The sequence below is a fragment of the Carcharodon carcharias genome, chromosome 10 (assembly GCF_017639515.1).
Source record: "Carcharodon carcharias isolate sCarCar2 chromosome 10, sCarCar2.pri, whole genome shotgun sequence".
NCBI classification, from domain to species: Eukaryota; Metazoa; Chordata; class Chondrichthyes; order Lamniformes; family Lamnidae; genus Carcharodon; species Carcharodon carcharias.
The window spans coordinates 51,618,930-51,691,018 of NC_054476.1; the positions used below are offsets into that span (position 1 = coordinate 51,618,930).

The 72,089-nt window shown below is 40.4% G+C and overlaps 1 protein-coding gene across 4 annotated transcripts; it reads left to right on the forward strand.

Annotated features, from left to right (window-relative positions):
* Positions 1-1,080: 1,080 nt before the first annotated feature.
* On the forward strand, positions 1,081-43,766 carry kmt5b (lysine methyltransferase 5B). 4 transcript variants are annotated; one of them, XR_005944195.1, is made up of 11 exons: positions 1,086-1,429; positions 13,325-13,567; positions 17,760-17,913; positions 23,329-23,494; positions 25,458-25,567; positions 28,315-28,481; positions 33,863-33,882; positions 33,986-34,122; positions 34,655-34,842; positions 41,843-41,940; positions 42,029-42,164. XR_005944195.1 is itself a non-coding variant. In XM_041197271.1 (10 exons), the coding sequence occupies exons 2-10, from the start codon at positions 13,408-13,410 to the stop codon at positions 43,639-43,641; spliced, it is 2,706 nt and encodes a 901-aa protein (XP_041053205.1). In that variant the 5' UTR covers positions 1,081-1,429; positions 13,325-13,407; the 3' UTR covers positions 43,642-43,766. The 4 variants fall into 4 exon arrangements, 3 of the variants coding, with proteins under 3 accessions (XP_041053205.1, XP_041053204.1, XP_041053206.1); XM_041197271.1 differs by lacking the exon at positions 41,843-41,940 and having other exon boundaries at positions 1,081-1,429; positions 17,760-17,904; positions 42,029-43,766; XM_041197270.1 differs by lacking the exon at positions 41,843-41,940 and having other exon boundaries at positions 1,082-1,429; positions 42,029-43,766.
* The last annotated feature ends 28,323 nt before the right edge of the window (positions 43,767-72,089 follow it).

Here is a 72,089-nt window from a genome sequence, read left to right on the forward strand (position 1 = left end):
TTTCAGTACAGAAGGGGAAGAGAAAAAGGCTATTCCTTTTGTTCTAAAACTAGTTCCAGTAACTTCAAGGCACATCGTGGAAGATATGAATGAAATAAATATTTGAAAACGGACAGCAACTTTATAATGAAACCATAAAGAGGTAATATTTATTTTTAATAATACATTATCAAAATTAGACCAAACCCTACTTGAAATACCTCAATGTCACTTTAAAGCCCACAACAGGGTCCATTCTGTAAGATGTAACAGTAGCGCCGATGACTAAGCGTGTGAGCTTCTTTAGTCACAGTAATTGCGTGACTCTGAAATAACTTCTAATTTTAATTCTGTCAATAACGTAAGGACAAAAACCCCTTGTTTCTGGTAGACTTTCGTAGCTGTGATAATTGATCGGCCCTCCCTCTAAATCCTGGTTCCCCATGGGACAGCTGCCGAGGGGTTTCATTTACTTTTGCAATAGTACAAACCAACAGCTTTTTTTTGTGGGTGGCTGGGTGGGAAGGGAGGGAGAAATAATACCCGACAAAACACACTAAAGACGGAACATAACCAGGCTTCGTTGGCTCGAGTTCCCAAATGTAGCAATGGGAGTATTCTGTTGTAATGCTGTGTAAAAAAAAAATAAGCCCTAGTTTATTTTTTTTCAAATACATATCTATATTTTTTCTTCCAAAAAAATGTATTAATGGAAAGTGGAGAGGAGCTGGAGCATGAAGAAGAGCTATCTTGTCATCATGGTGCGATATTAAAGGGAAATGAATTGTTTGGAGAGAGAGAGAGCGAGCGAGAGCGAGGGACTTTTTTTTGTATACATCCGCGGGTTGGATGAGAGGGGATTTAAATTGATAATTAAAAAAAAAGGCAGCCGCGCCCTGGTTCCAAACATCAATCGGTAAAAAAAAAAGCAAAATCCCTTTCCTTCTGGGTGTTTGTGGGCGGGCGGCTGGTTGTTGGGGTTGCTGTGTGTATTGTCCTGTTGGGGGTTGTATTTTTTTGGGGGGGGTGGGGAGAGGTGGGTCGGTGTTGTTTGAGGGAAGGAGGAGGAGAGGAGGAGGTGGGTGGGGGGGGTAGAGGCTGCGGGATTATTTTGCCACTCGCTGCGGGAGCCGCTGTCAGCCCGCCGGCCGCCGCCGCCATGTTGGATTATAATGTTAATTTTCTAGAAATTGCCCTACAAATTTGGACGGAGATTCCCGGCTCGTCTTGAGGAAAGAGAGAGGGAGCAAGCGAGAGAGAGAGAGAGAGAGAGCGAGAGAGAGGGGGAAAGATTTGGAGAAAAAAAACGAGTGGATTTTTTGTTTGTTTGTGTTTTTTTTAAACCCCCCCCCCCCCCCCCCCCGAAAAAAAAATTAAGAAAAAAAGGACAACTCGGACTTTTCTGTGTTGATGTTGGCCCCGTCTGGTCGCAGAAAGCAGTCAAGTTGGGGTAAGGAAGGTGTGAGAAATGGTGGCCGGGTTTGTTTGTTTGTTTGTTTGTGTGTGTTTTAAACAAGATAATTCTTGCGACTTTTTTTTTGGTTTTTATTTTGCTGCTGCTTCTTGAACGAGTGGGAATTGTTTTCGACGCCAGTGTCGAGGGGAAGGATCCAGGGAAGGAGCCTGTTCGCAGGGGATGAGTTTATGCCCAGGCTTTCCTTTCGGCCTGAATATTTTTTCCCTTTTTTTTACTCTCTCCCCCTGGTCATACAAAATGGAACCGGTTTTAACTTCAGTTCCCATCGTCTGCCTTTTAGCTGCAATTTGTTTCCACAGTAACTTTTTTTACTTAAACTGATTTTTTTTTGTTCTTGCGTGTTGTGTTATTCTGTGTCCTATCGATAGATGTAAGTTTACATTTCTACAACCCTTGTCATAAATATCTATATATTCATATATATCTTGATTTAAAGAGACTAATCAATTTTAAAGAAACACGCGCCGCCAGGTGGAGGAGAAGGGAAACATGTCATTTTGGAAAATAGGACTAAATGCTGCTAACTCAGTAATTAAGTTCTAGTTTTTTTTTCTTTTTCAAAATTCTTCTTAATTTTAACGTGGCAGTTGCCTGTAAACTATGGTCGTGTGGGATTTTATTCCCTTCTCGTGGTTCTTTTGACTTGCTGTGAAGTGTCCAGAAACTAGCTTTAGGTTTTGTTGCTGAGGGCTCCTTTCCATTTCAGTCGGAAGGGGGCGGTGAGTTATCTCAGGGGGAGAGAGAGCTGCAAACTCGACGTTGGTTCGTCTGTGATTCGTGTTGAGGTCAAGGGTAAAAAAAAAACCGCTGTAGTAAAGAACCGGCATGGTACGGTGTAGTCAGCAATGTTGTCTGATCTTTTAGAATATTTATACAACAGGGCAATGCCTACAAGGTGTTTTCTGCCGCCTTCTGCAGTAGGTGAGCCAACTTTGTGAGTGCTGGAGAGAATTTCCCCATGACCTTCGTTTATTTTCTTGGAAGTGTTGCTATGTTTTGAATATATGTGGGATATATCATCGCTTTCTATCCCTGACTTTAAAACTGCGATATATGGTAGATCTGATCAACTCTTGAAGGTGTACTTCAATGTCTTATGTGTCTAACCAATATCTAAATAAATTGCTATGTAATAAAGAACATAAGAGTTGAAGCATTTAACCAATTGATTCCTAGTAGAGTGAATTTTTTTGCAAACATGGAATTGAACATGTATGAAAAGTGTGGTGTTTTACTCATTTTGCGCCAGTTTGAGTTAACATTAAATTTGGGGTATGTAATATCCAATTCAGCTTGGAGACTTTACAATAGCCAGAAGTAGCACAGCCTGAGAAAGTCATGCTTAAACTTGAAGGCTGTGTCCTGTCACTGAAAAGCAAGGGAGATAGTTAAATACTGAAGTCCGTTCAAGAAAGGCTGCAAGACTGTTTGTGACAGAGGATTTAATTATCAGCAAAGACGAGCAATTTTTTATACCACAATTTAAAAGATCTTTGGTTTGTAAATGAGTAAACTGTAGAACATACAAATCTGACAGCTACAACCTAAACCATAGGATAATCGTAGAAGCATATTTAGGACTGATCTCAGGAATGCTTCCAGAGAGTAAGGAATGCATCCAGAGTGTAATTACATGGAATTGACTTTTGGGAAAGGTACTAGAATGATTTAAAGAATAGTTGAATGCTTGTGATGAATGAGTGGTATTAGGATCCTTCTGGATTGATGAGTGTGATGGATCAAATATCCTATCTTCATTATTTGTCTTATAAGGACTAGGAATCATTGCTGGCCTTGGCTCAATGGTAGCATTTACCTGAAACAGAAAGTTGTAAGTTCAAGACTCACTTCAGAGACTTGAGATATAATTCAGGCTGACACTCTAGTGCAATACTGAGGGTATGCTGCACTGTTGAGCCATCTTTCAAATGAGATGTTAAGCCAAATATGCATCTTCAGGTGCAAGTAAAAGATCCATGGCAATATTTGGGGAAAATAGCATGGCGTCCTAGACAGCATTTATTCCTCAACTAACATCACTAAAACAGACTATCCGGTTATTATCAAATTTACTGTGTGGATGCTTGCTGAGCACAAATTGGCTATCTCATTTCCTACCCTGAGAGTGACCACAGTTCAAAAAAACTTCATTAGCTGTAATGTGCTTTGGGATGTCCTGAGGTTGTGAATGGCACTATATAAATGCAAGTCTTTTTTTATATATAGATGATGTCATTTTGAAAGCTGCATCCTGAGATGTTAGTTTTAATTATATAGATATCATTGTGGAAAATCTGATGTTCAGTAATGGCCTAGTATTTGTCATTTATTTGACGTTCCTTTATGTTGAGTTGGCTAGTGATTATGAAATGTGAAGCACATGCTTCACACATTGAATCGTTGGGGATGCAAATTTGGATACTAGTTAAGCAGGTGAACAAATACAAACTCCTCAATGTAGAATGTCAGTTTAGTTCAATTAGCAGCACTTACCTCTGAATTAAAAGATTGTGTTCAAGCTCCACTTTGGACTTGATCACACACTGACCTTTCAGTAACAGGACTGATGCATGTATTAATGGTGCTGACTTGCAGATCAGATGTTAAGTCAAAAATCAGTGTTCCTGCTTGGGTGGAAGTACAAGATTCCATCATCTTATTCAAGGAATAGCGAATTCTACCAGTGCCCAAGCAATTTTTTCTCCTTCAACCAGCACCCATCAGAAATGTAGCATGGTTTTTCATTCATTCACTATTTGTTGGACCTTATATGCAAATTCAATGGCATGTTTTGCCTACACAGTATACAACAGAAGTTGCTTGCTCAATTAATAATTTAAAACCTGAGATTGATAGATTTTTATTAGCCAAGGCTATAAAAAGGATATGGAACCAAGGAAGATAAATGGAGCTAAGGTGCAAATCAGCCATGATCTCATTGAAAATGGAGCAAACTTGAGGGGCTGAATGGCTTTCTCCTGTTTCTATACATTTTTTAACTTTAAATAAACTGCGATGTCTTTATAGTAATGAATACATAGTTATTCAGAGCAAAGTCCATATAAATATCATTTAATGTTGCTTTAGTACTCTTTAGTTACTGTAACTTCAACAGGTGTGTGCTTAAAAAGTACATTTGAAAGTTAATAGGTTGTGCTTATAGCCATCGGAGTTTTAATTGCTTTTCATGAACTTGCTGGAATAAAAATATGTTATCAATATCTGAGAATTGGGAGGTGTGTGACGTATGAAGAAGCTTATATTCTTGCAGCAAAGTAAGCTTCTGTTTATAATTTTAAAAGTGGTCTCTTAGACTGTTCGGTAATACTATGAGCATGCACTGAATTTATTGTTCTCAATCAATTGAAATTATAAATATTGAATTGCTATATGTCTATGTGGAACAAGATATCTAATGATGGGGACAACTATTAATGTTGAAAACAGCAATAAACTTTTCCAGTTTAAAAGAAAAAGTTAGCTGCATTTGTGGATGTCCCCTAAAGCCAAACCTTGACATATTATGTACCAAAAAGCACTGAATTTGTGCATAGTCAAGCCCTATAAGCAGTGAATGAACGAATGACATATAGTTCACTGCTTGTGATTAGCACAAACCCCTGCAAACAATTTTAGAGAAACTTCCTCTTCAGTCGTCTGTTACTTAGAGAAACATATAAACTATGACTTCAAAAAAACTTCCCCTTTCACCTGGTTTCTGTTTATGAACATACAACTGTCCGATCATGATGAGGAAGTATAGTTATAAACAACATTGTGCCATGAGAAAGCATAAAGGATGGCTGACGCTGGAGATCTGTGACAGAAATATGGTCTATTTATCCTGATAAAGCAAATATATACAGAGAGAATTTCAGAAAATATGAAATGTATGGAGATCACTTGTTAAGAGTTTCAATAAAATATCTTTGCTGATTAATCTGATAAGATTGTGTTACCACTGGGGGACACTGATTCCGCTTCACCACTGCATGTTTAATTATCCAATCAGTTTACTCTTTAGTAATGCATTACAACTTCCCACATTACTTTGATGAAGGAGTGACCCCTAAGGAAATATACATTTAGTGTAATAAGCAGTGATTCAGGGGAGACAGTGGCGTACTGGTAATGTCACTGGGCTAGTAATCCAGAAGTCCAGACTAATAATCATAGGTTCAAATCCCACCATGGCAACTGGAGTTTAAATTCAATTAATAAATTTGGAATTGAAAGCTAGCCTCTATTAACCAAGAAACTATTAAAACCTATCTGGTTTGCTACTTACCTGGTCTGGCCTACGTGAGACTCCAGACCCACAGCAATATGGTTGACTCTTAACCGCCCTCTGAAATGGCCTAGTAAGCCACTCAGTTCAAGTGCAATTAAGGGCAGTAAATGTTGGCCTTGCCAGCAGGCCCACATTACATGAAAGAAAACAATTTAATCCACTTTTCCGAAATCCTGTAATTTTTTTTTAACTTGGAAATATTCACTTTGAGGTAATTTGGTTGTTCTCAGGCTTGATTGCCTTAGAATTAAGACAGGTGGATTTTATTATAAGACACTTAACTCGAATTAGCTGATATAAGGTAGGAATTTAGTACCTTATGTCACTTGTGTTGCTTAATTTTAAATTACTGGCCATAAAATTGTTTCAGCACTTTGAATTATTGGGGGCAGATTGACTTATTCCTAAATTTGTTAGCAACATTGAAAGAAGCATTCTGCAGTAACCAAAAAAATATATAAATGAGGGGGAACAATCAGTCTTAGCTGTCAAATTTGTAATTAAAAGATTGTTGTGTATACACTATAGTAAACATTTAGATTACGATGGGATGAATTTTGCAAAGTGAGCCTTAGAGCACTGATCACTAGTATCCCGTTAGCTGAAAGGAAAGATATATTTGCCTTAGAGAGAGTGCAACAAAGGTTCACTAGACTGACTTCTGGAATGAGGGTGATTGTCCTATGAGGAGAAAATGAGTAGACTGGGTCATTATTCCTTGGAGTTTAGAAGAACGAGAAGTGATCTAACTGCAACATATAAAATTCTTAAAGGGCTTGAGACAGTAGATGCTGATGCTGGGACAGACTTGATAACAAGGACACAAGTATTTGGTTTGGCCAGAAATTATTCGCTCAATCTTCCTGATGCTTAGTTGTGGGAAGTTCTGACATCCATAATTTAATATCAAACATAGTCATGGCAGCTTGAGGTGTAGGCTGAACTTGGTGTTGGACAGCTAGAGCAAGATATCTACAGAGTGCATGTGGAACCTGCCTCTGAATCATGGGATGGATGTGGAAGAGGAGGGGATCAATAGGGAATCCCTGGGGAACTCTAAAGTTATAATGTAGTAATTTGGGACAAAGCTGTTTCAGGAGATACTTCAGCACAAGTAATTGTCAAATGATGGAGGGAAGCCTCGCTGAGGTACCATGAAGTAAAGGCAGTAGAGGAGGATGATGGGTTTGATTATGCTAAATGCTGCAGAGCGATCAAGAAAGGTTGTAGCTACATCAGATATAATTGATTTTGGTGAAGATGATCCCAGTGCTGTGGGCAGGATGCAAACTGGACTGTAGAGTTCAAATAAGTAGTTGATGGAGAGGCCAAGAGGAAACAAAGTGTTCAAGTACCATTAGTTAAGTGGAAGTTAGAGCTGGGACAGCATTTTGAGGTGGATGGGTGTACTGACCAAATGAACTTTTTGGGGAGAGAGGTTATGTTGGATTTGAAAGGGAAAGGGACGGTGAATGAACATAGCACACAATTAAAGCTGTTCAGTGGCTAGAGGTTGATGGGAGAGGTTTATAGAGGCCAGAGGTGGGACTCATTACAACAGTGGCTTCATTTCAATAATGTATTTTATTGGCTGTAATGTGTTTGGTACATCCTAAGGTCAAGAAAGATGTTATATATGGGACAGCTTCTTTTATATAAAAAAGGGCAATGGAAATGGGAGAGTAAAGTGATGGCGATGATGGCAGGTGGTCAGTAGTGGAGAGAATAGGGCATCTGACGCAACTGTGTGCTGTTATATTCATCTTTTCTCACCTGTTACACTGCCCCTCCCTCTGTGGATGTGCTACAATGTTTGTTTTGGGTCTTGTATAGATCTTGGGAAGAGGTCCAGGCTGCTTGTTACTTCCGTAGTTTTAAGTTGAGGACATGCTATAATTGTTTAGTCTCAAAGGTGCTTTGTAGTTTACGGCAAGATTATTTCTTAATGCCACAAATCACCTTGGTACTCATGGCAAGAGTATGATGATCCACAGGGGTCTTTGACCAGATCAAGTCGGTGGGGGATTGGCTTCAAGGAGAACGTGGCCTTGATGATCTATCTTTAACAGCTGTTTGTTTCTTTTTTACATCAGGGTAGGAAGTGTACAGCACTTCACACCTGAACACAGTTAATTTTTATTTGGCCATTAATTCCAGTTCTTTGGAGAGTTGAAGCCTGTGTGCTGGGTGGGATACATTCATTTGTCAAATGTGACATGAAACAGTGACCTCGTCAACTCGCTCATATGGATGTTAAAGATTCCATAACACGCTTTTGAAAAACAAGGAGAGTTACCCATGGTGTCCTGGTGGATGTTTATTCCTTAATCAACATCAGTAATTCCTTAACATCAGTGAGAAAAAAAGATCTGGTCATTATTACATTTCTGTTTGTGGGAGCTTGCTATGTGGAATTTGGTTGCCACTTTTCTTACATTAACAACAGCAGCCACACTTCAAAAGCACTTAATTGGCTGTAAAGCACTTTAGGGTGTCCAGAAGTCTTGAAAGGTGCAGAAGTCTTGAAAGGTGCTATGTGAATGTAAGTCTTTTGATTTGATTTGTTTGGCTGTTGAATTTTTCTGCTTGCAGTATTTATGAAAACTTGATTCTTTAGTTTCCTACTTTTGCTGGCAACCAAGTCTTATTCTTGGCCTCCCTTTAAGCACTTCATTTCTCACCAAGGCAGAATTCTATGTTTTTGCAACTTTGAGTCTGAATTGGTCTAAGGGGGTTGTCTTGGAGTTTGCTAAGCATTGCTAAGCCTCAAAGGAGTGCTTGGTTTATATAAAGGTACCCAAACAAATCTAGTCGGATGAGGGGGAGTATTTATCAGCTAGGTGCTGGAAGATTTTGATCTTGTGGAGGAGCTAACCTAGCCAGTAGAAATGCTCTTTATGTTGGGATTGAGATTTATCTCAAGCTCTCCAAGGATTCCCCATATTGCACTAGTTGTGGAAAAGAAGAGGCTTGATGTTGAGATTTACACAAATGGAGCTGGGTGCTAAGTGAGAATGGAGAAAGATATGAAGTGTGGAGCCAAGTGATGTATAAAGCCTTAAGTTTTATTTCTGGTAGGTTTAGGTAGTAGTCCAATAAATAGAAGTGTAGCAGGGCACCTCAGTCCTATCAAATGCAGATCCTGTGCTGTGTAGAAACTCCAGGGTGCTGTTTGTGTCCTAGACAGCCACATGCTAGAGGATCCTAAACTCTGGATTTCCCACCTTGAGCAGCAACTGATGTCGCTGCAGTACATCCACAAGGCTGAGAGCTACATTCCAGGATAAAAGTAAAATTCTGCGGATGCTGGAAATCTGAAACAAAAACAGAAAATACTGGAAAAGCTCAGCAGATCTAGCAGCACCTGTGGAGAGAGAAACAGAATTAACATTTCGAGTGCATCTGACCCTTCTTCACAGCTAAAGAAGGGTCATACGGACTCAAAACGTTAACTCAGTTTTTCTCTCCACAGATGCTGCTAGACCTGCTACATTCCAGGAGGTGGTTATTTTGCAGATTAAGATTGCGTAGTCAGACAGGGGATAGATGACCGTCAAACAGACTAGGAGGACCAGACAGGTAGTACAGGAGTCCCGTGAGCGGATCTTGATCTCTAACCAGGGGTTCTGAATAATGGTGGCGATGATGGTTGCTCTGGAGATTAGAGATAGTGAGAGGTGGGGCCAAGGAAAAACTAGATAAAGATGAGAAGTTTATCAAGGTGTTGCTTGAACAGTAACCTGTGTAGGTCTGTGAGCTCATGGATGATGGATCAGCAGCACTCGGTATGAGTAAGGACACGGTCAGCAGAATTTTGGCTGATGTCAATTTTTCAGAGGATAGAATGGGGGAGGCTGGCCAAGAGTGCATTGGAATAGTCAAGTCTGTAGGTAACAAAAGTATGAATGAGGATTTCAGCAGTGGATGACATGAGATAGCGACTGAGTTGAGCAGTGTTACAGAGGTGGAAATAGGCAGCTTTAGTAATGGTGCGGTTATGTGGCTGGAAGATCATCTTGGGCTTAAATATAACACTAAGGATGCAAACAGTCTAGTTCAGCCTCAGATGGTTGTTAGGGAGAGCAGAGCAATGGAGTCGATAGCTCGGGGCTGGAGTTTGTAATGGGGACTCATAACAATGCTTCAGTCTTCCCACTGTTTAATTGGAGGAAATTTCTGCTCATCCAGCACTGTATGTTGAATAAGCAGGCTGATAATTTGCAATGCTGGAGGAGTTGGGAGAGATGGTGGTGGGATAGAACTGGGTGTTGCCTGTGTACATATGAAAACTAACACTATTTTTGTCTGATATCCATGAGGAAGAGCATGAAAATGAGAATAGAAGGGGGCCAAAGATGGATCCTTGGAAGACACCAGAGATAACAATGAGGAAGCTGGAAGAAAAACCAGTATAGGTTATTCCCTGGCTATAATTAGATAAATAAGAATGGAACCAGGTCAACACAATCCCATCCAGCTGAAAGCCTGTGGAGAGGCAGAGAAGGACAAGGATAGTCAACCATGTTGAAAGTTGCAGACAGGTGGTGAGGGCAAGGAGTGATAGCTTGCCCTTATCACAGTCACATAGGATGCCATTTGAGACTTTAAGAGCAGTTTTGGTACTGTGGCGGAGGCGTGAACCTGATTGGAAGGATTCAATTCATGCGGTTCAGGATTTGGGAGGCAACAACACATTCAAGGGCCTTAGAGAGGAAAGGGAGGCTGTAGACAGTGCTGTAGTTGCAAGATCAGAGCAGTGAAGGTTTGGCTTTGTTTTGAGGAGCGAGGTAATGATGGCAGATTTAAAGTAGAGAGGGCAAGACCTGAAGATAGTTAATGGTTCTGAGTTAACAAAGGGACCAGGAAAGGAAGTTGGGTGATCACCAGTGTCATGGTAATAGGGTCAAGGGAGCAGGAGATGGGTCTCGTGGATGAAAGGAGATCAGAGAGAGGGAGATATGAGTTCAGGGCTAGGACCAGGGAGCATTAGGAATTTTGGCCAGGTGGGCAAGTGGAAGGAAGAGAAGCAGCAGAGGTAGCTGCTCGAATGGTTTTGATTTTAGTGACAAAGAAGTCCATAAGCTCCTTGTACTTAATGATGTGGGTATGGAGGGAACAAAGGAGAGGGTTTTACAAAGGCAGTTTGCAGTAGAGAAAAGAAACTGGGGGTTATCTTTCCATTCCTGGATGGAAGAGCTAAACCGGTTGTCAGTCATATCCATTCAAATCTTTTCTCTTGGACTTGAGTGGAAATGAGGGCCATACTGAGGGAACAGCCAGAGTGAGAGAATTGGTTGGGGGTCCATGACATCAGATGGGGAGGTGAGGGTGTGATTGAGCAAGCCAGTAGCTGCAGTGATGTTGTGGTCAAAGGGCAGGCAGTTGGGATTTTGAAAGTTCAGCTGTAAGTGAATTGGTGGATAGTTTTGGCAGCTAACAGGAGGTAGGGTTGGAACAGGGAGAAGGATGTGGATGGAGAGTGGTACAGGGAAATGATCAGAGATTCCCTTAAGTGATTGATGTGTGTGCACTTCTGGTCACCACGTTACAAAAAGGGTATTTTCGGTATTGGAAAGATGCAGAAGAGATCAACCAAAATGATTGAGGGGTTGGAGGGATTGCTTATGAAAAGCAATAATATAATTTGGGAAGGTTCTCACTGGAAAAGGTAAACGCGGCTGCCAATATGCTCACAGCATGGTTAGTTGATGGATAAATATTGGCCAGGTCACCAGGGACAATTCCCCTACTGCTCAAAATAGGGCATGGGATCTTTTACATCTGAGGGTAAACAAGACCATATTTTAATGTTTCCTACAAAATATTGCATCCCCAACAGTGTTGCATTCCGTCAGGACTGCACTGGAGTGTTGGCCTGGATTTGTAATTGATTCAAAAAGTGATTTAGTTATGAGTGACATTTACTTTCCAGGGGTTTTGTATTACTCAGTTCTCAGTACTTACTGTGTTATGATGTCTGCAAAGCAGATTTGAAACAATATTCAAATCTATGGGACATTGTAGTATTTATGGTTATGGAGGTTTATCACTTGGGAGAAAAATGGTGTAATTTGTTGCTTATACCCAAAAAAATATTATTGACATAACACTTGCTGGGAACTGCCAGTTTTCCTGTGCATGCATATGTGTGACATAGTAAATGTTTAACATAGTAAACATGTGATACAGATGCTGACATCAATTTCAGAGGAATGTAAAGCATTTTGGGTGTATGGGCAATATAGCAAGATAGATACATAGTTTTAGATTTTTATTCTTTCATGGGATGTGGGTGTTGATGGCTAGGCCACATTTATTGCCTATCCCGAATTGTCCTTGAAGGCGGTGGTGAATCGCTGCCTTGAACTGCTGCAGTCCATGTGGTGTAGGTACACACGCAGTGCTGTTAGAAAGGTAGTTTCAGGGCTTTGACACAGCAACAATGAAGGAGCGGCGATATAGTTCCACGTCAGGATGTTGTGTGGCTTTGAGAGGAACTTGTTCCCATGCATCTGCTGCTCTGGTCTTTCTAGGTGGTAGAGGTTGCAGATTTGGAAGGTGCTGTTGAAAGATGCTTGATTTGCTACAGTGCATCTTCTGGATGGTACACACTGCTGCACTGTGCATCAGTAATGGAGAGAGTAAATGTTTGTGACTGTGGTGCCAATCAAGCAGGCTACGTTGTCCTGGATGGTGTCAAGCTTTTTGCATGTTGTTGGAGCTGCACTCATCCAGGTAAGTGGAGAGTATTCCATCACACTTATGTCTTTGTAAATGGTGGACAGGCTTTGGGGAATCAGGAGGTGAGTTACTTGCTGCAGGATTCCTAGCCTCTGACCTGCTCTTGTAGCCACAGTATTTCTATGGCTAGTCCAGTTCAGTTTCTGGTCAACGGTAACCCCAGGATGTTGATAGTGGGGGATTCAGTGATGGTAATGCACATAGAGAGTAACAAAAAAATATGATTACCTTGAACTGAGTTCTAGGTTAGTACTTAAAGTGTAGAAGCTTGCCAATTTAATCAGTTGTAAATCTCAAGGTTTACAGTTTATATCTCCAAGTGATCCCTCCTCTTAATGGTTACTTTTTCCATTAGATCTACTATATTGTTTATGTGTGCAGTTTGCAATATTCACTGTTTTCATTACTGCCAGTTCCTAGTATTGCTTCGCTTCACTCTTAGGAACAGTAAATGTTGACGAGGCACTTCACTGTTACTTGCTTGCACTGTGAAATTGAACTTAACCTAATGTTCAACCCTTAGTAAACTGAAGAGTTGTAAGTTCCAGCTCTAAAGTCACAGTTGTACACCATGGTGTTTAGGAAATTTGATGAACTGTCTTTGACAGTGGAAAAAAGTGCTAGATGGGCATTAAAACTAGACCTGGCTGTTTTTAGCAATAACACATTAGTTATGATAACACTGAACATTCATGAGGAAAAAATTTTTAGCTGTTCAAATAATTTTTCTGGATAATTTATAATATCCTTTATCGCATTTGCTATGCCAGTTTTATAGATTATCAAGCTTACCTGGTTGCTGTAGTACTAATAATAAAATTTATTTGCTTCGACAGAGAGAAGATCAGAATTTATTGAAAAGAAAGGCTGCCTTGTTCTGATGTAGACTAAATGCAACAGCTTCAAGTCGTTTGTGGGTATGAAGTGGTTGGGCGAAACGAGGAATATGTTTGTAAATGGCAGCAGGAAAAATGCAGGAAGGTTGTCCAGTGAACATCAGAGTCAAACCAAATTACAACACTCTGGAAGGGGAAATTCAAGGGCCAACACAAGAGTTGCATTTGGAAAACGTAGCACCCGTAAGTGACTTAAATTTCAAAACCAATCTCAAAAAATTAACAAAGCCGAATTGATTAACCATCATAACGTGTGTTTATAATTTATTCACTGCATTTCAGAAGTTAAGAGTTGAGGGTGAAAGACTTCCACAGATCTTTGGGAGATGTGATTAGGGCACTCAACTATAAATTTTAGTTTCCCTCCTATTATGCAAGCTGCTTTTTACGGACATAATTTACAGCTACTGGACCTTGTCCTCACCAATCTATCTGTCGCAGATGCATTTGTTCAATATAGGTGGGAGTGACCACCACACAATCCTTGTAAAGACAAAATCCTGTCTTCACACTGAGCAAACCCCACATCATGTTTGTACTACTGATGTGCTAAATGAAATAAATTCAAAACATATCTAGCAATTCAAAACTGGGTACCCAAGAGGCACTGTGAGCTATCAACAGAATTGTATTAAACAAAAGTCTGTGACCTCTTTGTTGAACCAGGGTTGATCCCTTGGCTTGATGATAACTATAGAGTGCAAGAGAGCATGCCAGGAGCAGCACCAGGCGTAGCTAAAAATGAGGTGTCAACCTGATGAAGCTACAGCACAGGACTACTTGCATGCCAAACAACAGAAGCAGCATGCGATAGACAGCCAAGTGATCCCACAACGAGTCAGATCAGAGCTCTGCCACATCTAGTTGTGAATGAGGTGGACAGTTGAAACAATTGACAGGGAGAGGTGGTTCCACAAATATCCCCATCCTCAGTGATGGGGGAACCCAGCACATTAGTGCAAAAGATTAGGCTGAAGCATTTTCACCCATGTTCAACCAGAAGTACCGAGTGGATGATCCATTTTGGCGTCCTCCTGAAGTCCCCAACACTACAGATGCCAATCTTCAGCCAATTCGATTCACTCCATTGATATCAAGAAACCGCTGAAGGCACTGGATGTCACAAAGGCTGGCAACATCCTGGCAATATGATTGAAGGCTTATGCTCCAGAACTAGCCACATCCCCTAACCAAGCAGTTCTATAGGAACATGCGAATGAGGAGCAGGAGTAGTCCATTCAGCACCTCGATCCTGCTCTGCCATTCAATAAGATCATAACTGATCTGATTGTGGCATCTACTCAACACCCCACCTACCCTGATATCCTTTGACTCCCTTGTTGGCCTCCACTCCATATCCCACCTACTCTGATATTCTTTGACTCCCTTGTTGGCCTCTACTCCACATCCCACCTACCCCGATATCCTTTGACTCCCTTGTTAGCCAAGAATCTATCTACCCCTATCTTAAAAACTGACCCTGCCTCCACCATCCTCTGGGGAAGGGAGTTCCAAAATTTAACAGCCCCCGAAGAAAAATTTCTTCTCATCTCCATCTTAAATGAGAGACACCTTATTTTTAAACTCTGTCCCTTAGTTCTAGTCTCTCCCATAAGGCGAAACATCCTTTCTGTATCCACCCTGTCAAGTTTCCACAGGATCTTGGATGATTCAAAAAGATCACCTCTCAATCTTAAACGCTAATGGAGACAGGCCCGGCCTGTCCAACCTTTCCTCCTAAGATTAAACCCCTCCCCCATCCCAAATATTAGTTGCGTTAACCTGCTCTGAAATGCTTCTAATGCATTTATTTCTTTAAAATAATTTCATGGTCACCACTATAAGGCTTGCTTTATATTCCAGATTTATTGATTGAATTTAAATTCTACCAGCTGCCATGGTGAGTTTTAAGCCCATGTCCCAAGAACATTAACCTGGGCCTCTGGATTACTAGTCTAGTGACATTACCACTACACCACCTTCCCTCCCTGCTTCTGTGCAGCTACCCAACAATATGAAAAATTGCCTGGGTATGTCCTATCCACACATAGCAGGATGAACCCAATCCAGCCTCCTCTCGATCGTCAGAAAAGTGATGGAAGCTTTCATCAACAGTACTATCAAGTGGAACTTAACAAGCAAAAACCTGTTTGTGATGCTCTGAGTTCTGCCAGTTTGGGTTTGGCTCCTAACCTCATTTACAGCCTTGTGCAAGCATGGACAAAAGAGGGGAGGTGAGGGTGACTCATCTTGACACCAAGGCATGAGTGTGCTGTCCAGGAACCCTGACAAAATTGAAATCAATAGGAATCAAGGCAAAATCTCCATTGGCTGGTGTTATACCTAGCAGAAAGCAAAAAGGTTGTGATTGTTGGAGGTCAATAATTTCAGTCCCAGGACATTGCTGCAGGGGTTCCACAGGGTAGTGTCCTAGGCCCAACCATTTGCTTCATCAATGAGCTCCCCTCTGTCATAAGATCAGAGGTGGGAATGTTTGCTGATGATTGCACAAGGTTCTGTGCCATCTGCAACTCCTCAGACACTTAAGCTGTCCGTGTCCATAGGCAGCAAGACCTGGATAATATTCAGGCCTGGGATGATAGGTGGCAAGTAACATTCATGCCACACAAGTGCCAGGCAATGATCATCTCCAGTGAGCGTATCTAACCGTCTCCCTTGACATTCGGTGGTGTTACCATCGTGAATCCCACACTATCAACATCTTGGAGATTACCATTTACCAGGAACTGAACTGGATCAATCATATAAATGCTGGCTACAAGAACAGGTCAGAGACTGGAAATTCTGAGACAAGTATCTCACCATCTGACTCTCCAAAGCCTGTCCACCATCCACAAGGCACAAGTCAGGAGGGTGATGGATTACTTTACACTTGTCTGAATGAGTGCAGCTCCCACAACACACAGCTCGACACCATCTAGGGCAAAGCAGCCCGCTTGATTGGCAACTGATCCACCACCTTAAACATTCACTCTCTCCACCACTGATGCACAGTGGCAGCAGTATGTACCATCTACAAGATGCACTGCAGCAACTCACCAAGGTTCCTTTTTCAGCACCTTCCAGATCCTCGCCCTCTACCATCTAGAAGGACAAGAGCAACAAATGCTTGACCAAAGAACAAAGAAAAATACAGCACAAGAACAGGCCCTTCAGCCCTCCAAGCCTGCGCCGATCATATTGCCCGTCAACTAAAACATTTTGCACTTCTAGGGTCCGTATCCCTCTATTCCCATCCTGTTCATGTATTTGTCAAGCTGCCTCTTAAACACCACTATCGTACTTGCTTCCACCACCACCTCTGGCAGCGAATTCCAGGCACTCACTACCCTCTGCGTAAAAAAAAAACTTGCCCCACACATCTCCTCTATAGTTTTCTCCTCTCACCTTAAATCTATGTCCCCATGTAATTGAAAACAGTACCATCTGCAAGTTCCTTTCCAAGCCACACAGCATCCTGACTTAGAACTGTATGATTGTTCCTTCAGTATTGCTGGATCAAAACCCTGGTATTCCCTCCCTAACAGCATTGGGTGTTCCTGCGCCAGGTGGATTGCAGTGGTTCGAGAAAGTGGCTCACTGCCATCTTCCTGAGGGCAATTTGGGATGGGCAACAAATGCTGCCCTTGCCAGCAACACCCATAACCCATAAAAGAATTTTTTTAAAAGTAACCTTTTGGTTTTTATCTGGTATGGTGTTTGTGCAATGCTATTTTCAGCTTAGAAGCATAATCTTTATGAAAGAAGTGAATTTTTTTCTGTAAAGTTTAAATGATAGACCTTAGTGGATGTGCACTCGTTGAGACTTTCTTGTTCTTTTGATGACCTTATGTTGTTGATGGATAAACCCATAGCAACAATCTGATATTTAAAAGATTGCGGAAACTAAGTGGAACTCTTGAGTATTAAAAGAACATGAGACTGGTATGAATGGCAATTATTGACACTAAGTATATACGGTTGATTCTTACAATATTCCATTAAACAATGGAAAACTATCATTAGGAATACTTTTACCCCAATTTGTAAAAATGTGAAAGCTGATTCAAGGAATGGCAATGACAATGGAAATGAGAAATAAATTTTACAGGAAAGGCTTGTTAATTAATATAAATATATGTACAGCAGTACTTGCTGAATCAAGATTTTTATTGCAGCATAAACAAGCTTTATAGACAAATCTAATAAAATAATTCCGACCTAGCGTCCTTAAGATTATTTAAACTCCATACTTCAAAAATGCTTCTGTGAAGCACTTTGAAACATCCTGAGGTCATGAAAAGTGCTATATAAATGCAAATGCTTTTTCTAAATGCCAATTAAGGTACAACCAACATAATATGTTTTTTTTTAGGCATGATGGGTTTTGAGGGCCATGGCTCTCGATATGTACCTTCCACTGGAATGACAGCCAAAGAGCTGTGTGAAAATGATGATCTAGCAACAAGCTTAGTCCTTGATCCCTATCTGGGTTTCCAGACACACAAAATGAACACCAGGTATGTCAGGCAAGTATCATCCACTCCAGTTTTCAAATCTAAATAGATTGCTGATGCATTAGCGGTAAATTGTAATCTATTTGTGGATGCGATACAAAAATTATTTTTTTTTTTCTCCCATTTTTTTCCTGTTGTAGGTTGCTCACCACCTCACATCCTCCTCCAACCAGGAGGGTGGGATGGTTTGGGCCGCGGACCTCTCGATGACCGCCATCAGTAACGCTCCGTGTTTGGCAGGCAGGTGTGACTGAAATGGGGTGAGCCTGACGATGTCAGTTCCTCCTACCTCCCCCGAGATGGAACGCCTCGCTTCTGCGCGACGCTCTTGCAGCCTAGCCAAGAACTGACCAAACTGACCCGATTTGAGGTAGGGGGATTCAAGTAGCAGGCAGTCCTGGGACTCGAACCCGCGACCTCCTAATTGGGAGGCGAGTGCTGTATGGGGCTGTGTGACTTAAAATGTTCAGTATGTAGGTTCAGTCCTCACAACTTCCAAAATCCAAGTCATTTTTTCCCCCTCCTCTTTGTTATTTTAAAAGCTGAGCTTTTTAAAAATTAAATGGTTAAAAGGTACCTGTTAAAGTACCTGTCCCACAATTTTATTTTATTTTATTTTTTTGTTTTGGTAATAACAGTTTTCTCTATCTACGTTTCAATTGTTATAAATGATGGTAGCAAAAAAACTCCACCTACAATGGACGGGAAAGCAGATTTGACTATTTTCTTCCCAGTGCTTTTTAAAAAAAAAAGTGTTTAAATAATAAATTGGAGGTCTCCCACCAAACATGTCAGCCAAAATTGAAACGATTGAAAATGTGCAAGACTATTACCATTGGAAAAGTATGGTGAGCACAAAGGAATAACCTGCAAGGTGAAATAAGTTTAGTATTTTGCACAAATTAATTTTTTTAAAAACTTGGTGAAGAAAATATTAAAATCAAATCATTTATGCGTGATCATTTGATGCTAGAAATGGGACAAATTAAAATGAAGTGTCCCACAACGATGAAGGTTCGCTGGCGATAATTTACAAAAAGAATGCCTGAGGTCATCAGATAAGTAAACAGAAATGGTAAGTCAAAGTTGTTCTTGCAATGTACATCATCTTGACAATAAGATGCACTGTGGCATTTTCCTATGTGGTGAGTTCTTCATCTTCAGTGTGCTAAGTGTATTCTTGTGGCAAGACAAACGACTGAGGGTGAGTCCTTGTTAACTACTGTTGTATACCTCAATGCAACTGATCTGCTGAGATGGTTGTAGGAAAGTTGATGGTATCTGAAAATACAGCCGGTTCATTTGGATGCCTGGCTGAATGTTCTGCTTATCTTCAGTCAATGCCTACCAGTTAATCTACTTCACTTTTAGTTTTCAATGGAGAAGTCTGTTTATTTTTTTTTTAAATTGTAGAATTGTGCATCAAAAATTGTTTTCTATTTTCTGGAAAAACCAATAAAAATAAAGCATTTCAAATGAGACCAATGCACATGTATGAACATGGCATTCTCATCTTGCATTTCTCAATTCTTGCTTGGGAGTGGGTGGAATCCAGCCTTTGTTAGATGACTACCTTGGACAGAAAAACTGCACAAAATTATTCTATACAGTGTTTTAAAAGCAGGAGTAATAGTTGTCCAAACAGCACTTGATTATCAGTGTAAAATAATCTGTGTGTATCTCCTGAGGGATTATTAATATTACCCACAATGGTTGACCTTATGAAATGTTTTGTCCATCGTTTTCAATGACTCTACAATTTTAATTAGAATTTAAGGGGTTGAGGATCAGTTTTACATAATATAACTTTTGATCTGTCAATTGGTAAGGGAAGTGGTTAGCTAAGTTAAACGGACCAAAAGGCCCCATTTTAGATTGCTGGCCTGTGCTGATTAGAATATTCTGCTGGTGTTGATTGGCGTTATGTAGCTGAACCTACATATGGAAAAGAATTAGACAGGTTTATTTCTCCTGATAATGCAAAATCAAGTTTGATTTTTAATTAACTTGTGTACCAAGGCTTTCATGTCACAAATGGCTACTTGTCCACAGTACTAAAGGCACCTGTTGCCAGTGGTATCGCTTCCCACCATGAGTTAGTGTCACTAGGAAAGGAGGAGGGGGAAAAAGAAACTTGGCAAAAAAACACCCAATGGTGAATAACTCAGGTGCTAGTTTAGCCTCCTGTTTAATTAAGCAACTTTAGTTAAATTGTGATCATGGTCATCATAGCTTGTCTGTCCAAAGCTAGAGTCTGGCTCTAATATTGCAATATATCTTGAATAGCTCCTCGTGAATGCAAGATGTTGACGGGCACAGCATCAAGCAATGTTTAAGCCTTTGTCTTGGCTCTCTACGTTTAACATTTCTCAGCTTTCACTTGATCATATTTTAACCAGCCTTTCCTGCCTTTCTACTCGATTTAAGGTGCAGAAATATTTTTTGAGGTAAATTCTTAGATGAGTTCTGAGGGTAACAGGCCTTCAAGATTCCTTATTGTATCCCTGCAATTTTGTTACACTGTAGCCTTCCATAGTATTTTGTAGTAAAGAATTTTCAGGCAAAGCTTTTTATAAGCTATGCAGTGGTTGTCTAGGATCATACACCTGTTTTGTATCATCTCCATTTTACTTAAAGGCATTGCACTGAAGGCATCCCACCTCACTAATTGGCACTATGGTGACATTGTGGCAGTTTGGAATACAAGGTTTGGAAGTTATGTTACAGTTATATAAATGTTTGGTTAGACTCAATTTAGAGTATGGCGTTCAGTTCTGGGCGCCACAATTCCGGAATGATGTATTTGGCTTGGAGGATGTGCAACACAGTCACCAGAATGATACCAGGGTTAAAGGGGATAAATTATGATCGGTTGCATCGGCTTGTATTCGTTTGAATATAGAATATTAAAGGGTGAGCCAATTGAGGCCACTGCGGTTTCTAGTCTGCCTGATTAATGTACCTTATAATTTTTGTAAGTGCATGAGTCCTTTAAACTTTCTGTGCAGTCCTGCACATGTGGTTGCTTAAAGGGGCCAAATCAGGCACCGCTTGTGTGGAAACTAGGTTGCGGCCATGCAGCTTAAAGGGGAACATTGCACCTGAATTTTTAATTAATTATCAAGTTTTTCATTCACTGTTACAAAGACCAGAACAACATAAATGGACTTGATAAAATTCAAGCTTTTAACTTAATCTTCTGACCATAATTTTCATAGAATCACAGAATGGTTATAGCACTAAAGACGACCATTTGGTTTGTTGTGTCCTTGCCAGCTCTCTGCAGGAGCAACTCATCTAGTCGCATTACCCACCTTTTCCTTGTAGCCGTACAAATATTTCCTCTTCAGATTTTATCCAATTCTCTTTCGAAAGCCTCAATTGAATCTGTTTTCACCATACTCTCAGGTAGTGCATCCCGAACCCTAACAACTTTCTACATTTTAAAAAAAAAAGTTTATTTGAACCATTGCTGCTTTTTCCACTACCTTAAAATCAATATCCTCTGGTTCTCGACTCTTCAGCCAATGAGAACCTTTTCTCCCTATCTGCTCTGTCCAGATCTTTTAATGATTTTTGAGCACCACCTCCTATTGTATCTCCTCTTGTCCTTCCCTTCCTTAAGGAGAACAGCCCAACTTCTCCAATTTATTCATGTAACTGAAGTTTCTCATCCTTGGAACTATTAATATTGCTGACAAAAGACATGTTGTTGAAGCTTTTCTTGCACTCCATCAGGACAGAATTTGCAAGAATACCAAATTTCAAAGGGAACAACAATTTATACCGCATGAGAAAAAGGTGCTCTTTGGTTGGCAGGTGGGAGCTGATGGAGGTGTTGCCATGGAGAATGCACCAGGGAACAGTTATCCTCCAAGCTTTTGTCTAAATTCAAACCAGACAAATTGACCTGGTCAAGGCATTGGCATGGGAATGCACCAGGGCAATGCCTCGACCAATTGAGTTGACTTGCTTGGTTTGAATTTAAACAAAAGCTTGGGGGATAACTGTTCCCTCATGCATTTCCCATGCCAACACCTCTACCAGCTTCCATTTGCCAACCAAACAGCACTTTTTTCTCATGCAGTCTAAATTGTTGTTCCCTTTGAAATTTGGTATTCTTGCAATTCTGTCCCGATAAGTGCAAGAAGAAAAGCTTCGACAGCATGCCTCTTTTCAGCACTCTTCTACCAAGTGACTATTTGAACCATTAACACCTTCATATCTTTTCTAAAAGTGTGATGCCCAGAATTGGACACAATGTTCCAACTGAAGCTGAGCCAGTGTTTTATACAGGTTCTTCATAACTTACTTGTTTTTATACTCTTAAACCCAAGACTCCGTGTGCATTTTTAACAATTTCTCAACCTGCCCTGCCACCTTTTAAATCATTGTGTATCTACTCTCTTCCGAATTGAACCCTTTGCTTTGTATTGCCTCTCCTCATTCTCAAAATGAAGCACTTCACGCTTCTCGGCATTAAATTTCATCTAGCACTCCTCTGCCCATTCCATCAGTCTGTCTATTTCCTCTCGAAACACATCACTATCCTCCTCAAGGCTCACAGTACTTCCAGGTGTTGTCATCTGCAAAGTTTGAGGTTGTGCCCTGCACATCCAAATCCTGGTCATTAATATTTATTAAGAAAAGCAGTTGTTCTAACACTGACCCCTGGGAAACCCCACTATATTCCTTCCAGACTATTCACCACTACTGTTTCCTGACATTCAGCCAATTTCTTATCCATGCTATCACTGTCCCATTTATTCTATGGGCCTTAACTTTGCTGAGCTTTAACTTTACTGACAAGTGTGTTATTTGGCACTTTGTCACATTCTTTTTAGAATTCCACGCGCACAACATCAACTGCATTACCCTCATCAACCCTCTCTGTTACTGCATCAAAAAATGTAATGAAGTTAGTTTAACAAAATTTGCCTTTAATAGATCAGTGCTGGCTTTTCTTAATTAATCCAGATTTGTCCAAGTGGCTGTTGATTATGTCCCAAATTATCGTTTTTAAACTTTCTACCACCAAAGTTTAACTGACTAACCTATAGTTGCTGGACTTCCTCTAATACTCTTTTTTTAACAAAGGTATAAAATTTTCAATTCTCTTGCCCTCTGACACCATTGTTGCATTGAAGGAAGATTGGAAAATTATGACCCGTGCCTCCACAATTTCCAACATTACTTCCTTCGGAAGTATGCTTTGTTTAAAAAATTTAGTTCAAGATGGACTTTAAGACTGGAAGCAGTATATGTTGTAACTATTAATAAAAGAGATGGTACAACATACTTGTATGGTTTAATTTTAAAATGGTTGTCTTTCAAATGCCTTTTCAATTCATTATTATCACTGATATTGTACACAACTTTATACTGTGCATAAAATTTATTGTTCAACTCTCTTTTGCCCTTTTTAAGATTTCGACCCATTAAAGGAAGACAGGAAGACCTCAAAGAAGTAATAGAGGATTTCAAGAAGAAGGAGAATTTAGAAAAAGCCTTCAAAGCACTAACAACGGGAGAATGGGCACGACACTATTTCCTCAACAAAAACAAAAGTCAGGAAAAATTATTTAAGGAGCATGTACGTGGAGTTTTCTTTTAAGTTTATTTTCATGAAAAATTTTCCAGGAGAGCACTGTATATGCTTAAGGGTATAAATGATTCAAAGTGCTCCAGCTCTCCAAAACATCATTTTGATACAATTTGACAGAAAAGTCTGATTGAAGCATGAAAGCCTTCCAAATCCTTCAAGATTTTCTGCATTGCACCTTGAGTATAAACCTCCTGTTAAATTTCACAAGGACAGTTTTGGAAATCTAATGACTTCTGTGTAAAATATTTGTGTGCGTTCTTGTTTTGTTATTGAATAATAAAATGTTCTATGATCGTATAGCCTGCTGTTCTGCATTTTCCATATGGCCCAATTTACTCTAGCTCCTTTGGCTAGGCAGGAACTGTTCTATATTTTAGAATAGAATTTTGTTGAAGCTGGTGGGCATATTGCGATAGCAGTTAATAAGGCATAAAGGAACTTGGAGTTTATAAATAGGGGCATATAGTACAAAGGCAAGGAAGTTGTGGTGAACCTTTATAAAACACTGGCTTGGCCTCAAATGGGGCATTGAGTCCAATTCTGGGAACTACACTTTATGAAGGATGTGAAAGCGTTGGTGAGGGTGCAGAAAAGGTTTAAAAGATTCTGGAGATGAGATGCTTCAGTTTGTGTGTATAGATTAGTGAAGCTGGGTCTCTTCTCAGAAGAGAAGGTTGAGAGGAAATTTGATAAACGTGCTCAAAATCATGAGGGTCTGGACAGAGTAGATGGACTGAAACTGTTTTCATTGGTGAAAGGGTCAAGAAAACTGGTTAGGATTTGGATTGCAATGCCTGAGAGTGGCGAAGGCCAATTCAATCATAGCATTCAAAAGGGCATTGTATAATTACCTGAGGAGGAAAAAAATTGCAGGGCAATGGGAAAAACACTGGGGAATGGGACTAGCTGAGTTGCTCTTGCAGAGAACTGGCATAAATGTGATGGGTGGAATGGCCTCCTGTGCTGTAATCATTCTATGATTCTACCTTTTTTAAAAGGAAAAACTTCTGGACAAGCTGAGCTGACTGAAAGCTTTGTTTTGGAGCAGTCATATTGGCTGCCAGGAAGGCTGATGTTGTAGTGTATGCGAAGTCTCGCAGCACAAACTTCTGTGGAGTGGGTTGTATATATGTAGGTTCGTTCTTGGCAACAACACAGTTGGTGATGCAAATGATCTCGTTTTGTAGATAACTAATTTTGTTACATGTTCAAGGCCCACTGATGGTCTTCCATGTATACTCTTAAGGGTGCAGTCTAAACTGTAGGCATTAATATCGTGGGTTTATACCTTTCTCTTACAAAACAGAGGAGTTGATAAGGTTCCATTCAACCAGTAGCATTATCTTGCCCCATAACAGCAGAGGGAATTGTATTTCCCACTATAGTTTTCTGCAATTTTGACCATTCGTATGGCTACCGTTAATTTGGTTGGGGGAGTGCAAGAGATTACTGCCTCTAGAATTCCCTTTGTGCTCCAAACTCATTAGACTATATATTACACATTCTTTGACCATGACAACAGTGTAAATGTGATATGGTAAAGATTCCTGATTGGTTATTTAACTGGGGCATCTAAACATTGCTAAGCACTTCTATAAAGTGTGGTTCAAGAGAATTACTGTGTGGGAATGGTTACCTGTAATTCACACATAGTGTTCGGCTGCATGAAACACCAGGTATTAAGGGAGGGAGACCGTTTTTTAGATGCAATTAGAGAAAATAATGATGTGTCCAATTCCCTGTGGAAAGATATATAAATTCTTGGGCCAAATCAAAAGTCAACAAGTGCATTGCTGGGTTATGGTTCAATGATCTGTCAATTGAATATTTGAATCTGTCATTTACAGGAAATTGCAATTTAGCACAACTTTGTTCCTCAAGTGCAACTGTGTAAGATTATTATATAAATGTAAACATTATACCTACAAAGTGTTTAATGTATTTTGGGCAGGTTTTCATTTATCTGAGAATGTTTGCAGCCGAAAGTGGATTTGAACTCTTGCCTTGTAATCGGTATTCATCGGAGAAAAATGGAGCCAAGATAGTTGCAACCAGGGAATGGTAAGAAGTGGACTAATTGTAGGTCATAGATTTATTTTAGATATGTGGTAATTTTATTTTTGATGCTCTCATGGCATGGTATGGTGAATCTATGCTCATGGAAGAATTAAAGATAAAAGCAGCGGTAGGACCTGTGGTCTCTACTTTTTTTTTCAAAAACTAATCTGAATCTATGGAATTAAATTATTGCATTTCATACAGAATGAAAGCAGTATTTGTGCTACTTTTACACCTGCAAGGGGTGTGTGTGCGCGCATGTATGTGCACTTTTGCTTTGGCATAACAAACTGGTTGTAAACAGACTGATAGCTGCATATTACAAATAAAATAATTGCTGAAAACCTTCAACAGATCAGGCAGTTAACATTTCTGGTTGTTGACCTTTTATCAGAACTGAAAGATGTTTCAGCTGAATAGCTTTTAAGCAAGTGCAGAACCAAAGGAAAAGGATTGCGGTGGTGGAGATGGGAACGGCAGGCAAAAAGCAATAGTGTTCTGTGATGGGATGGAAGGCAGAAGTGCTTAAATGTAAATAGTTATGCTGTAATACAAAAGGAAGTGATCATGAGACACAAATAATGGGTTGCAACAGAATGGCAGTGGAAGAAAGCGTGGAAAATCTGGCAAAATACATGGCTCCCATGGATCATCATTGTTGCTGAAGAAAGGCCTTGTGTGTGCTGAAGATCTCCAGTTTATAAGTTGATTTCTGCCATTGGCGTCACAATTGAACAAATGTGCATTATATTATAAAAATGGAAAATTTGTACACCTGAAATATCAAAACTTAAAGTTAGGTCAAGTACACAACAGCAGCTAGCTTTTATATAGTTCTTTTAGAGGAGGGCATTTAACAGAGGTGCAGCCAAAGAATGGGATGTTATCAGAGGTAACCAAAAGCTTCATCAGGGAGGTGGGTTTTCAGAGGTGTCATGAAAGAGGAGAGAGTGATGGGAGGGCTTTAATGATTTGAGTGGCAGTGCAAGTTCAAGAACCTTGGAGAGGAAAAGGCAGTTATAGATTGCGAGGGCAGAGGGATCAATCTAATTTTTTTTGAAGTGGGGCAATAACTGATTTTGTAAATGAGAGGGACAGTACAGGAAGAAAAGGAGCAATTTTCAACATCAGCTTGGGGATCAAGAAGGGATGTGGAATCTAATTTGAGGGAATAGGATCAATAGAGCAAGGGTAAATCCTTGGCTGAGGTGATTTGAGGGAGGATATGAGCGATAGAGAAATTAAGGGGAGAATAGGGTAGATTTGGCTTGGGCAAGGTGAAGGGCTGGGGAAGCAGCAGAGGCAACTGAACGAATGATCTCAATTAGAAGCGGATGAGCACCTTGCAGTTGTCCATGAGGTTGGGGCAGAGGAGAGATGGTTAACGAGTAGTGGCGAAGTTAGGTCAGGAGATTTGTATATGAATAATCCATTTTTTGGCTAGAAGTTTGAAATGAAGTTTGACTTTAATTGTTCCAAGCAGTTGAGCAGCAGATATAAAATCTTCTTCTGTAATTACGCTAAGAAAAGTCATAACACACACGAGTTAGGTTGCTGGGTCATGCATATTAATGATATCGCACTTTGTATTCTTTAGTTACTTGCCATTTTCTTTTGGGTATAATTACACAATTTAGTTTCCACATGAAATGGCTCCAGTCTGCTAAATTTGTGAAGGGTAAACCCCAAGGCACATGATTACAGAACAAGATGGAGCACGATTCCCCTTTCCAGGAGTGGTGTTCTTCATTCTGATGCTATACTTTGCCTGTAAATGCACTATTAAGTGTCTTTTTCATTACTTATCTATGCCTTTCTTAAACTCCTTGAACACCTCGGATATAGAGATAATATCTTAATTATCTTTGTACTTGCTTGGCTTTGGCTATGAACTGTAAGGAAAATGAAGCTAAGCAGCTTTTGCAATGAATGGTAACCCTGCAAGTTGTGCCCTGGTACATGAAATTAGTATGCAGGTACAGCAAGTGATTAGGAAGACAGACAGAATGTTGTTGTTTATTGCAAGGGGAATGGAATATAAAAGTAGTGGTGTTTGCTACAGTTGTACGCATTGGTGAGACCACATCTAAATTACTGTGTATAGTTTTTGGTCTCTTTTATGAAAGGATATGATTGCATGAGAAGCAGTTCAGGGAAGGTTCATTTGACTGATTCCTGGATGAAGGAGTTATGAGGAGAGATTGGGCCTGCACCCATTGAAGTTTAGAAGAATTAGGTGTAAGCTTATTGAAACACATACAATTCTGAGGGGACTTGACAAGGTAGATGCTGAAAGGATGTTTCCCCTTGTGGAGGAGATAACTAGGGGATGAGTTTAAGAATAAGGGGTCTCACATTTAAGACAGAGATGATGAGAAATTTTTTTCTGTGTGTTGTGTCCGTGAAATTCTCTTGCCAGAGAGTGGTGGTGGCAGGGTCGTTGAATATCTTTAAGGCAAGAGTTAGATTCTTGACGAATAAGGAAGTCAAAGGGAATCGGGGATAGGCAGAAGGGTTGAGTTGAGGCCACAATCAGATCAGTCATGATCTTATCAAATGGTGGAGCAGGCTCGAAGGGCTGAATGGCCTATTCCTGCTCCCATGTTCACATGTTGGTAAATACTTTACTCTTTTCCATCCCCCACCCCCCCATCCAACCAGAAAACTTACTCCAGTAGACGATTCTAATGGTATTATGTATTTTGCAGACTAAAGATCTTAATTTTGTACAATATTTGACCTGTACATAGGAAGAAGAATGACAAGATTGAGTTGTTGGTTGGCTGCATTGCAGAGCTGTCAGAGATGGAAGAAAACCTACTTCTTCGGCATGGAGAAAATGATTTTAGTGTTATGTTTTCCACCAGGAAGAATTGTGCTCAGCTTTGGCTTGGACCTGCAGCATTTATTAACCATGGTATGGAACCCTTCATAAGAGTTAATTACAATGAATAAATATAGTGATTGGGATTATTAGCGCACTGCTATAATTCGGGCTCAATCTCCTTCTGTTAATTCAAAGTCATTTTGTTTGCTTGAAAGAAATTCAAATTTTCTGGTACTTCCAAGTTAAGGATTTTTAAGAATCAACCCAGCAAAACAGAGTTTAAAAGCTTCATAACACAACATAGCAACTGTTGAAATGCACATAATCAAAACTGAGTCTGAGCACAAATTCCAGTCATTTTGGAAAATACTCTGGTTTGCTTTCTGCTGACATTACAACAACTTGCACTTTCATCGTGTATTTAACATTGTAAAACATTCCATGGCACTTCATAGGAGAGATCATCAAACAAAATTTGACACTTAGCCACATAAAAACATTGGTGATCAAAAGCTTGGTTAAAGAGGTAAGTTTTAAGGACCATCTTGAGAGAGAAGGTTAGGGAGGGAATTCTAGAGCTTAAGGCCTGGGCAGCTGACAGAACAGCTACCTATAATATTTTTCGTATTGTTAATATCTAATTAGCATATTACACAGTTCAAAATTACACCATAATTACTGCATCCACTGGGTAGAAGGTTACTTCTGTGTGGCAACCAGTGCATGTCTGTTCTGTCTCACTGTATTCTGTTTGAATGAGGTAAGACTATGGATGTAGTGTCTGTTCAACCACTTGTCCATAGTAAGCTTGGTCTTGGATCCAAACTGGCTCTCCTGGTTGGAGATCTGGCAGGTTGCATGCCATGTGACATTTGTCATAGTTCCATATCTGGCTGGAACAATATTTGTTTCTCTGTCTCTCTCTTGGTCTGTCCAAGTCATCAGCTTACACACACACACACACGACCCGAAAGGGTGTGTGTGAGTGTCAGAGATCCACGCGTTGCAAATATCTCCTTGACCCGTGTAATTACGGTGTAATGACTTCTATCCATTTGGAGTAGTAGTCTACTATGAGCAAGAACATCTTGGCTCTGTGTTCGAAGCGGTCCATCTCAGACCTTTCCACGATCATGATGGGAAGGCAGATGACATCAATGGTACTCTTGTCTCCTGACGATGAATAGCACAAGTAATACAGCTTGAAGTGGCTCGGCCTTTTGTGATGCCTAAATGTACGTGGTGCAATGTCGAGCCTCAGAACTCTTGGAATGACCACTCTCACGTCATAGATGAGTAAATCATCAACTACTGAGGTGTCCTCTTTGTCCATAGCATCTAAGAATGGGATTGTGTGGCATGTATGCTGGCCAACCTTTGACCCTGACTTGAACACATTCTTCATCAGATTTCTGTTCATCTCTGATTTCATTTGGCTGGTGAATTGTTGCTGGTAGTGTTGTAGTTGTTGGCGATATAAAGATTTCTCCCCCTTCAACAAGAGCTACGTCACCACTGGGCATGGGACAAAGTATCTGCATTCTGTTGCTTTCCTGGCATGTATTTTGCATCAAACCTCACCATTCTCTGTCTGAATCATTGTACTCATGGAGGCATTTTTTTCCTAACTCCTTAGAATTTAAGCATGTCATCAAAGTCTTATGGTCTGTCCCTATCTTGAAGTGGAGACCAAGAACATAACCTGTGAACTTCTCAAAAGCCCATGTAGCAGCTAATGCTTCTTTCTCCATCACTGCATATATCTGTTCAGCGAGTGGGATGCATAGTAAACTGCTCTGTGCTATCCATCCATCTGTATCTGAAAGAGTACAACTCCCAGTCCTGCAGAAGATGCATCTATGGCAATGATAGTGGGTAACTCTGGGTCATAATGAGCTAAAGTATCAGTTAATATCAGCATCTCTTTGATATTCTCAAAAGACCCCTCTGTTGTGCTTCCTCCTAGCACCATGTGACTCACGACTCCATCCAGTCCTTCTAGGATGCTTGACATTATATCTCCCTGCCAGAAATCTACCAGAGTACAATGTCAACGGGTAGTTTGTAGCAAAACCTCCCAAAGAAAGAATTCAAAGTTGTGTACAATGACTCTCTATCAAGGGATAGTTACCAAAAACTACTATTTGCATCTAGCTTCATGAAGATTGAACTCTTTCCAATTTAGCTAAGCTCTTGTGCACTGATGACCTAGAAGTTGAAGTTCATCCTTTGTTCAGCTGCGTAAGACCTACACACATTGTTAGATCAGTTGGGTTTTGGCACCAGGACCGTCCTTGTTGCAGGTGAAATAATCCCTTGCTTCAACATAGTTAGTTTCCTCCTTTACTTTTCTGGGTGTTAACAGGCACACTGGCTTCATTTCTTGACATAGAGTTACGTAGTATGCTGTCTTTTATCTCTAGTGCTGTGAACAGCTGTGGGAATTCGGTTCTGAAGTTTTTGGGCTGAACTTCAGCTTTTTAGTTCCTCTACTCTGCAAATCAGATGCAAGTTGATATAGGCCTTCAGCTCAAGAGTGAGCAACTCTGGTTCTGAATCACATACAATGTTAGTGATTTTTTTTCTCTCTCTCTGCTGGAAGATTGTGTTCAACTCCCCTAAGACCTGGAGTTCTGTCCCTCGGCCCGCTTCTCTAACCATGGTTCAACTTCAAAAAGAACCAAAACTGCTGCACCAAGAGCATCTTGTTTCCTGCCACTAGGATATCAGCTGTCTGGTAGTTTATGTTTGGTCCCTGGATCTGTCCAAAGAAAGTCACCTCAATATCATGGATAGCATCTACTTCATGGATTGTGCCACCTTTCGAAAGCTCCCCTTTGCGAGTATTCTGCTTCTTGCATTGACAGGCAGCCTTTCTGTATGAATGGCATCTGACCACTTTGGCAGGGCAGTTTTCATGCTTGTTTTTTCCTGCCACACCAATTACAGTTAGAGCGTCCATCAACAGCCCCAGCTATCTCCCGTGCTTTTTTTTAATGACGGCTTCTCTGTTTTTAAATTTGACACACTCTACTGGGTGTGCTTTAGAGATGGGGGTTCCTCCTGACGTCTTGAATCACAGCTCGATTTTGCTTCCTGACCTCGGCTTGTCTGCTCGGTTGGATTGCCCTGACTAAGGTTAGATCACCTCTTGACTACATGTGGCCAGACAAGGCAACACCCGGCACCCCCACAACAGATCTGTCTCTGATCAACTCCTCCTTTGAGCTGCAATTCTCTGCAAGTCCATTAAGGTATTTAGTGTAGTGAGAAGTTCAGTTGCAATATTTGATGTGACTGTCAGCTACTTCCATAGAATTGAATATAATGGCTGTGGTGAAGGCTGGCTCCTCTAATTCCATCTGTTACTGGTATTGGGCCTTTTCCTACCCTTGTAAGCAACAACACTCTCCTGAACCACACCACCAATTTCTGACCAGCTTTCGTCATGTCAGCTGATTGTATGAACTCTCTCCTATGGCTTTCAGAAGTTACCTGTTTTCAGATTTGGCCATTAGTGTCTCTAAGATTCTTGATTTGCAGATGCAACAGTTTCCTCTACTGTTGGAATGAATTTACTGTGCCAAGTGCAGCTGGGAAGGGATTCTGCTTTTGGATTCTGACATTCCATGAGCCCCACAGTTGTGAACTATTGAAGCAACTTTTCTGTTTTGCAATACCAAGGTGATGCAACATTCCTCAAAAAAAAAAGTTCTGGTCATATCATGTCCTTCTGTTGTTTCCATGTTATGGACAGCAAACACCATGAAGAGATTAATGGATTTTGTAATTCTCAATCAGCAGTTTTCTTTTTTCCCCTGCAAATCATGGCTGTATCTCGCTGCTTTTTTCCCCCCAGCTAAGCATTCTGTTTGAGTGCAGCTTGTGAAAAAGGCCAGTTTTGTCACCATTTTAGGAATTTTATAACCCATCCAGTTGTGGATGCTTTCTGGGTCTGGGCAGCTTTGTCTCCCTATCTGTGGCCCTTGATTTTGTGGTGACTGATTCATGATGCAAAAACGGCAGCTGTTCTCAGCTCTTCAGTGAATTCATTTGTTCATTTCTAGAACGACACAGTTGGCTTACTCGCGATGTTTCGTTCCTTGAACCAGGTTTAATCTGAATTAAACAACAGATATTGCTGGACAGAACCATTTCGGATGGGAATTTGGATTAGCCATTAATTCAAATTAAGAGGTTAGAATTAAGAAATACACTTGCATTTGGGCTTTTCGTGCAAATTAGATACATTTTAATTAAGTTTAAATCAAAGGGAGAGGATTCTACTTAGTTTGCTGGTCTACTTTTTCACATCCAATTTTCTACCTACTCTATTCTGGGGATTAATGTTTATGCTGCAATATAGCGCTTGGCCTGTAGTATATGACACATGACCATTTTCCATAAACCACAGTAAGTATTCGCAGACTATTTGATGACGGGGGTTATATCACAGCTAACCCTAATCCTTTCCACATGCACCTGCTTTAACCAAGATTCACTGGATAATTAGCGTGAATGGGAACCCGGGCTACTTTTCCCCCATCTTTTATCCATCTATCTTCACCTTTTAAAGAAAGGATAAAAAACTTGCCTTTCGTGTTTTTGGAATAGTTCAAAACACAGCATGGTTAATTAATCACATTGGTGTAATCATTATTGTTATACAGGCAGTAATGCCATGAGATCTTTGCATCCACCTGAGCAGACAATTGGGGCCTTTTTTTAAATGTGAAAGCTAATAACACCCCTGTTAATACTGTCTAAGTACGGTACTGGAATGTCATTCTAGATTATGCACGTAAGCCCACACCTTTTTGCCTCTGGTGAGAATACTGTCAATCACTGCCATGACTGAGAACGGGTGGGGGGAGGAGGGGGGGGAAGGGGTGGGGGGGGGCGGTGGGGGGGTTATGTTAGCTGCTTTAGTCTCTTCCTGGAGTATACAAACAATTTTGTCATCAGCATGCTAATCACAATCTGGACCGCACTCCAAACCTATGCATTTATGACTCTGATGAATATTGCAGGTGCCTTGAGTGAGGTTGATCCTGTTTTTCTTCATGCATTTTCTGCTAGTAAACGTTAATGGATAGCAATTGCAGTAGGGACCCTGGCTGACTTTTGTTTCCTCTTCCCTGACCTAAATAATGCACTTCCACATCGGGAAGTGCAATTACCCATTGAAACATTGGAAACACATCAGAAATAAAGTTGAAAAACAGTGCAACTTGAGACATTTTGGGTCATAACAGTGGGAACTTCATTCTGGGCACCTAATGGCCGCATGAAATACCCTCAGATCCACCTGGCAAGAGACAGAATTCTGATCAGTACTGAATAATGATGCCTACATATTGTTTTCTGAAGTGATAAAGTATTTTGAAATGCATTGGTTTTAAATTGCATTGATGAAATATTAATGGCTTTATTCTGTTTGTTTTTTTTCCCCCAATGTGATGTTCTTTAAGACTGCAGGCCGAACTGTAAGGTAAGCTATGATTTTGCTATCCTCAACTTGGTTTCCTCAATAAAACATGATCAGATTTACATTGACCAAGAATATAAGTTTGTTTTATTTCTTTTAACTTTAGTTTGTATCAACTGGTCGGGATACAGCTTGTGTGAAAGCGTTACGAGACATTGAACCAGGGGAAGAAATCTCCTGCTACTATGGGGATGGTTTCTTTGGGGAAAATAATGAATTCTGTGAATGCTATACTTGTGAAAGGTAAGAATACTGTTTTTAATTTGGTTATTTACTATGCAATTGTATCTCTGGGAACTCTACCCTATATGTTAAATGGTAAATTTAATTTTTTTTTCATGCACAAAAATCCCCAGTTTTCTGACGTACTGCTGTACTGTAAATAAATTCAGTTTTGTAATGTTAGACTTTTTTTCACCACCAGAGGATGACACGACTTCAGCCTGTCAACAAGGCATTCTGGGTAGGATACCAGTCGATCTTATGATCATGCTAAAGTTATTTTTTGCTTTATACATAAAATGGACACTTGATACTTTTATGACCCAAAATTTGACATATATTCAAATTTAGTTGAAAATAGGGTGGAGTTCCTTTTTAAGGATTTATTTTATGTATGTTTATTTTATATTAGCTTATGAGTTGCATTTATTTCACTTTTTTATTTGAATAAAACTGATCTTTTTTTATCTGCTTTTGTAACTGGACAGCTTAGTACAATCATGGAAATTTTCCTGTATATTAGGAACTTTAATGGCTTACTTTCTTCCTTCAGGCGTGGGCAAGGTGCATTCCGATCAAAACCTGGACTTCCTGACCCTGTACCAGTCATAAATAGCAAGTATGGACTCCGAGAAACAGACAAACGTTTGAACAGATTAAAAAAGTTGGGAGATAATGGGAAAAACTCTGACAACCAATCTGTGAGCTCAAACACTGATGCAGAGATTACTCAGGAAAAAGGTATTGTATCTTGTTTCATTTCCATCATATTTTGCCAGTTTCTCCCCAGCCTTTTTACCTGAAAGCTTTGATTCTTCTGTAGGATACACTCTGCCAATTTACCCTTCTCCCGTAAAAATAACTACTTGATCCATCCCTTCCCAATTCCAGGGAAATTAAGGCTAACTGTAACATTTGAATTATTGCCCCCAAACAGTGACCATTTCATATAAGAAATTGAACCTGGGTCCTAGAACTCAAGAGATTTACAGAACAGAATGGGGCCATTCAGCCCATATGTGTGTTGGTGTTTCTTTCTGGAGTAGTCAAAAACCAATCCCATTCCTCTGCTCTCTGCCCATATACTTGTATCTTCCTCTGCTTCAAATGTCAACCAGTTCTAGTGGCAGAGCATTTCATGCTCTTCTCATTCTCTCTGATAATGTTAAATTGATTGCACCTCATAACTAACTACTCAAAAATATTCTTTCCCATTTAACTGTATTTGTTTTTGGGCTGAAGACAACATTGATAAGGCATAGAGCCATAGAAACTTGCAGTGCAGAAGGAGGGTTTTAGGCTCATTGTGCCTGTGCTGCCTCTTCAAAAGATTTGGAATGCACTACCCAAGAGTGTGATGGATGCAGATTCAATCATGGCTTTCAAAAGGAAATGGAATAATCATCTGAAGAGAAGATTTGCGGGCCTAGGGGAAAAGGCAAGGGAGAGGAACAAGCTGAGTTCTTGCAGAGAGCCAGCATGAACACGATGGACCAAATGGCTGCCCTCTGTGTTATAATCATTCTATGATTCTAAAACAGCAGTCAGACGTAGCCCTACACCCTGTATTTTGTCTGCAAAAGTGCAAGTTTCTTATCCTTGGGTGTATATCTTGCTACCATTCATAAAATTATTTATGAAATCTGATTCCATCACCTTTTTAGTTAGTGTTCCAGATCTTGACAACGGAGTGAAACAACTTTTTCTCCTCTCTCTTTTAAATCTGTTGCCAATGATCTGTGTTCTCTGGTTATTGGCCTATTGTCACCTGGGAATAGTTTTTCTTTTATATCTACCTAAACCTCTCATCATCTTGAAAACGTCTATTAGATCACCTCTTAACCTTCTCTACTCCACAGAAAATAGGCCTAACTTTTCTAACCTTTGTAACATAAGTTACTCATCCCTGGTAATATTCTGGTAGACCTTCCCTGTACCCTTTCAAAAGCCTTTAAATCTTTCCTGAAGTGTGTTGCCTGGAATTGTCCACAAAGCTCCAGCTGAGGCCTTAACCAGTGATTTATAAAGTTCTAGCATTATCTCTACCCCCAAGTACATATAAACCCAAGTTACACATGTTTTGCTGACCACCATATCAACTTGCTGTGCTACTTTTTTTTTTACAGATTTGTGTATGTGGGCACCAAGGGCTCTCTGTTCATATGCCCTTTTCAAAATTATGCCACTTATATACTGCCTTCCATATTAGTCCTCCCAAAGTGCATGAATTCACACTACTCTGCCTTCGACTCCTAACTGCCATGCTTCTACCCATTTCCCCATGTCATCCTGAAGTTTACAATTGTCCCAGTTCCCATCTACTACGTTGCCATATTTTGTATCATCTATAATTATTGTTCATCCCTGTTTAGCCTGAGAGCATTAAAAATAGACCAGATACAGTAGCTTTCATTTTTTTTTTAAGTGCTAGCCTAAGAATTGCTGAGTTCACTTTCACAATTTATCATGGTAAGATTGAATCACTCAATAACCTGATTGTTGACCCCCTCTGCTTTGGGATAAATAATCCCAATGTCTTAAGTCTCCCCTTATAACATTAGTTTCTCATACCATTCTGATGAATTGGATGCATTCTAGGAAGTATTCCCCATTTTGACCACATACTTCATCTTTTTCCCTGTCTATTTTTACATGGTCAAAATTGCTTAGTATATCAGTTGTTCTTAAAAATCCTTCCTAACTACCTCACTATCCCTAAGTAGCGATCATCACCTAGGATGTGCGTTCCAGGAACTCTTCAGACTGCCATATGTAACACAGCATCCTTAGCTGCTCCTCAAACTTGGAAACCTTGAAATCAACTGCAAGCAATCAGAGTTGGTTCCTGCATGTATGATCATTCTGGATACCCAAAGCATTCAGGGACTTGCATAGTGCACAATTAACGTGCATCATGGGCTTCAGTTCAGTGTTAATTGTTTTCTCCTAAACTTTAAGATAAAACAAATGCAACCTGGTAATTTAACCCTTTAACTACAAATTTTCAGGCCAACTGCCCTCCAATGCTGAAATCCTTCTAAGAATTTCTCATGAGGCTAACCCATACACATCCTCCAGTTTTCTTTACAGACGTCACAACTGTGCGTTCAGTTCAAGTGTGACGTTCACTGTTGCCTCGGCTGGGACTTTAAAGGTCAGGATCATTCCCTGGTTCTTAATGGTTCTCGATGCTTCCACAGCTGATTCCTAGCTCCTGGCAGATGTATTCTCTCTGTCTGTTTCAAGCTGACTGATGGAAGGATGGGGACACACAAGGCGCTGTGAGGACCATTGTAGGTTTCTTCCCTTGGCTTCAAACTGGGCCAATCTTCCAGCTGCTTTTCCCTCAACATCCAGCTAAGAGCTCCACCTGTATTCCGTGCAGTGAACAGTGAAGTTAGTATTTTTCTGCTTGACGTGCAGTCCTAACTGAATGACAGTAATTTCCTTTGGCTCTCTCCACTCAGTGCATTGCAGCCTACACAAGACCAAATCTGCAACTGCCTCTGTTCCCAAACTTAACTGCTTGCTTCTGTCAGCAAGAACAGAAATAAATTAAGCAAAAGAATCTTCTACCCTGACATCTCATCACCATGACTACATGGCATGCTTTGGGATGTTCTCAAACAGAAATGTCAATGAATTACTTTATCTTCCATGCTACTCTTTGATTCTGTAACCCATGGAGTTTTATGACTTTTTCCCAAAGTTGCTAGCTTTTAGCTTATATGGAGATAATGATAGACACGCTGGCACTACCAGGAGGTCCAGAAATGGGCCACCTATTCAATGAAGCCTGGGTTTATTGCACTTAAAAAGTAATTTGTGTTTATCTTAAAAGGTTAGTAGAAATTAGACAGAAAACATTAAGTACACTTTTGTGTCTCCAGGCACAAAATTTTTTTTTCCACTATCAACTCTAACCTTTTAAGATAAACACAAATTACTTTTTAAGTGCAATAAACCCAGGCTTCGTTGAATTAAATCTGCATCAGAACCATTAAATCTGCATCAGAACCATTATCAGTTTCTTAGAGGTTCCATTTTCTACAGTTAAAACTTAATTCCTAAAACCAGTAGTTATGTTCAAAAACATACAAATTATTAACTGGATATTCACAACAGTAGGGTGAAATTACTCCCACAGTGCTGCTAGGTATGGAGTTCCAGGATTTTAACGAAGCAACACTGAAGGAATGGTGATGTATTTCCAAGTTAGGGTGGTATGGCACTTGGAGGTAATGGTATTTGCATATGCTTGTTGCCCTTGTCCGAGGTAGTAGAACTCACAGGTTTGGGAGGAGCTATTGAAGAAACCTTAGTAAATTACTGCAGTGTATCTTGTGGACGAGGTACACAATGTAAATACTGTGCACCATTGGTGGAAGCAGTGAATATCAAAGATAGTTGATGGGTTGCCAATGAAGTGAGCTGCTTGTTTTTGGATGGTGTTTAGTTTCTTGAGTTGTTGGAGTTACATTCCTCCAGGCAAGTGGAGAGTATTCCATTACATATATGGGTTGTGCCTTGTAAGTGGTGGAAAGATGTTGGGAAGTCGAAAAGTTAGTCACCTCCTGTAGAATATCCAGAATATCCAGCCTCTGACCTGTTTTTGTAGCCAGTGTTTGTGGTAGTCCAGTTAAGTTCCTGGTCAATGGTCACTCCAAGGGTATTGATGATGGGGAATTTTTTTTGATAATGCTATTGAATATTAATAGATGGTTAGACTTTCTCTGGTTGGTGATGGTCATGCCTGGCACTTATGTGGCATGAATGTGTGGCCACTTAGCCCAAGCCCGAATGTTGGAGGGTCTTGCAGCATGGACTGCTATGTTATTGTCATGGAGTTGCAAATGGAATTGCACAATCCTCAGTGAACATTCCCACTCCTGTCCTTATAATGGAGAGAAGGTCATTGAAGCAGCTGAAGATGATTTGATCCTAGGACATTGCTCTGAGGAACTGAAATGATTTGGTCTCTAACAATACCATCCATCTTTCATTGTATTTGATGTAACTCCAGCCAGTGAAGGGTATTCTTGCTGATCCTCATTGACTTCAATTTTACTATGACTCCTTGATACCACTGTTGGCCAAACCCTGTAATGATGTCAAGGGCCATCAGTCTTGCCTCCCCTCTTGAATTCAGCTCTTTTTGGCCATATTTGGGTAAAGGCGGTACTGAGGTGCGAGCTGAGTGGTCCTGGCAGGACCTAAACTGAGCATTGGTCAGTAGGTTATTGGTGAGTAGGTGCCACTTGATAGCATTGTTGATGATACCCTCCGTGAAAGTTCAAGTGTACAGAGCAGTTGTCATTGCCACACCCCTGTACGCTGTGAGACCTGAACTGTGTATCAGTGATGTATGAGAATACTAGAGAAATTCCATCATCAATGCCTCTGCTGCACCCTCTGGACTCAATGAGAGGACCGTCAAACAAATTGGTGTCCTTGAAGCAAGTTCCGTAACCATTCAGGCAAAACTCCTGCATAATTAACTTTGACAGATTGGACACCCTGTCGGATGGCCAAAAACCATTTCCTCCACTAGGGCCTGTTTTATCAACTCTCAAATGACAAATGTTCTAGGGGAGAACAAAGAAAACACTTCAGACACCCTGAAACTCTCCTTGAAGTACGGCAGCATTGACCTTAATGACTAAGAGGAGCTTGCTACCAATCATTCATAATGGCAATAACTTGTTCATCAAGCTGCATCACACTTTGAGTCACAACATCTTAATGATGCAGAACAGTAGTAGAGAAGGAAATAACAAGAAGCAATTCCTACATTCCAGATCCCACTACCTTGTGGGATGTCTTGCCCTACATGCCCAAAGATATGCAGGTCATAAATTGGCCTGTCACATGAAGACCCATGGCAGAAACATGAGACCCTGAGTAGATGACATCCTTGAGTTGAGGTACAGCCAACGACAATGACACCTTCCACCCCTTAATGATTTGAGAGTAAACTGATGGAAGAGTATTGCCCCAGCTGGAATTGTCCTGCTTTTTGTGTATAGGTCATAACTTGACAATTTTCCACATTGTCAGATTGATGCCAGTGTGCTAGCTTTACTGGTATAGCTTAGCTAGAGGCTCTGGTGCACATGTTTATTACTGTAACCAGGATATCATTGGACATTGAAGCCTTTTGCTATATCCAGTGTCTTCTGTCATTTCTTGACGTCACGTGGGGACGGGACCACTTGTGCTTATGGCTGAAGATGGGCACACGTTTCAGCCTTGTCTTTTGTACTCAAACTGGGCTTTACCATCATTGAGGACTGGAATGTTTATGGCTTTCTGTTGTTTAATTGTTCACCATCATTGATCACTGAATGTGCCAGAACTACAGAACTTTGATCTGATCTGTTGGTTGTGGCATGACTTAGCTCTGTCTACAACATGCTGCTTCCACTGTTTTAACCTGCATGCAGCCCTGTGCTGTAGCTTCCCAGGTTGACAACTAATGTTTAGGTATGCCTGATACTATTCCTGGCATGTTCTTTACACACCTCATTGAACCCAGATTGGTTCTCGAGTCTGATAGTAATGGTAGAGAGAGTGAGGCCATGAGGTTACCGGTTGTGATGGAATACAATCCTATCGCTGTTGTTGGCTCTCAGCACCTTATGGATGCCCATTTTTAAGACGCTAGTTCTGTTTTGAATCTATCCATTTAGCATGCTGATAGTGTCACAGAGCATGAAGGTGAAGATGAGACGTTGTCCTCCATAAGAACTGTGCAGTGGTCATTCTCCCAGTACTGTCATTTGACAGGTCAGGATGAGGTCAAGTAGGTTTTTCTTCTCACTAACTTGGATCATCTGTTATTTTATTTAGTTGAACTGACCTAGGATATCCAAATTATATTTGTGAGATATGTTTGTGATTTTCAGTTAAACAAGTTTGTTAGATAGCACCTCACTATATAGTAAAGTCAGTAAGCCCTATCGTTTGTAAATATTGCTTACGGTGATTTTTAAGTTAATTGTATCTACAATTTTGGTACATTTGTAATAGTGTTTGATGCCTGTAAATGGTGTACTAGTAAGATTTTCCCATTTAAACTAATCAGCCTTTTGTCATTTTTTTTTAATGCCAACAGCTTGTGATTCTATAGTTCCTTATTAAAAAGCTTTGTTTTAGTTGGTCTGTAGTTTCATACTGTGGTCACCAGAGACTGCTGTGGTACAAACATTTAAGTTCTCTCTCCACCTCTGCCATGTTTTTTTTTCCTTGTTCCAATAATTAAATCATACACTTAAAAGGGTTATGTCAGATGGTGTCTTTCTTCCTCCCACAAGCTTTTTAAGGCTAGCATGAGTTCTGCTCAGGGCCATGCTCTACTTCTCTTTTCGTACTGAACCTTTTGTCCCTCATTTCCTCTTTGCCCATTCTACATCTCCACTTTTACTTAAATTTTTCCTTTGCACCTCTTCCTCCTATTAAGTGGTGACTGTATGTTTGTATGTGTCTGTGACTCAAGAAGTGGCTGGTTTCTTAATGGCGAGTTTGCACCTATTTTGAATCTTTGGATACATCCATATTGATGCTTTTTTTTAAACAATCCAAACAAATATTTCTGATGTAAGATGTTTAATCAAAAAGCTGTGGCTGGAGAAACTCTGATTTAAGAGCTTAAACATCATAACTAATACTGTGCAAAATGAGAATTAAAGCACAATCAAATTGTTGCTAATTTACCTCCATCTCCTGCAACTACATCCTATAGGGCACTTGAGCGATGAAATGCTAGATTGATGAAGAAATTGAGGGAAGTGCTGCAGGAATCAATGTTGCCACTCATTGGGCTTGAGTATAATATTTTTGGTAATCTTGTGTAAAATCTTTCCTTGTGTTTTTATTTAGAAAATATACATTGCAAATTACAATGTAATAATTGATATTTGTGTTTCAGCTGCAACTAGAAAATCAATCAATATGAAAAAGGATAGCAAAAGCAGAACAAGGCAAACTTTACCCAGAACATCAGCTGCCTCTGGCTCTACCTCATCCTCTTCAAAAATATGTTCTGTAGGTAATTCCAAGGTACCAAAGAAACTGAAAACCTCAAGGCCGGTTAGGTCTTTGGCCTCAAAATCGAGGTTGAGAAATGAATCTAGAAGGTCAGAGCAAAAGACCACTTTTAGAAGTCTTGAAATGGACAATTTAGTTCTCAAGGAACCTAAAGTAGTTCTTTATAAGAATTTGCCACTTGAAAAGGACAAAGATTTAGAGGGGCCAGCAAAAGTTGAAGGGTCAAGTAGATGTCTGACCAGACATGCTGTTCGAGAAAATAACATAAATTCTGTAAAAGATTTACATAAATTTTCCCGCTTGCGTAATGGAACAGTACCTTGTACCTACATGACCCGGCGGGCAAAAAGAACGAAACTTGCTCTAAAAGAGCCCTGTGATGTTGCTTCTTCATTGGAGTTTGAACCAAATATAGTGGACAATGAAAGTCTTCATTGCAGAGAAGAGAATGAACGTGACTCAATTCAACATGTCTGTGATGGCTCCCATGTAAATACATTGATCCAAGAGTCTTTGTCTGATATAGGGACAAATTGCCAAAATAATGGCATATGTTTGAGCAGAAGGAGGTTACAACAAGGAAAACTAGAAAAAATTGCTGCACAATTAGATGAATGTGAACACACGTTATCTTGTTCTATAAAAGAGAATGTGAAGGAGGAAACTATACCAGAATTGATAAGTCTTCCTCCAATTCATAATCTTAATGGGAGTGATAAAGTTAATTTGGTGGATATGTCTGGTGTGTACCGAGACTGTGTTGGTTCATCAAATGGCGGCACTTCAGATTCTTTCATGGTTTCTCACAAATCAAAAAGTTCAGAATCTCATAAAATGAAAGATTCCAGAGCAACAGGTGAAAGAAACAGAAAGAAACGGCGAATCACAAGGTATGATGCACAATTGATACTTGAAAACAGTACTGGGATTCCCAAATTGACTTTACGCCGAAGGCGTGACAGCAGCAGTAGTAAGACTAATGACCAAGAAATGGATGGAAAGAAATCCAAGATTAGTATCAAACTGAGCAAAGACCATGAAAATGACAAAAGTAACAATTATGTAGCAAAGCTCAGTAATGGGTTTACCACAAGCTCAGGAAATAATTCTACAAAACTCAAGATACAGCTGAAACGTGAGGAACAGATTAAAGGAATTAAGCGATCACACTCCCTCATGGAAGACCTCTGTAACAGTGGTGTGTGTTGTGATGATTCTGTTTTGGTGAGGTCTAATGGAGAAGTGGATGAACACAGACAACACAGAGGTGAGGATGATGATGAGGAAGATGATTCTTCATCATCTTCATCGTCCTCATCATCATCCTCATCTTCCTCGTCATCTGAGGAGGAGGATTATGATGACGAATTTGAAGATGACTTTATTCCACTTCCTCAGGCAAAAAGACTAAGACTGATTGTTGGCAAAGACTCCATAGATATAGATATCTCATCAAGGAGAAGAGAAGATCAGTCTTTAAGACTTAATGCATAAGTTTTGGTTCTATACTAACCATAATGTACAGTACTTTCCAATCAATTCCACATTTGAATGAACTTACTGTAAATTTTGATGGCACTTCTGTATTCATTATCAACATAAATATTGTAGAAAGTGTACAGTATATTGACTCCTGATTTTTTTGCAGATTTTTATTGTACTATTAATAGCCTTACCATGTGCAATTCTGAGTTTTGGAGGGTGTTAACTCTCTGTGGTAGAATTAAGGTATAAAACAGAATTGTTGTACATAAAGACCAGGTTTTCTTTTCATTTTTTCTTCTCTTGAGCCTCAATATTTTGAAACACAATTATGGTGGATATTCTAATTTTTTTTTTTAATGAGCATTAATTTGCTCTCCTGTATGAATGAAGGTTAAAGAATTCAAGAACCGATAGTGGCAGCAAGTACAAACAACAAATTTCTACTAGCTGTTCTTATCACCAGCAAGGAATTGCAGCTTTTAGGCTCGTTTGCTAGGTGTTTTCCCCAGGTTATGTCAGTTTTACACTGTATGCTGTCCCAGATGTACTGTTTGTGGCCTTTGTCAGTAGCCAGCTATTGTTTGGAAGTTTAAATAAATGGAGTTGTTTAAATAAAATAAGTGTGAGCTGTTCGCTGACCTTGTGATACAGAATGTGTGCAGGGTATAGTACTTTACAGCATAAGAATATGAATATAGTTTAAATGGCACATGTATATGTAAAATTCTCTGGATCCTTGTACTCAATTTTGACTGTTAAATTACGCAAAACAGTGTTTGTAGGTTTCCTGGGAAAAGAATAGTCATGACTTTTGTTTTTAAAAATTAAACACACCTTTTTTATAATGAGTTGGTATTAAAGTCATAAAAGCTGAATTTAAATTTGCGCTTAAACAAAGATTTTACATGTAATTTGCAACAGTAGTGATGTTCATCCAGCATTTCCCTTCATCTCTCCCATCTGCGGTTCTTGGCCTGACAACAGATGTTTGAATTCTGGTTTGGGCTTATTAAAGCAATTGTTATTAGTAAAGTGAACATAGGAGACGTCGTAAGTGAGCCCAAGAAAATTTTTCTTAGCTGAAATTGTACCTCATCTTTTGTATATAAGGTTTAAGCTTCCACTGAGCCACTGTTTGAAGTTTTTTCAGTTATTCTGGGGCGATAGTGGTTTGCTTTGAGTCTCTTGATCCAACCTGTTTCATTTTATGTTTTTGTCTTAAAACAATTTTGAGTGTAAATGAAGTTTCAAAATCACTTTAGGTCATTGTGTGTTACTCTAAGTGCTTTGAAGCCTGTGTGAAACCAATGTTTAGCTAATCAAAATGAATGTAAGCTGAAGATTTTTGAAGCTCTTTAGGAAGTAAATAGGGACTGGTTTACACAAAAAAAAATGTCATGAACTGTTAACTTACTGGTCCTCGTGATGCTTAAGAGTTATACATTGGGCAGTTCTTGGTTTATTCTATGCTAGGCATGTGTATTCTATTTTAAAATACCAGCTCTGCGAGGTGGATGGTGTGATTAGAAAATAGCTAGCCTGCACAGTATAATTTGGAGAAACTACATTGTGCTTTCCAATTTTGGTACTGAGGTTTAAGTTGTTTTGTTTGTGACCTGATTTCTTTACCTTATGCTTTCGCCAACTCTGTCTCTTGATTTTGCTCTTTGGATGTTTTGTATGTATTCATTGTTTCTCAAACACCTTCACATATGTGTACTGCCCTGTGTTTATTTCCCTCTGTGATTCTACTTTTCTTTCACTTGGTATGAATCATATCTATTTTTCATGCTTGGTTTTCACTCATTCTCTAATTAACATCTATTTTTTCCACTCATGTCTATGTTTCTCATGTCTGCTTTTTTAAAAGTAATTTTCTCCTAAATCCTCTTCTGATGTGTTGCATGCCCATCTTGTGTTGCATTGCTGTTCTCTTGTGATCTTTTATATCCAACTATTCCTTTCTCAGCATTTTCGTATCTGTTCCTTGTTTACCCATCATGCTTGTCTCTCTCATAATCAATTGACTTATCTTTCTCTCAACATTCTCTTTCTAATCACGCTTCATTCTCTTTTTTGTGTCCTTTTCTCCATTACCTTTCTAGTTTCCTCAATTTGTGCAGATCTGAATTTTTAAAAAAAATGCTTTTGTACTTGTTTGTCTTGGTTTGTCTTTAATAGCCTTTATATTTACTTCTTAAAATCTTTGCTCCTTTTTTTAATTCATTCTTGAGATGTGAACGTCACTGGCAAGACCAGCATTTATTGCTCATACTAATTGCTCTTGAAGGTGGTAATTAGCCACCTTGTTGAACTGCTGCAGTCAATGTATAGGTATACCCACTGTTGTTAGAGCGCTGTGGGATTTTGATGCAGTGACGATAAAGGAATGGCAATATATTTTCAAGTCAGGAACATCGTGTGACTTGAAGAGGAACTTGCAGGTGGTGATGTTCCCATGGGTCTGTTGCCTTTGTTCTCCTAGGTGATAGAGGTCGTGTCTGAAAGGTGCTGTCAAAGGAACCTTAGTGCGTTGCTACAGTGCCTCTTGTACATGGTACTTGTTGAATCTCTGCCTGTGGTGGAGAGAATTAACACTTAAAGGGTGGATGGGGTGCCAGTCAAGCAGGCTGCGTTGTCCTTGATGGTATTAAGCTTTTTGAGTGTTGTTGGAGCTGTACTCATCCAGGCAAATGGAGAGCATTCCATCAAAATGCTGACTTGTGTCTTGTAGATGGTGGAAGGCTCCGGGGAGTCAGGAGGTGAGTTACCTGTTGCGGAATTCCCAGCCTCTGAGCGTGCACATTCCACAGTAGTTATAGGGTTGGTCCAGTTAAGTCAATGGTAACCCCTGGGATATTGATGATGGGGCATTCCGCATGCTATATATTTTGTCATCTTTTGCTCAGACTTCCTATTTTTTCATTCTGTCTGTGGTGGTGTTCATTTTATACAAAGGTCATTTTTTATCGTTTTTTTTAATGCATTTTCTTGCACCCTATTTTGAAAAACGCCTATTGAATCAAAAGTATTTGTCTTTGTTAATTAAGAACCCTTACATTTTTAGTGTGATGTTATGCATTTATGAAGGCAGATGGGAGAGGAAGATCCAGGCTAGTTATAGGTGAATGGAGGTATCTGATAGGATCAGAAATGGGATACACTGTAGGGTTAGTTGACTCTGATTCATGAACAGGTGAACTGAACTGGATGAGATTAATGGTTTGGACCAGGGCAGCGGATGGAATGAGTTTGACGTTCGTGACTTGAGTAGGCATAATTGAATTCGTTAATGGTTTGAATCAGAACATGGCTACAACTAGAAGAGGTTAGAGACAAGATCGACACTTCCAGGGATTTCTAAGAGAAGGAGAAGGGGAGTGGTGACTGGATGAAATGAGAATGCACCTTCTAATAATTGATTATTTTTATTACTTCTAAGTTGTTCTGACAACCTGTTCCTTTTGCTTTATGAAATTTTGTGTTCTTAACCAGCATGAAAGTAAGGCAGAAATATTTCTAATTATTTTCTTTTATCTTGCTGTAAAAAGCTCGCTCTAACATCCAAAGACACGGCACCTTGAAGGCAATGTGACACTCAACAATGCAATCTTCCAACTTTGGAATACTCCCAATTTATTTTAAAAATAACAAACTGAATAGAGTACACAATAGGGAAAAGAACATTTCAACTAGAGAGCTCCCTGAAAGATATCTTCTGTTAATATATATGTCAGTGGTATTTTTTTAAATGCGTTTTAGGCCAATGCAGGAATGCAAATATAATTGTGTTGTATTACTATTCTCCACTCTTTCATGCATTGAGGATTGTCATACACTTGGTTATTTGATGATGGACATTACCCAATTTTAGTATGAAAGAGTTGACAGGCTTGATTGATCCAATCATTAGCATCCTCATCATAACTTTTGTCATATGGATAAAGTTAATCCAGTTAACCTGCAGGTGGCTGCTGAGTCCATAAAGCACAAATATTAATTAGTAATAAGTCTTTTCTCATTCTACCGTAAGCCCTATGCATCTTGGAACACTAAAGCATGATTTTAAATAAAAATGAAGATAAATTATACTTGCCATGTTTTGAAATTTCTACCCCTTTTTCTGCCCTATTTTAACATTTTTATATTTGAATAAAATTGTTCAATAGATTTTCATTGTTTTTGCTAGTTTTTAATTTATATTGTTTATCTATCCTTAAGTGTCTCTGTATTCGTTCTGGAATTTGGAGTAACTTTTTTTTTAAAAGAAGAAAGTTGTTTGATTTTGCTTAAGATGAGGCAAAGCTTTTTAGTGCCCCCCCCCCCACCCACCCACCCACCCACCCACCCACCCACCCACCACAACCAATTGAGAACGAGTATCAAACATGAATATTGCTGGAGCTTTTTGCCTTGATTTCATCAGGAACAAATGCAAGAATGCCAAGTTTGAAACAAGCACAAAATTTATACTACAGGAAAAAAGAGTCATGATTGGTTGGCAAATTAATTCTGATTGGCAATGCCTCGGCCATGAAGAAAGCGATCAGCTCACTAGGCTCCCAGGTAATTCAAAAAAGCACAGGGCTTGAACATATTTCTTTTGTTGGCAGAGAACAGGTCCCCCCATGTGAATGTATGTTGCTTCTAGCTAGTGTAAATGAGCCACTTTAAAAGCAATGTTATTCGTAATAAACATAAGAATATAGACCATACTCAACCACTGGCAAAACCTAAAACAAAATGGCTACTTTTAGATGCACTTCTGCAATCGGGCACTTGCTGAACAATCCTGTGCTGTAATACTACACTAACAGCCAATTTAAGATGATCAATCGAGTTGTAACATGGCTCATTTACACTCTAGAAGCGACATACATTTAATACGCAGGGACTCGTTCTCGACAAAAGGGATACGTTCAATTCTTGCAGCCTTTTTTGTATTACTCTGAGCTTGGAGAGCCTGGTTGTCCCCCTTTGCTTTCTCAATCAGCAACCTTGCTCTCTATGATCTTTTGAAATTTGACATTCTTGCATTTGTTCTGATGAGTATAAGGCAAGAAGCTTCAGCAACATGTCTCCCTTTTCGGCAGGAACCAACAATTGGTGAGAAGTGATCAGATCAAATTTTTTTTTTTGAATCAAACCAGAAAGGAATCATCCAGTAGATAAAAGAACAATTGTCTGCGACTTGAAACTGTTCAATTCTAGCTCTGTGCCCTGTCTGGTTCCATTCCAGCTCTGTGCCCTGTTTGGTTCAATTCCATTCCAGCTCCGTGCCCTGTACAAGGCAATTTAAGGTAAACTTAACAAGGATTCTTCATTTATACAGCTGGCGTGTATAAATTTGGGTCATGACTGGGACAAGGTAGGCTGTGATGGCCATTTTCTGTTGCAGACAGGCTATTCAGCCCACCAAGTGCATGCCTGATCTCTAGAGCAAATCAGTCAGTCCCATTCCCCCGCTCTATCCTCATAGCCCTGCAAGTTTATTTCCTTAAAGTGCCCATCCTTTTGAAATCGTTCAATGCCTCTACTTCCACCACCCTTGTGAGCAGTGTTTCAGGTCATTACCATTCACTGTGTTTAAAAAAAGCCCTTCCTTGCATCCCCCCCAGCATCTTTTGCCCAAAACCTTAAATCTGTGACCCTAGTTCTTGTACCATGAGCTAGTGGGAACGTATTTTCCTTGTCTACCTCATACAAACCTGTCATAATCTTTGACATCTCTATCAAATCTCCCCTCAAGCTCCTTTGCTCCACAGAGAACAACCCCAACTTCTCTTGTGTATTTAGGTTTCCAAAAGGCATTCAAAAAGATGCCGCATGAAAGGTTACTGCACAAGATATGGTGTGGGGGCTGATCAATTAACATGGATGGAGGACCAGCTAACTAACAGGAAACAGCCGTGATAAATGGGTCATTTTCAGGATGGCAAACTAGTAGTAGAGCACTGTGTGATGGAGGCTCAATTATTTATGATATATATTAATGATGTAGATAAAAGCCCAACTGTATTGTAATCAAATTCGCTGCTGATATGAAGATAGGCGGGAAAGCAAGTTGAGGAAGATACAAAGAACCTGCAAAGGAATATAGATAGGCTAAGTGAGTGGGCAAAAGTTTGGCAGATGGCATATAATGTGGGGAAATGTGAGGTGGTCTACTTTGGCAGGAAGAATAGAGTATTATTTAAATAGAGAGAGACTACTGAATGCTGTGGTACAGAGTTTTGGGTGTCCTTGTATGTGAATCGCAAGGAGTCAGCATGCAGGTACAGCAAGTAATTAGGAAGGCAAACAGAACATTGATCTTTATTGTAAGATGGTGGAATATAAAAGTAGGGAAGTCTCTGTTACAACTGTACAGTGCATTGTGAGACCACACCTAGAGTACTGTTTTGATCACCTTACTTAAAGGAGGGGCATACTTTCATTGGAAGCAGTTCACTAGACTGATTCCTGGGATGATAGGTTTGTCTTACAAGGAAAGGTTGAGTAGGTTGGGCCTATACACATTGGAGTTTAGAAGAATGAGGTGATCTTATTGAAACACACACTATTCTGAGGGGGCTTGACAGAGTGGATTCTGAGGATATTTCCCCTCGGGGAATCTAGAACAAGGGGGGCAATGTTTTAAAATAAGGGGTCTCCCATTTAAGACTAAGGAGGAATATTCTGAGGGTCGTTAGTGTTTGAAATTCTCTTCCTCAGCAAACTCTATGGCTGGGTCATTAGGAGCAGGCAGGAGAGTGGCGTTAAGGCCACAATCAGGGCGTTAGTATTGATCAAAGAATCCATTAGCACTCGAGAGAGTTGATGTCGAAGATGGAGTTTATTTGTTCAGAATTAACAATAGAAATTAAGAGTCCCAATTGTACAGCACCTTTTACGAAGCTAGGATGCCACAGCCAATTAAGCACTTTTTGAAGTGTAATTACCATAATGTAGGAAACAGCAGATGTCCACAAAACACTTTGTATAGGATAAGTCGGCTGACAGTGATTAAGATGACAAAAGGACATCAAGTGGGTGAAATGATCTCATTGAAATACAATACAAAGTGGAATTATGTATCTCCTGTACTTCTCGAGTTTTTGAAATTTGTCAACAGGAGCTGTTGCACTACTGGGTGTATACCAAAAGCAACCAAATAGTGGGAATGAAATAGAGGAGCAAATTTGGAGGCAAATTACAGAAAGATGCATGAGCTACTAAGTAGTAGTAATGGCAGGGCTTCATTTATCCTTAAACTGGACTAGTAACAGTGTAAATAAAGATCAAAAGGGGGAGGGGGTGTTCCTAAAATGCATACAAAAGAACCAGAACACTGACTAAAGATGTAGAGGTTAAAATGAATCAGAAAAAAGTGGCTTATGGCAAATGTACAGTCCATAATATAGGTAATTAAGCTGAATATAGAAAGTACAGAGGAGATCTGAAATTGGGAATAAGGGCAAGGAGAGTATGGAAATAGATTGACATCCAGCATGAAAGGGAATCAAAAGTCTTTTATAAACATGTTATAAAAGGTTAAAGCAAGGTTGGGCTAATTAGGACCATGAAGGAGATATTCTTGTTGAGGCAAAGGCCATAGCTGAGCCCCTAGAATCATAGAAACTTGGAATAGAAGGAGACAGTCAGCCTGTCGTGCATGTGCTGACTCTTTGAAATAGCTGCCCTATTTAGTACCCCCCCACACACTTTTTTGCTCTGCAGCCCTGTGACTTCCTTAGGTTCCTCATCTTCAACTAGCTGCCCAACTCACTTTCACAATCTTCATGGAATCCACTTCCACATTTTTTTCAGGTATCTGTGCAACACAGACCCTGACAACATTCTCTTTCTTGGATTTTTTTGTGAATAATTTTAAACAACTGACCTCTCGTCATTTACCCACTCCAGTAAGTATTGATTTTTCTCTTATCTACTAGGACCAAAACCTCTCCTCGTCTTGAAAACATTGAATTACTCACTTTTTACCCTTTTCTGTTCCAAGCAGAACAGCCCTAACTTTTCCAACCCCTCCTCATCACTGATGTCTCTTGTCCCTGGTAAACCTCCTTTGTACCCTTTATAAGCTTTTATATCTGATGTGTTACCAGAATTATCCACAACACTCCAGCTGAGGGCTAACCAGTGTATTATAAAATTCAAGCAAGATCACTTTGCCTTTATATGCAATGCCTCTATTTATAAACCCAAGCAGCCCATACCAACCTTCAGAATCTTTTTTTTAAGTATATCTTCTCTATCATACTATCCTGTCCATAATTCCCTGTCCTATCTTAGTGTTGCCTTCACAAAGGAAAATGGTGTGAAGGTAGGAGCAAAGTACTCATTTAATACTTTAGTCCTCGACATGAAGATTTCACTTTGGGTCCTTAATAGACCCAAAATTTTCCCTGGTTAACTTCTTACACTTTAGAGTCATAGTCATTACAGCACAGGAGGCTGCCACTTTTTAAGGATTTGTGTATATGGACAATTAAGGCCTCTCTGCTCTCATACTCTTTTCAAAATCATGCCTTTTATGGTATACTTCCTTTCCACATTAGTCCTCCCAAAGTGCATCACCTCACACTTCTCAGCATTGAACTCCATCTGTCATGCTTCTGCCCATTTCACCATCTGCTATGTTGGCAAGTTTGGTATCCTCCAGCAAACTTTATAAAGCTGCTGAAAAATAAAAGAGTAATGTACTCAAAACTGACCTTTGGGCATACCACTCTGATCCATCTCCCAGTCTGAAAAATATCCATCCACTACCATCTCCCTGTTCCTCTGTGGCACTTTGCAGAATGCCTTCTGAAGGTCCCTATATACATCTACTGCACTACCTTGATCAACGTTTTCTGTTGTCAAAGAATTGAATCAAATTAGTCATACACTATTTGCCTTTAACAAAACCCATGCTTTCTCTCCTTGACTAAACCATGCCTTTGTAGGTGGAGGTTTATTTTGTCTGAGAGTTTCTAGTAATCTCCCCTGTCACTCATTAGCTGACTGTATTGTTCTGGCTTATTCTTCTCTCCTTTCTTGAAGAGCGGTATAATACTAGCACTCATGTATCCAGTGAGGATTGAAAAATGCCTCTGCTATTTCTACCATGCTGCTTTCAGCAACCTAAGATGCACTTATCTGGGTCAAATGACTTACCAACCTTCATAATCTTTTTTTTTAGTATATCTTCTCTATCATACTATCCTGTCCATAATTCCTTGTCCTATCTTAGTGTTGCCTTCACAAAGGAAGATGGTGTGAAGCTAGGAGCAAAGTACTCATTTAATACTTTAGTCCTCGACATGAAGATTTCACTTTGGGTCCTTAATAGACCCAAAATTTTCCCTGGTTAACTTCTAACACTTTAGAGTCATAGTCATTACAGCACAGGAGACTGCCATTCTGCTCAGTCCATGCTGGTTCTCTGTAGAGCAATCCAATTGGTTCCATTCCCCTGCTCTGACCCTGTAGTCTTGCAAGTTTGCATCTCCCAAGTGTTTATCCAATTTTCTTTTGAGATCATTTGTTGTCTCTGCTTCCACCACCCTCGTAGGCAGTGCATTCCAGGTCATGAGCACTTGCTGCTTTTTAAAAAAAACCAAAAAACTGACCACAATCATCTAATTTTCCTTGTGTTTTTTAAATATTTTTTCATTGGTTGCAAGGGTTGCTGGCAACATCATTTATTGTCCATCCCCTAATTTCCCTTGAGGGTGGTGGTGCGGCACTGCCTTTGTGCAGTCCATCTGGTTTAGGTTAGGGAGTTCCAGGTTTTTGACCCAGCAATGGGCAAGGACGGGTGATACCGTTTCAAGTCAGACTGGTGTGTAGATTGAAGGGGAGCTTATAGATGGTGGTGTTCCCATGCATCTACTGTCCATATCCTTCTAGTGATGATGGTTGAAGACCTGAAAGGTGCTGTTGGAGGAAATTTAGTTGGTTGTTCCAGTGCATTTTGTATATGGTACACACTGCTGCCACTGTGCACCAGTGGTGGAGGGAATGAATGCTTAAGGAGGTGGATGGGGGAGCTAATCAAGTGGGCTGCTTTGCCTTCATGCTGAGCTTCTTGAGTGCTGTTGGAGCTGCACTCATCCAGGTAAGTGGAGAGTGTTCCCTTTCGCATCCCTGACTTGTGCCTTTGTATATGGTGGCCAGGCTTTGGGGAGCCAGGTGGTCAGTTACCCCTGCAGAATTGACCTTTTGTAGCCACAGTATTTATGACTGGTCCAGTTCAGGTTCTGGTCAATGGTAACCCCCAGGATGTTGATGGTACGGCAATGGTAATGCCATTAAATGTCATGGGGAGATGGTTAGATTCTGTCTTGTTGGAGCTAACCATTGCCTGGCACTTGTGTGTACTTACCACTTGGCCCAAACTTGAATGTTATTCATGTCATGCTGCATATGGACACAGTCTGCTTTAGCTTCTGAGGAGTTATGAATGGTGGTGAGCATCCCCACTTTTGATCTTTATGAAGGAGTGTAGATCATTGAAGAAGCTGAAGGTGGTTGGGATCCCCTGGAGCTGAGGGGATTGGCTTTCCACTGCCACAACCATCAGTTGTGCTGGGTATGATTCTAACCAGTGGAGAGTTTTCTCCATGATTCCCATTGACTTCAATTTGGTTAGAGCTTGTTGATGGCACACTCGGCCAAATGCTGCCTTGATGTCAAAGGCAGTCACTCTTGCCTCACTTTTTGAGTCCAGCTCTTTCATTCCCCACATTTGGACCAAGGCTATAGTGAGGTCAGGAGCCGAGTGGCTCTGGAGGAACCCAAATTTAACATTGGTATGGGGATGGTGTTAGAGGACAGGAGGATTGTAAATGTTACACCCCTGTTTAAATAAGGGAAGTGGGATAAATCAAGAAACAACAGACCAATCAATCTAACATTGGTAGGGAAACTTTTAGAGACAACTGATGTTTTGAAGTTGGGCTAATAAGTGAAAGTCAGGACATATTAAAGGAAAATCATGTTTGACTAACATGATCCAGTTCTACATTGAAGTAACAGAATTGGTAAGTCTAGTGCAATTTGTGTATATTGTTTTTCAAAAGTCGGTTGAAGAAGTACCACATAATATCCTTTTTAGCAAAGTGTAAGCTTATGTGAATAAAGGGACAATGGAAGCATGGTTACAAAATTGACTGAGGGATAGAGTGGTGAACAGTTGTTTTTCAGATTGGAGGGAGGTGTATAATTGTGTTTCTCTGGGATTGTTATTAGGGCTACTATTCTATTTCTTACTAATAAAGACCTGGTGTTGAGTGCACAGGGTATAAGTTTGCAAGTGACTTGAAACTCCAAGGTAAAACAAACAGAAGTGTAGGAACAGACTTCAGGAAGACATAGACTGGTGAAATGGGCAGGTGTATGGCAGGTGAAATTTAATGCTGAGACGTGTGAAGTGATAAATTTTATTAGAAAAAAAATGAGAGCCAATGGCCCGAATCGTCTGAAGAGTGGCAATCACTGTCTGATTGCTAGTCCACTCCTCCTTTTGTGTGCTGTGCTGAGCTCCGCATTTCTGGCTGAGGCTTCCAACCCCGGCTTTTGCGAAAAATGCGGAGCGTACCTGAAATGGAGCTGCTTTTTCGTAGCATTGGACCATCGGGAGAAGATGAGCCCCACCACATTTTTTGTGGCACTAGCTGCTGCATTCTGGGAAGAAAGTTTTAAATACGCCTGAGCTGCTTTGAAAAATTATGGAGAGAAGATAGGTGGGTGAAGTTGGTAGGGTGGCTGGTGGCTGAGGATGGTAGGGAGTGAGGTGGGGTGAGGGGGATGTCAGGTTGAGCCTGGGTTTGGGGGAAGAAAGAGGAAGGCGGTGGGGTTGGGAAAGTCAGTTGTAGCCAGGAGTGAGAACTGTGCTCTTTCTGCCTAACAATTCACAGGCAACTATCCAGGCTCTGACTTAAACTCAAGGGTTGGAGACTTTTTTTAGATGGTCCCGGGGAGCAGAGGAATTGCCCATCGGAAGTTCAAACTTCCTAGGCAATTCCCATGGACTCCTTGAGTTGGGACTTCCAAGGGGTCCCATGGCACATCTTCCAGGGTATGCCTGGCTGACCACGTGGAGACGAAGATTTTGACTAACATGAACTAAATGGTACATTTTTAAAGTTGGTGCAGGAACAGAGACACCTGGGAGTGTATGTACACAAATCTTTTGAAGATGGCGGGGGAGGTTGAGAAGGCCATTTAAAAAAACATATTGGACCTTGGCTTTATTGGCTGATGAATAAAAGACAAAAACAAGGAAGCTATGCTTTTAATAAAACACAGGTTGTGCTTCAGATGGAGTACTGTGTTCAGTACTGAACACCACACTTTAGGAAAAATGTTTAGGCCTTAGGGAGGGTGCAGAAGAGAGTAGGATGGTACCAGGGATGAGGGACCTCATTTATGAGTAACACCATAAATAAGTGACCTTGCTGTGTATAAATGGCAAATTGACTTGGCTGCATAATGACTGCACTTAGAAGTGATTTACAGAATTGTTACAGCACAGGGAGAGGCCATAAGACCATAAAATGTCAGAGCCGAAGTAGTCCATTCAGACCATCAAGTCTGTTCCACCATTCAATGAGATCATGGCTAATCTGCAATCCTCAACTCCACTTTCCTGTCTTTTCCCTATATCCCTTGATTCCCATACTGGTTAAAAATCAAAAACAGAATTACCTGGAAAAACTCAGGTCTGGCAGCATCGGCGGAGAAGAAAAGAGTTGACGTTTCGAGTCCTCATGACCCTTCGACAGAACTTGAGTTCGAGTCCAGGAAAGAGCTGAAATATAAGCTGGAAAAAATCTGTCTATCTCAGCCTTGAGTTCAGAGAAGAAGGTTTACTAGGCTAATACCAGGAATGGGCGGTGGTCTTAAGATGAAGGTTGGACAGGCTTGGCTTGTATTATTGACCAATACTATACACAATACTCTAGATGTGGTCCCACCAGTGCTCTGCACAACCAAAGTCCAACCTTCCCATTCCTGCACTCAATTCCCCCAACAACAAAGCCAACAGATTGCCATAATTTCCTAATTACTTACTGTCTAGGAGGGTTGGGGGGGAGGGGGGTTCTTAAAGCAGTGTTCAGTGTACAGCCTCTGTTGGCCCTCTGAAACGCCTCTTGACTTTGTGTTCAGTCTGTTTTATCAGGTGTGCAATTTCTTGTCAGCCAAGCTCTTAAGATGTGATTTCATTACATGCAAAGTGCTCTGAATTGCGTAGGATTACTTTTCTATGTTCAATTTTCAGCCTTTTACAGGGTGTATTTTTTGAGTGTGTGAGATAATTTAACCCATTGTGCCTGCGATGGCTCTCTGAGCAATTCACCTCATGTCATTCAAATTCCTTCGCCCTGTAACTCTAAACATTTTTCCATTTTCAAATAATAATCCAATTGCCTCTTAAATGCCTCAGCTGAACATATCTTCAGCACACACTCAAGCAGTGCATTCCAGATCTTAACCACTTGCTGTGTGAAAAAGCTCCTCGTGTCGTCATTGCTTATTTTGTCAATCACATTAAATCTGTGGCCTCTTGTTCTCAATCTCATCAGTGAGAACAGTTCCTCCCTATCTATTCTGTCCAGGCCCCTCACAATTTTGAATAGTTTGATCAAATCTTCTCTTAACCTTCTCTTCTCCAAGGAAAACTGTCCCAACTTTTCCAAACTTTCTACGTAGCTAGTTTTCTCATCCCTGGAATCATTCTTATGAATCTTTTCTGCACTCTAATGTCTTCCCATCTTTTCTAAAGTGTGGTGCCCAGAACTGGACACACTATCCAGCTGAGGCAGAACCAATGTCTCATACAAGGTCAATATAACCTCTTTGTTCCTGTACTCTATGAACGCAGGATTTATTAGTTACGAAATTCTTTATCACATCCTCAGAAGTTCCTAAAGTACTATAAAGATGCAAATTCATTTATAAATTTTTCCTTCAAGCTACCATTGTCTTTAGATTTGCATCATGTGCCAATAAAGTTTTGCTGCCAAGGGGAACATTCAACTTTTATGTTAAAAAAAACTTGTATTATATATCAAATAATGGTACTTAATATAAGTAGCAAGATAGTAATCAAGCTGTTCAAATTATGCCTTGACTTTTGTGGGTTGCACTTGTCCTTTTTAACCAAATTTAGAATACAGGATTCTATTTCAAAGTATCTTGTGGTCTACAGGCTGTCATGTTGACAATTTATAATCTTACAGTAGTATTGAGATTACAGTTCATCTTTTTAAAAACAGTAATTCATGGTGAATAATTGCAGTGAGTTGCAGAAGATGTTAAGTGAGCTCGTATCCAAATCAGAGTTTTGAGTGCTAATTACAGAAAACAATATAAGTGAATTAATCCAACACAGAGGTTCAAATGAATTGCAAGCAAAAACTCTGCATATTTGGTGTACATAATTCTGAGATCAGACAGGTATTTCTGAACATTTTATATTGTATGCCAGTTAGTACTGTTTTAAATGAGATGTCACAAGGGGCTGATTTGAATACTTCATATTTCAGTTTTTAAAATATGGCATTTTTGGAACAAATCCCAAACAAAAGTCACCCCTTAACTGGTTGCTGAGAGCTCAAAAACTGTGCCTTTGGATAGTTCTCTGTTTCATTCCTCTGCCCACTTTGTATGTTGTAAGGAAGTAGATAACTTTTAGTTGAAACATCCTACAGCCACTTGTATACAGCACATTTTTTGTGTTGGAGTCTGCAGAGAATGATTTCCACATGTCACACTACCTCCTTAGTTTCTTTTCTTCAAATTAGTGTTGGTGATTGGTTCAGGGAGTGCACAAGGGATGTTGTAGTTGGGGACAGGAGTGTGGAGTACTTGGAGGAAAGGGGACTTTAGATGAGAGGGCCAGTTGGATTTTAGGTAGTCATCTTGGATGAGATGTCACTTTATATAATGACTGAGTAGGAAAATTAAAGGAAATTTTGGTGAACTTATTGGTGTTCTGTAATTGGTGAAGTTTTTACTACTTTTTGAAGAGTTCAATGCTCTAATGAGCAGCAGCAAAAGTTGTTACAGGTCAGGCAGAGGTGGAGCAGCAGGTCACAATTATGTTGCTGTCATTTGTGTTGGGTTGGGGATGTGTAGCTGGGCAGGATAGCTTCATTGAGAGCCTGGGGTAATGAGGGGAATTGTTCTTGTTAGATTTGTTAGGTTAAGGGTGTCAGTTGACTCATCCAAATGAGGCCATGGATGGGGAAAGTTTTAAGGGAGTGGTCATTTTTCTATTGACAATTTGAAATAGCTTGGTAATGGGATTTAGTTAATTGTGGGGAGAAGAGGGTTGATCAGTTGGGTAAGGGGAACAGGGAGAACATTAGACATGTGTACACCTAAGATGAATGTGGATTCATCAAGGATAAACCAATTTGGATCAGATAGTCAAGAGCAGTTTTCACATTAACTGCACCATAGGATGGCTAGGTCAAAACAAAGAAACTGTGTCCCTGTCCAGGAGGCTCTTGAATTATTATGGTGATGGGACAGGATTACCCAAAAAGAAACAGAGTGGGGAGGAGATCAAGGCAGGCATTTGCATTGGTGTTGGGGCAAGGGAGAGATGAAAGGGCTAAGAGATGGAAAAATATGTAAACCTAGGTATGGAGTGGCAATCAATACACACATGGAAATAGATGTACAGTCATAGGAAAAGCCATACATGGCTCAAGGAAATCCTTAAGGAGTCTGAGAAAAGTAGTTGTGATAAATATTAAGCAGTTCTGTCTTTTGATTTGGCGGCAGCCCCTTTAAAACTGGTACAATGTACCAGAATTTTAAACAAGGCACCTTACAGCTTCAACATGTTTTATTATGCAGGTTGTTCGATTTGTTTCCCCTTAGTAGCAGGCTTAACCCCCAAATACCTTTAAAATGAGGTGGGTTGTAATTTTTCCCATACAGATAAGTAGCTTGCTTTCTTCAAGAAAATAATTTATAGATCACTGCAGTTTTAAGTATGAACATTTTTTTGAATATAACATAAGTTAAAATAAAATGATTTTGCATTTTTCATTGAATGTTAAAAACATTCTCAAACATGAGGAAACTCAAACATCTTGTTTTTATTTGGTATTATTTAAGTATAAACTCTGGTTTTTGCTGGGGGATGCTGTAACATATTTTGAATCAATCCCATCTGTTTTCAGTTCTGTATAACTACAACTCACCTTAAACATTTAGTTAATTCTTTGAGTTGCATCTGAGCCAAAACATATGCTTTGCACGCACAAACCTTTGGGAAAAAATCTGTTTCAACTCATTTATTTTCTCAGCCGCTTGGATTTGCAGAAGTTTTTTTTTGCCCTAGATTGCTAACCCATTTCCTCATCCTCCAACGCCTGTAGTCTTGTTAATAAGCAAGTTATGTATGACTCTTTATCCTGAGTATTTACTAAAAAATGGAAGATTGAAGAAAAATGAAGGAGAGGGGTTTAAGTATGCTGAAGACAGGGATGCACTATGAAATGTAATGTGCAAAATGCAAATCATGGCTGATTTAACCAAAATTTTATTGCATCTAAGCTTCTGCTTGAAGGCCACATTTCACACCCAGCTATTATCTTTGGGAGAATTATAGTTCTGGTGTTTGCATGGAGATACCACAAATATGTTGTAATTTAACAAAATAAATTATAGTTTGGAATTTTGCAGTCTGGCAGAGGGATGGCATTTGTCATTCGTCATGCCGACAATTGCCTACAGACATTTCACAGGCTTTTGATTGGCAGGGTGTGATAGTAGGTATACATTTTCAGTGCCAGAGAGCTTTGGTAGTAATAACTATTGCACTGTTTAAAAATACACTCACACCTGAATGTACCAGCCTTAACTATTCTCGCCATGTTTGGAGAGTAAATTGTGGATAAAAACAACTTCACTACCTAAGATCTATTTTAATCCCAAGTCGATTGACGAGGCATTGGTGTCATGCAGTCTGTGGAGGAGCCAGGTAACCTGGACAGCAACTTCTGGATTTCCATATTTAACTATGTATGTGCATACCCTGGAAGTTACTATGTTATTACTCCATAATAATGGTGAACACTGATAGCCTCACTGTTAATCTGGACTACAAATATTATCAAGACATATTGAAGAATTGGTTCCAAAGGGGTATATAATCACAGTCCTTAAAAGATACTTTGTTTAGAGATCTCCATCTAGTAAACCCTGTTGATGTTTTCAATCTGAAGTAAAGGAAAATCTCTGTTATCCTGCATGCTCCAGGCATGGGAGGATTCTGGTTGGTAGAGTGCAAGATAACAAAGTTTATTGTATATTGCACTAGTGTTGTAACCTGACCAGAATTATTTCATGTTGATTAACATTTGTATATATTATGAACGGCACTATTCTGCAACAATGTTAACAAGCCTCCTCAACAGCTTTCAAAATTGATTTTTTTTTTATTGGAATGGTGATTTTCAAAACCTTGAAGTGTATCTCTAGTGTATTGTGGACGATATTATTTCAGACACCCATAATACATCTCTTGTGGTTTTAATTAGAAAAATGTATAAGGGGTGGCTGAATTAATATTGCCCCTCCCACGCCTAGTTTTTATTTTGTATTACCACAAAAATATTGAGGGTAAATAATGAAATTTTTTCCACTGATCAGCAGCAAGGGGGCATAACTCAGGACTATCACTAGAGAAGCAAAGGTTTCCAGTACAAGAAACCTTTTCCCATAATTGTAGAAATTATTAAAACATAGAATGCTTTATCACAAATAGCTACTGAGGCACAGGCTACATTCAACAATGACTACATTTCAACAGCACTTCATTGACTGTAAAGTGCTTTGGGTCATCCTGAGGCTTTGAAAGGTGCTATATAAATGTAATTTTTCCATTATTTAAAATGAAATTGGGTATGAATTTAAAAATTAATATAAAAGGTCATGGGAGAAGGATATGGATTACAGTAGGTATTCAGTTAACCATTGCTGCTGGGATGAGTGCTGAAATTTTCTTCTATCATTCTATTTAAAATTGAATTGTCACTAGGAATGGTTGTTTCTGTGGTATGAGGTAAATAAGTAGTTTTAACACTCCTATGTAATTTGGCTTATTTCCTGTGTCTTACAGTTTTGTTAACTGTTCAATTTTTGGTTGAGTGCAATTTTTATTACCACTATATATACTTGGAGAGGAGACCCTTTCTGTTGTGACTGCAGGGACAATACACTCGAAGCAGCATGCTCAAAATTCAGACATTTTTACCTGACTAATTCTGGATTTCCTACTCCTCACTATTCCACTTGCTGCTTCCTCACCAGTTGTCATCTTTTAATGTGTAATATCGAGGGCAAAAAATAACTCAAAGCTATCAAAGTTTCTTATTGCTTCCAGTTCACCATTTTCTTTAAGCTTTTGTTTATTTAAAAAATCAGCTTTGTTATTTTTGTTTTCCTCAGTGACTGGATAAATTGAAATAACAAAGGTTTCCCATCAATCATGCTATCTTATCAAGCATGTATGAAAATCCCCCAATGGCTGAAACTTTCCAAAACATCATTTTCATATTATTTATGCAAGTGGGTTTAAGATTGGTGGAAATTGTGGTTTAAAATGTGAGAAAATCTTACATTTATAGCCTATATATGTTTATATTCAACTGATAATGGGACAGAGCAGAAACCAACAAATAGGTGCCACATTCTTTGTTGCTGGTTAGTTTTCCCTGCTGTTTAGCAATGGAAGATAAGTGTGAACATTGCACTATCTTAAAAATGGCATGGATTTGTGTATGGAACTAAATGACACCATGCTTAGTACCTGCTGTTAGTTTGGAGATGAATTGCTTCTGAAGGTGATGAGAAAGTATCAGATCAAATGAAGGCAGCTGCCTTTACCTTCTGTTAATTGCTAATTTTACACTATTTGCTGTTATGCTGTCAGAAAACTCCTAGTAAATTGTGGGGTGTCAGTAACACCTGAGACATTTAATAAAGTAGAAAAAATAGGTGTGATTTGTTGCTCCTGGTTGTCTTGAACAATGGTTCAAATCATGTAAAACACAACATTTATTAGGAGGATGCATTCATTGTCTCACTACTTGTCAACTGTAACTATAACCAGTTTAATTACTGGCTGACTAAAATAGGATCTCTATTATATTGTACAGTGCAGAGAGCATTTGACTCACTTTAGGTCTTGATGCTATGTGTCAATGCCTCCCAACTATGAAACTGGTGAGACTTTTTGGTGAACTAGTATGGCATCCATCAATACAGTAACAGCAGTTTATAAAACTAGTGTTTATTCTGCATTGAAATTTCATAATCATTCCCTACCACCTCTTCTCACAAGTTTAACAGCCACAGACAATTGCGTGAATTATTAGGACTAATGAGACATTTAATAGTTGGTAAAAAGCCCACATATTCGATTTTTTTTTTTTACCATTAGCAGGAGTGGGCAGGATGAGTAATTTTGGCAGCCAATTGGGATTATGGCCTACATTTGGGTTCCATTCATTGATATTTCTTTTGTTAATAACACATGACCAGCTGTACCACTAATAGCAGAATAAAAATATTTGATCATGGGTTTTTTTAATTGAAAACCTTTCTAATGATTAGAACATTAACAGTCTGGAAATTCCTTGCGTATCTGTCCAGTGTTTGTACAATGTGGAGTGTCATTCAAATGTTTATAAATGCAAGTGTGAAGAACGTTAAGGAGCCTATGGTATCAAGACTTTAGAACTCATATAATTTCAATTGCGGTAGGGGGAGAAGTTCGAACAAGGAGACAATCCACACTAACTGTCCATGCAATTTATTTTGTCAGTCTGATAAGAGAGATACTTGAAATCCTCTAACAATTTGTGGAGTGCAGAGATTGCTGGGGGGTTGTACTGCTGAAGGAGGGCCCAAACCCATGAAGCAATTTGAATATGAGGATGAGAATTTAAAATCAAGCCATTGGCTTCCAAGTCAAGTAATGTAGATTAGCAAGCAAAGGGGAATGTGATTTGGTGCGAGTTAAGACCTAGGCAGCAGAGTTTTGAATAACTAAGTTTACAGAGGGTAGAATGTGGGAGACCAACATTGGAATAATAAAAACAAAAAACTGCTGATGCTGGAAATCCAAAACAAAAACAGAATTACCTGGAAAAATTCAGAAGGTCTGGCAGCATCGGCAGAGAAGAAAAGAGTTGACATTTTGGGTCCTCATGACCCTTCAAAAGAACGAGGTGAATCCAAGGAAAGGGGTGAAATATAAGTTGGTTTAAGGTGTGTGTGTGTGTGTGTGTGTGTAGGTGTGTGTGTGTGTGTGTGTGTGTGTGTGTAGGTGTGTGTGTGTGTGTGTGTGTGTGTGTGTGTGTGTGTGTGTGTGTTGGTGGGGGGGGGGGGGCAGAGGGGGGGTGGGGGGGGGTAGAGGGGGGGGGTGGGGGGGGTAGAGGGTAGAGGGGGGGGGGTGGGGGGGGTAGAGGGTAGAGGGGGGGGGTGGGGGGGGGGTAGAGGGGGGGTTAGTGAAGTGGAGGAGGGTAGTGTGGTTGTAGGGACAAGCAAGCAGTGATAGGAGCAGATCATAAGATGTCACAGATAAATGCAGTCTCCTCTACATTGGAGAGACCAAACGTAAACTGGGCGACCACTTTGCAGAACACCTGCGGTCTGTCCGCAAGAATGACCCAAACCTCCCTGTCGCTTGCCATTTTAACACTCCACCCTGCTCTCTTGCCCACACGTCTGTCCTTGGTTTGCTGCATTGTTCCAGTGAAGCCCAACGCAAACTGGAGGAACAGCACCCCATCTTCCGACTAGGCACTTTACAGCCTTCTGGACTGAATATTGAATTCAACAACTTTAGATCTTGAGCTCCCTCCTCCATCCCCACCCCCTTTCTGTTTCTTCCCCCTTTTTGGTTTTTCCAATAAATTATATAGATTTTCTTTTCCCACCTATTTCCACTATTTTTAAATCTTTTATGCACCCCCCCACCCCCAACAAGAACTATACCTTGAGTGCCCTACCATCTATTCTTAATTAGCACATTCGTTGAGATAATACACCAACTTCAACACCTCTGTATTCTTTTGTTCCTTTGTCTGTGACATCTTTTGATGATCTCCTATCACTGCTTGCTTGTCCCTACAACAACACCCCCCCCACCTTAAACCAGCTTATGTTTCACCCCTCTCATTGTAAAGAAAAATCAGTTCTGTTGAAGTGTCATGAGGACTCGAAACGTCAACTCTTTACTTCTCCGCTGATGCTGCCAGACCTGCTGAGTTTTTCCAGGTAATTCTGTTATTGTTTTGGATTTTCAGCATCCGCAGTTTTTTGTTTTTATCCGTGTTTAATTGACTGGCACTGCTCTTCAAGAAATGCCTACTTTGAAGAAGTTCTGTTTGGCTCTGCGACAGGATTTCTGTATCTCTCTTTTGCCTTGTTCACCTTCATTGCTTTCCATTTCTCTCCTGGTGTTTGACAAGGTGTTTACTAAAACCCGCTTTCACAGCCATATCTCCTTTCTCAGTGACCGTCTCCGTCTCCGACTTACCCCACGTGGATTTCAACTGAAATTCCACCCCTCATGTTTCGAACCCACCCAGGATTACAGGTATCTCCGGGACATAAAACATTTCTCGGACTGCTGTTCCCATCACGTTCTGAGATCCACACTCAGTGCCATGTGCCACCATATCAACACACTCGACCTCTCCCTCCAGCAGCACCACCGTACCCTTTATCAAAGCTGCGCGTGCTCCCAGTTTCATTTTATTCTTCGTCTCATCCGACACCGCAACAAGAAACTTTTTCTCTTTCTCTCAAGTGCTAAGGAACGCAAGCTCCAACAACTCATCGACACCAACACCCATCTAGGACCCTCCACCCCGGCCTGTCCCTCCGTTCCCACCCCATCTTCCAATCCCAGCCCCAGCCGTGTATTCACTATACCCCCTGACCTTCCCCTCTCCGATGCTGAATGTTCAGTGCTCAGCAAAGGACTTAGTTTCATGCCCTTACACCCTCACCTCAATGAATTTCGGGCTCGGCACGATGCTGAACTGTTCTTCCGCCGTCTTCGTCTCCGGGCTCACTTCTTTGGGCAGGGGTCCTCTCCCCATTCAACGGATCCTTTTACCCTCCACCTGGACCCCTCCCTCTGGATTCTTACCTTCTCTTGATCTTTTCATTGAGAACTATCGGCACAACACTAGTCGTCTCAATTTCTCTGCTCCTCTGACCCATTCCAATCTCTCTCTCTCTCTCTCTCTGAACTTACTGCACTCCATTGTCTCAGGTCCAACCCTGACATCGTCATCAAACCCGCTGACAAGGGTGGTGCTGTTGTTGTCTGGCGCACTGACCTCTACCTCGCGGAGGCTGAGTGTCAACTCGCAGACACTTCCTCCTACCTCTCCCTGGACCATGACCCCACAACTGAACATCAAGCCATTGTTTCCAGGACTGTCACTGACCTCATCTCCTTTGGGCATCTTCCTCCCACAGCTTCCAACCTGATAGTCGCCCAACCTTGGATGGCCCGCTTCTACCTCCTACCCAAAACCCACAAACAGAACTGTCCCGGTAGACCGATCGTGTCAGCTTGCTCCTGCCCCACAGAACTCATTTCTCATTATCTTGACTCCCTTCTCTCCCCTTGTCCAGTCCCTTCCCACCTACATCCATGATTCCTCTGACACCTTACGTCACATCAACAATTTCCAGTTCCTTGGCCCCAACCGCTTCCTCTTCACCATGGACGTCCAATCCCTCTACACCTCCATCCCCCACCCGGATGGTCTGAGGGCCCTTAGCTTCTTCCTCGAACAGAGGCCCGAACAATCCTCATCCACCACTACTCTCCTCCGTCTGGCTGAACTTGTTCTCATGCTGAACAATTTCTCCTTCAACTCCTCTCACTTCCTCCAAATAAAAGGTGTGGCTATGGGTACCCGCAAGGGCCCCAGCTATGCCTGTCTCTTTATGGGGTATGTGGAACATTCCTTGTTCCAGTCCTACTCCGGCCCCCTTCCACAACTCTTTCTCCGGTACATCGATGATTACTTCGGTGCTGCTTCATGCTCTCGTCGGGACTTGGAAAAATTTATTAATTTTGCTTCCAATCTCCACCCCTCCATCATTTTCACGTGGTCCGTCTCTGACACTTCCCTTCCCTTCCTTAACCTCTCTGTCTCAATCTCTGGTGATAGACCGTCCACCGATATCCATTACAAGCCTACTGACTCTCACAGCTACCTTGACTACAGCTCCTCACACCCCGCTTCCTGTAAGGACTTCATCCCGTTCTCTCAGTTCCTTCGCCTCCATCGCATCTGTTCCGATGATGCTACCTTCAAAACCAGTTCCTCTGACATGTCCTCCTTCTTTCTTAACCGAGGTTTTCCACCCATGGTCGTTGATAGGGCCCTCAACTGTGTCTGGCCCATCTCCCGCGCATCCGCCCTCACACGTTCTCCTCCCTCCCAGAAACATGATAGGGTCCCCCTTGTCCTCACTTATCACCCCACCAGCCTCCGCATTCAAAGGATCATCCTCCGCCATTTCCGCCAACTCCAGCATGATGCCACCACCAAACACATCTTCCCTTCACCGCCCCCCCCCCCCCCCCCCCCGTCGGCATTCCGTAGGAATTGTTCCCTCTGGGACACCCTGGTCCACTCCTCCATCACCCCCTACTCCTCAACCCCCACCTATGGCACCTCCCCATGCCCACGCAAAAGATGTAACAACTGCCCCTTCACTTCCTCTCTCCTCACCGTCCAAGGGCCCAAACACTCCTTTCGAGTGAAGCAGCATTTCACTTGCATTTCCCCCAACTTAGTCTACTGTATTCGTTGCTCCCAATGCGGTCTCCTCTACATTGGAGAGACCAAACGTAAACTGGGCGACCACTTTGCAGAACACCTGCGGTCTGTCCGCAAGAATGACCCAAATCTCCCTGTCGCTTGCCATTTTAACACTCCACCCTGCTCTCTTGCCCACATGTCTGTCCTTGGCTTGCTGCATTGTTCCAATGAAGCCCAACGCAAACTGGAGGAACAGCACCTCATCTTCCGACTAGGCACTTTATAGCCTTCCGGACTGAATATTGAATTCAACAACTTTAGGTCTTAAACTCCCTCCTCCATCCCCACCCCCTTTCTGTTTCTTCCCCCTTCCCTTTGTTTTTTCCAATAAATTATATAGATTTTTCTTTTCCCACCTATTTCCATTATTTTTAAATATTTTTAAATCTTTTATGCTCCCTTCACACCCACTAGAACTATACCTTGAGTGCCCTACCATCCATTCTTAATTAGCACATTGGTTGAGATAATACCACCAACTTCAACACCTATGTGTTCTTTCGTCTGTGACATCTTTTGATGATCTGCTCCTATCACTGCTTGCTTGTCCCTACAACCACACCACCGCCCTCCACTTCTCTCCCCCCACCCAACCCTACCCCCCCACCCCGCACCCCTCCCCCCCCACCACACACACACACACACACACACACACACACACCTTAAACCAGCTTATATTTCACCCCTTTCCTTGGATTCACCTAGTTCTGTTGAAGGGTCATGAGGACTCGAAACGTCAACTCTTTTCTTCTCCGCCGATGCTGCCAGACCTGCTGAGTTTTTCCAGGTAATTCTGTTTTTGTATTGGAATAATAAAGTCTGAAGGCATGGATGAGGGCCTCAGTTTTACCTCATGTAGCTGTTGATTCTTTTCACCTTAAATTCTTGTCCTCTGGTTCTCGAATCTTCAGCTAATGGGAACAGTTTTTCCCTATCTGTCAGACCCTTCATGATTTTGAACACCTCTATCAAATTTCCTCTTGTTCACCTTGAAGAGAAGATTGAATTTGCTAGGAGTCAATCTCATCCCTGTAAACATTCTCAAAATCTTTTCTGCACCTTCCCTAAAGGCTTCACATCCTTCCTCAACTGTGGTGTCCAGAATTGGGCACACTACTCCAGTTGAGGCCAAACCAGTGTTTTATAAAGGTTCACTTGCTTTTATACTCTGCCCCTATTTATATAGCCTAGGATTCCGTATGCTTTATTACCACTTTCACAATGTGCCCTGCCGATTTGTGCACATATGCTCCCAGGTTTCTCTGCTCCTGCAGCCCTTTTAGAATTGCATCATTTATCGGAGGAAGAACGAGGAGAGACAATATGTATTACTTCACACAACTCGGCATTAAATTTCATGTATCACGTGTCCACCTAATCCACCAGTCTGTCTCGCAGTCTATTACTATTTTTAATTAGTATTATTTATCACCAATCCCTAATTGCCCTTGAGAAGGTGGCGGTGAGCAGCCACCTTGAACCACTGCAATCTAGTTTAGGTACACTCACTATGCTGTCAGGATTTTGACCCAGTGACAGGAAAGAAACAGTGACATATTTCCAAGTCAGGATGGTGCGGGGCTTGAAAGCGAACTTCCAAGTGGTGGTGTTCCTATGCATCTGCTGCCCTTGTCCTTCTAGATGGTAGAGGCCACGGGTTTGCAAGTTCTGTTAAAGGAACCTTGGTGAATTGCTCCATTGCATCTTGTTGATGGTACCCACTGCTTACACTGTACACTCGAGGTGGATGTTTAAGGTGGTGGATGAGATGCAATCAAATGGGTTTCTTTGTCCTGAATGGTGCCAAGCTTCAAGTGTTGTTAGAGCTGCACATATCCAGCCAAATGAAGAGTACTCCACCATGCTCCTGACTTGTGCCTTGTAGATGGTAGGCAGGATTTGGGGAGTCAGGAGTTGAGTTACTCACTGCCAGCCCAGTGAACATTCCCAGCTTTTGAGCTGGTCTTATAGCCACAATATTTATATGACTGGTCCAGTTCAGAATAATCCCCAGAATGTTGTTGATGGGGGATTCAGCGTTGGTATTGCCATTGAGTGTCAGGGAGATTGATTAGATTCTCTCTCATTGGAGGTGGTCATTTCATGCCACACAAGTGCCTGGCATGTTACTCACAGTTCACAATACTGCCAAGTTTTGTAATCGCTAAATTTTGGAATTGTGCTCTGCACACCCAATTCTTGAATCAAGAAAAACAGTAGTCATAGTGCTGATCACTGGGGAACCTCACTCTATATCTTTCTCTAGTGTTGTTTAAACTGTATTCATCCAGATAAGTGGAGAGTATTCCATCACACTTGTGTCTTATAAATAGTGGACAGGCTTTAAGGAGACAGGGAATGAGTTACTTGCTACACAATTCCCAGTCTGGGACATGTTCTTGTTGCCACAGTATTTATATGGCTGGTCCAGGATGTTGATGGTGGGGGAATTCCTCAATGCTTGAACGTTAAGGGGAGATGATTGGTCAGATTTTCTTCTTTTGGAGACACCTGAATTGAGCCCAGAGAGAAAGATGTGGGTCTCATCGAGATGAGGTTAGAGGGCATGAGGGGAGATAAGAGAAACTAGAAAAAGATGCAAATTCAAGATCAGGCTGTCAGGGTTGAGGTTGGTGGCCCTGATCTTTGTAACAAATAACAGTCTATGAGCTCATTGCGCTTATGGAGCAGGGCAAATGGTGGAAGGTAAAGCTATGCAGGGAAGCTTCATTAAAGGGAAAGGTGTCATCACCTTTCATCTTGTCACTGTCAAGGCCAAAATGTCAATGTAATCATTCTCAGTGAGCTAGTGGATGGCAAGGGCTTTATTAGCAGGTGAACATACATTGTGGAAGGAGGTTTGGAGGAGACTAGTAATAACCAGTCAGAGTCTGAGTAACAATCAGAGTAACAGTCAGAGTCCACAGCGTCAGCTGGGTGTGATGGGAGGGCAGAGAAGAAAAGAGGCACAACAGCAAGGAGGAATGAGGAGAAGGGAAAGAACAGGGAAATAGACCTGAAGTGGCAGCTAAAAAGCACACAAAGGGCATGGAAAAACTAAGCTAATTGGTTATCTTGATATAATTTGTAAACTCATTGCCTAAGGTAGTTATGGGCAGTAAAATATAAACTTAAGATGTGGGTAAATATAAAAACTAGATTTGAAGTCAAAGATATAAAAAGCTGATGCCTTCAATTTATCACTGGTTTTAAACCAGTGACAAGACAGGTGAGAGGAAATAGGCAATTCCATATCTCCAGAATCACTAGGTAAATATGACAGCTGAAATAAAAAGACACTATATACTTCAACTGATGGTAGATCAAGGCCATTATTTGAATCACTCCTTGAGCTTTGAATAGAGTAGCAGAGACTGTGGAAAAAAATGCCCATACAAGAGTCAGTCTTTGATGTTCAAGTACTCAGATTAGGTTTAAAAAAAAAACTTTTTCCCCCAATATTTTACCAGCTGCAACAGAAACCAAATCACTGGTTCAATGGAATAGCTGATTTCCATGAAGTTTGTATGCTGGGAACATCTCGCTACACTCAAGCCAATCCTTTTATTTAGAAAAAAATCCTTCATTTTAAAAATAATAATGCAGTAAATGTTCAGGTTGTGTATGCCACACAATGACTTGGTTTACATTTTAGCTCATTCTGTGCTTGCTAAATCATGATGTCCAAGAAAGAGATTATCAATAACTATTATTCACTAATAGTACCTTGTTCTAATAGTCATTAATGCTACACTATTTTATTTCAATTAACTGTAGATCTGGGCTGTGAGTGAAACTCTTGATTCCTTCCCAGAATCTCACTGTCTTACTGAGCTCATATTTAGGTCTTTTTACAATATGGTCAAAAAAAAATCAGTTCTTCATGCTGCTTTGGGTGCTACCTTATAATGCTGTTTTCTGGGACTGTGCTTGGTACAGGCATTGTGCAGAGGAAAGATGAAAGACAGACAAGTTTTTTTTTCTGTTCACATTTCACTCAGTTATATAATGTCTTACTGAGAAGAACTGATTTCACAGAAACTGCAGAGTTGGTAATGATGAGAGTGTCTAATTAAAACCTGTTACAAGCATGCAGATGAAATGTTTTCATTTCATATTTGATTTCTATATGTGGGAAAGCCTGCAATAATGTTGTTTCCCTAAATGAAAGCCAAAACAAAACAGCTCTCAAAACAGATTTGTTATATTTTCCCACATTTGTTTGGCAGAGATTTAATAAATATTAAATATTAATCCAATTCTGTAGCAATGCATTCAAAGTGTAAAACAACAGACCAGTCTTGCATTATCTGTTATTGGTGCAAAAAATGGAGAATGAGAAAACAGGTTTTGACTAATTCAGCTACAAGCTTCAATGTGAATACACCATGGTCTGGTTCTCTATTCCACACCCCTTGCCGTAGCCACACATACACGTTATCCCAATCAAATTCTGGATTCACATTTAACCTGTGTCTTATGGAACAAATGTTTTTCAGGGTTAGCAATAGATTAGCATAGAGGAGGTCTAAAACATCAGCAATGCTGCTTCTCTGATTCCATCGAGTTGGCTGGTAGTAGTGAATCTGA

Excerpts from the sequence above, each read along its gene's own strand:
- kmt5b (XM_041197270.1), top strand. The coding sequence starts at position 13,408 with ATGAAGTGGTTGGGCGAAACGAGGAATATGTTTGTAAATGGCAGCAGG. Across the intron at positions 23,495-25,457 it reads AAAAATTATTTAAGGAGCAT|GTTTTCATTTATCTGAGAAT; the intron begins GTACGTGGAGTT and ends TATTTTGGGCAG. Across the intron at positions 34,843-42,028 it reads AGAGATTACTCAGGAAAAAG|CTGCAACTAGAAAATCAATC; the intron begins GTATTGTATCTT and ends TTTGTGTTTCAG.